General features: G+C 34.6%; 2 protein-coding genes and 3 non-coding genes across 7 annotated transcripts in view; 2 read left to right on the forward strand and 3 right to left on the reverse strand.

The window, feature by feature from the left end:
* Positions 1–1,373, forward strand: part of LOC136208630 (protein EARLY-RESPONSIVE TO DEHYDRATION 7, chloroplastic-like) — a 4,352-nt gene extending 2,979 nt beyond the window's left edge. Inside the window, exon 4 of one of the 2 annotated variants that reach the window (XM_065999705.1) lies at positions 768–874. In XM_065999705.1, the coding sequence (XP_065855777.1) occupies positions 768–837 (70 nt within the window). In that variant the 3' untranslated portion in view covers positions 838–874. The other variant, XM_065999704.1, reaches the window with a different exon arrangement.
* A 14,717-nt stretch (positions 1,374–16,090) lies between these two features.
* LOC136210092 (small nucleolar RNA R71) lies at positions 16,091–16,197 on the reverse strand. Its single transcript, XR_010677800.1, has one exon. It is a non-coding gene; the product is annotated as a small nucleolar RNA R71 (small nucleolar RNA).
* Positions 16,198–30,609: 14,412 nt separating this feature from the next.
* On the forward strand, positions 30,610–37,326 carry LOC136208878 (histidine kinase 1). 2 transcript variants are annotated; one of them, XM_066000161.1, is made up of 14 exons: positions 30,610–30,805; positions 31,291–31,539; positions 31,739–31,981; positions 32,062–32,859; positions 32,946–33,193; positions 33,734–33,893; positions 34,367–34,493; positions 34,585–34,674; positions 34,874–35,068; positions 35,170–35,239; positions 35,346–35,388; positions 35,549–35,689; positions 35,787–36,830; positions 36,919–37,326. In XM_066000161.1, exons 2-14 carry the CDS (start codon positions 31,351–31,353, stop codon positions 37,132–37,134), a joined length of 3,564 nt encoding a protein of 1,187 aa, XP_065856233.1. In that variant the 5' UTR covers positions 30,610–30,805; positions 31,291–31,350; the 3' UTR covers positions 37,135–37,326. The 2 variants fall into 2 exon arrangements, with proteins under 2 accessions (XP_065856233.1, XP_065856232.1); XM_066000160.1 differs by having other exon boundaries at positions 30,610–30,800.
* Positions 37,327–56,357: 19,031 nt separating this feature from the next.
* Positions 56,358–56,431, reverse strand: TRNAI-AAU (transfer RNA isoleucine (anticodon AAU)). Its single transcript has one exon. It is a non-coding gene; the product is annotated as a tRNA-Ile (tRNA).
* A 10,407-nt stretch (positions 56,432–66,838) lies between these two features.
* On the reverse strand, positions 66,839–66,912 carry TRNAI-AAU (transfer RNA isoleucine (anticodon AAU)). The gene has a single exon. It is a non-coding gene; the product is annotated as a tRNA-Ile (tRNA).
* Between the last annotated feature and the right edge of the window lie 5,177 nt (positions 66,913–72,089).

Here is a 72,089-nt window from a genome sequence, read left to right on the forward strand (position 1 = left end):
ACCGATTCTCCATATCTTGACTTGTCAACTGAGTTGGTAGGTTTTCCTAGGTTCCAGATCAGTTTGTCAAATAAGTAGTGAGATTAGAGGCATAATGGTGCATACGCTCATCTTGGATTTGATGCAGGCTAGGCATGAGACGGACTATGTTTTAATTTTCAATGATCAAGTTGTGTTGTGATTCATATCTTCTGCATGTTGTTTCTATGAATCTGTTCACATATTCTGTATTAGCAAATAATTTTCCTGTTCTTTTGAGATCCTATCAACTGTAAGCTGCTTGGTAGGCGACCAATTTGGGAGGTGTGTTCAGACATGAGCCATTTGCAATGCCCTGCTTTTAGCTGTTATGTCGATAGATGGGTTTAACTGACTTTCCTCAAATTTACTTAGGAGGCACATTCTGTTTAAATTTGATTCCGCAGATGTGACCTCTAAAATTTTTCACTTCTAGTTGATGATTGCCAGTGGTAGGCTTGCTTGACACACTTCCCTCTCATCCAGATGATGCCATGGTGTTGTCTTATTCATGACTGGGATTGAATGTCAAACTGATTTATTTGGCCACAGCAAGTATTATTCTTATATGCCTTAGAACATGCTCACAGTTGATTCCTTTGGTCAACACTTTGCTTTATCATCTGCTTATTCTGAAACATCAACATCGCTTCGGTCTTAATGCTCTTTCTTCCCTTTTTGGGAGTGAATGGTTTTGTTTGAATTTTCTTTTTTATTTTTGCTTATGGAATTTGATGTTATTGTCGTAGATATGGTGAACAAGCAGCTGAGGCTACGCATGAGGGTCTTCCCTTTTTGGGAGTGAATGGTTTTGTTTGAATTTTCTTTGTCATTTTTGCTTATGGAATTTGATGTTATTGTCGTAGATATGGTGAACAAGCAGCTGAGGCTACACATGAGGGTCTTGGAGCTGCAGGGCATGCATTTGGAACGGCTTGGGCTGTGTTTAAAATCCGGAAGGCACTGAACCCAAAAAACTCATTAAAACCCACTAGTATTGCCAAGTCTGCTGTTAAAGCAGCCGCTGCAGAGGTGAAGGCTAAGAAGTCCAAATAACCGAGTGTGAAAACGGCATTGAAGAATCTCAGCTGTATGATTTCAATCTGTTTTATCTTGTAAATGTAAGCTATCATATACGTGTATGAGTGATTTTTCTTGTTTGTTTATTGTAATTCTATTGCAATTGCAAAAAGGGAGTTTTGAAAAAGAAAGTTTTTATTTTTTTATTTTTTTTATAGTGAGATGTGTATTAGCAGCATTGTGATTTTGGTGCTCTGTAGTCTAGATTTGTTTGTATCATCTGATTTGAGCATATTGGCATGTTTGAGAAGATATGTATGGCTATTTCTGGGTCTTATCTCTTTAATATTTAGATACCATTTGTGGAATTAATGGTCTATCACATACAAATAACAAAAAAACTGAAGTGGCTTCTTGGACCCTTCAACTACTCTTCAATATTAATAGGGCAAAGTAATAATAATGATAATAAAATTACAGTTTGCCTTGTTATAACCACAAGTCTCTAATTAAAGTTTACAAATAGGCCATGGTATGGTTTTTTTTTTTTTTTTTTTTTTAATATTAACAAAACAAATTATTTTAAATTACATTATTAAATTCTGATTCCGGTATAATTAACAAGTTCATTGGAAACAGCGATCACGGCAATAGTGGCTTACAACAGGTGATACCAACTCTAGGTACTTTCATGCGTCGACTTTTAATCGAAGGAGGAAAAACACTATCCAACGTCTTATGAATGAGTCTGGGGAATGGAGGGAATGGGACTCGGGTCTCGATTCGTTGTTGTTTAATTATTTCATTGGGATTTTTACTGCAGGCACGACTGATTCCAATAGTATTCTTGAATGTGTCTCCCCAAAGGTTACTGCCGATATGAATAGTGAACTCTTAGTCCCCTTTTGCACAGATGAGGTACGTGTGGCGGTTTTCAGTATGCATCCGGACAAAAGCCCCGGGCCAGACGGTTTTAACCCGTGTTTTTATCAGACTTATTGGGATGTGGTTGGGCAGGAAGTAACAACGGCTTGTCTTGATCGGGTGAACTCTGGTATTTTTCCTCCTGAAATTCATGATACGTTTATAGTGCTAATCCCGAAGAAAACCAAGCCGACACGAGTCACAGATCTGCGGCCTATAGCTTTGTGTAACGTTAACTATAAAATTCTGGCAAAAATGATTGCTAACAGAATGAAGAATGTCCTCAATTTGGTTATCTCACCTAATCAAAGCGCTTTTGTACCCGGTCGGCTCATCACTGATAATATTATGTTGGCATTCGAAGTTAATCACTGGCTGCACAGGAAGACTCAAGGAGCGGTGGGTTTTACTTCTCTAAAGCTTGATATGTCCAAGGCTTATGATAGAGTGGAGTGGCCGTTTCTAAGTGGTATGATGAGGAAACTTGGGTTCGCTGAGCAATGGATCAATTTGGTAATGCAGTGTGTCACGCAGGTCCGATATCACATAGTACAAGGGAATCATCAGATTGGACCAATTCAGCCACAGAGGGGTTTGAGGCAGGGGATCCTCTCTCTCCATATCTTTTCCTTCTTTATGCGGAAGGCCTATCTGCATATCTATCATCACTTGAAAGCAGGGGAATTATTCATGGTTGCAAGATTGCTAGACAAGCCCCTCCTGTCTCCCATCTCTTTTTTGTAGATGACAGTCACTTATTTTTCAGGGCCTCTGCATCTGAATGCGAAGTAATCAAGGAAGGCCTATTGAAATACAAAAGGGCATCAGGATAGAAGATAAACTTTGAAAAACCATCCATCTCCTTCAGTAAAAATTGCTCATCAGAAAGGTGCACAACGCTATCTGCTATTCTTGGTATCGATATGATATTCGTTCCTGAAAAATATTTGGGCCTTCCTTCTATCACAGGGCGCAACAAAACCCAAGTCTTCTCATATATGGAAGAAATTTTTTCCAAAAGACTACATGGTTGGAAAACTAGATTTCTTTCTAGAGTTGGGAAAGAGGTTCTGTTGAAATCAGTTTTACAGGCTTTGCCTACCTATGTTAGGGGTATTTTTCTTCTTCCCCAACTCTTATGCTCTGATCTAGAGAGGATGATGAACTCTTTTTGGTGGGGTACTAATGGTCAAAGCCGTCAAGGGGTGCACATGCAGTCGTGGGATAGATTATGTGTACCGAAGAAATATGGTGGAATGGGATTTCGCAAGTTACATCAGTTCAATCTGGCTCTCCTTGCAAAGCAGTGTTGGAGATTTATCCAAAGGCCGGATTCCCTGGTGGCTAGAGTCTATAAAGCTTGGTACTTTCCAAATTCTGATTTTTTCGAAGCAAAGTTGGGAAACAACCCAAGCTGTGTATGGCGAAGCACCCTTGCTGCGCGTCCCCTATTATTGTCTGGTATTTGACGGGCAATCGTTTCTGGTGAGCAGACTCGGATGTGGAATATTCCATGGCTACCCGACGAGAACCCGTATGTCACAAGCGGATATGTGGAGGAATTGCGACACACTACTGTTTCTAGTTTGAAGTAAGGTGATACGGGTCAGTGGGACCCGGGTGTGGTGCGTGACATTTTTGAGGACCGAGATGCTAATCTAATTTTGCAAATACCAATCCCGATATCAATCTACCCTGATTCATGGTATTGGAAGTTTGAAACTTCTGGGCAGTATAGTGTTAAGACTGGTTATTCCCAGCTAATGAGACGACAGCCCCAGAATACTCAGTTACATGGTGATGTGATTTGTAACTAGCTATGGAATTTATATGTTCCACCAAAAGTCAAGAATCTAATGTGGAGGGCATTAGCTGACTGCTTACCAACTATGGCTGCCTTGCGTAACAGGGGTGTTGACATTGATAATGGTTGTCCGCGTTGCTCAAACTTTCTGGAAGATAATTTTCATGCGCTAGTGGGTTGTGTAAAGGCAAAAGAAATATGGCATCACTCGCCGTTGGGAGATCGTAGTGGAGGGGCTACGAGCTTTCGGCTCTTTTGGTCCAATCTTCAAGCTTCGGTTAACCAAAGGGATATTGAGGTGACTGCTATGACGTGCTGGTCCGTCTGGATGAGTAGGAACGACTGGGTCTGGAACAGGGTGGAGATGCCAGCGGTCAACCATCTTCATGAAGCTACAGTACTCTATACGAGTTGGAAGCAAACGCAGGTAATTGTCCGACAATCCCATACCGTGGACATCACTCTGCAGGTTCGATGGATCCCGCCCGAGTCTGGACTACTCAAAATTAATGTTGATGCAGCGACGTCACAACGGATGGGATTCAGAATTGTTGTTCGGGACGATCGGGGAAACTTCATTGCTGGCAGATGCGGGCCTGTGGCTGGTCCAACTGATGGCTTAATGGTGGAAGCGCTTGCTATACGCGAGGCGTTAAGTTGGGTTAAAAGTTAGTTGTGGTCGGATGTAATGGTTGAAACTGATTGCATGCTCCTAGTCCGTGAAATCCAATCGACTTCGTCAAATGCTTCTATGACAGGTCACATTATTTCTGATTGTAAATCTCTTCTACGAGATATAACGCGCAGTAGCGTAGTTTTTGTGAAACGTTCAGCGAATCAATCAACTTATGTATTAGCAAGAGTGACTGTTTCTATGTCTGAACAAGGGGTGTGGTGATCTGTACCTCCTCCTTTTCTTTGTAACACTTTAATTGCTGATCTTCAATGATAATTCTTTCATTCTTTTCAAAAAAAAAAAAAAAACAAGTGCATTTTTATTGTTTTTTAAAAAGGTATATAATATATATATATATATATATATATATATATATATATATATATATATATATATATCAAATCGAAATTATAAATTATGTGGTGGAAATTTCATGTTTTTTTTATTAATTTGACAATTTATGATCTAAATTGATGTATCAATTCGGTTTATACAATTACAATTTGATTTGGGAGGTAGTAACGATTTGGGAGGTAGTATTTTATCGATATATAAATATAATTTAAAAATAAAAATATTCTTAGTTGTCATCAAAATTTTACCGGTATACTTTAAAATGCGGTTGATGTGATTGAATCTTGAGAGTCCATGTGTCAATCTGCAACTGCAAAGTAGCAACATCAAAGGGGGGTCGTTACATTGCGAACTCGCTCTGATGCCTAAGTCAGTTTATGGAAAAGACTGGAGGATGATCACAATCAGTAAACAAAGTTGTAATGAAAGCTTAACGTAAAAATGAATGAATCTGTTTACTTCGAGCTGAGCTTACTCTATTTGTACCGATATTAAGCTATAAAAGACGGTTACAGATTATGGAGCGGGGCAGGCCACATGTCTCCTATTGATAGGAGGGACTGTGCCCAGATATCATCGTCTGATATCCCTCAAGGCCACTTGGCCCGTGATTTCCGGGATTGGATGTGATTACAACAACGACTGGATCCTTGATTGTGTCTAGTGAGACTTTCCGAGTCAAGCTTCTTATGCATAATCGTTTTGCTTTATTTGATTGAGGAGACGTTACATCTTCTATCTTTTGAGAGTAGGTTCAGACTTCTACGACGCTAGAGTTATATTTACTATATTGGATAACAAAACATATCACTTATTTCTATTTATAAACTTCCAAACCACAACAAATCACATACAATTTTTTTTTTTTAAATTTTTTATTTTGATTTTTAATATGTGAAATACGTCTCAACCTTAATATGTTATGGTTGTATGTGGAGCAGCAACTATGAATTATGTGGGTATAGATATACTATAGTTTTATTTCTTAAATTCTTTCTTTGCTCTCTCCATTTGCACCACTAGACTTGTCAATGGACACGTATTCATTCCGCAACTGTTTAATAACAACCAATCACATGCTCCCCTTCTTCTTCTATACTAGTATTACTTTTTATTTTATTATAATTTTCCATAAATTCTTTTATACTAGTAGTTTGGAATTTATTTAAATATATATGACTAGTTTGATAAGATTTTATAATGCCTTCAAATAAAGATATTATAAGTTTAGTAATAAGCACTGCCACTCCTTATAGATCATACCTAAGATTTCTTACCTAGAAACTCCCTTTTCGTTTAAACAATTGTTCTTTCTTTTTTCTATATATTCCTATTTGACATATTATATTATATGCTCTGAAATTGACTAATTTAAATTCCCTTTTTGACAATATATAAAAAGTTGCAATGGAGAATATTAATTAAAAAAAGGGGTATTGAACCCCAACTCAGCATCTACTCTTCCAATTTCATAAAAAAAAACATACTTAATTATTTTTATTTATTTACTATTTGTCACCATTTATTAGTATTAATTTACAAACAATGAATAGTAAGTATAATAAAAATAATAATTATTACTATTCATAATAATAAATTATTATATGTGATGCGACTGAATTTTATAATATTTTATAAGCCTATAATAAAACAAAAATAGGGTGAGGGGTTGAATTCCGATTAACCCGTGTTGATGTCTACTTCGGCTTTGTGGAACGATTTAAAAATGAACACAACAGTAAATCAGATTTATAATATAAACTTAGTGAATGAATGAAATAGTGTACCTTGTGGAGTGTTTTACTTTATATTGTGATCGAGCTATGAGAGGTGGTCTGATAGTGCTACGTGTCACCTACTGATATGTGAACGTGTGCCCGTAGAACGATTTTAGTATCCCTCAAGCCTACTTGGTACATGATTCACGGGATTGAACGTGGTTGCTGTAAGATGTTGATCTTTAATGAGGTCGATGAAGATTTCTTGAGCCAATACTGTAAGACTGGGTCGTACTAAGAGTATATTCTCGGAGATGATTCCACATGTTCTCTTTCTCGGACAATGGTTCAAACTTCATAAGTGCCACATGTATGTGTTTATATTCGTCTGATATCAATATGATTAACCGTAAAGTGAAATCCTAGCCACTAAAAAACTCTCAACTATTTCATTCAATTTTTTGGAGTTTTTTTCCAACTTTTATCCGAAAGATAAGTCCATTCTTTACTTTGTTTTTTCTTTATTGAATAATTTTTTTTATTAATATACTGTTATAGTAGGTTTACTACTTTCTCTTTTTTTTTGTTTTTTTTATATTTCTCTCTATATGGGCACTCGTGATCTGTCTCCATATAGATCTGACCATAAAGTCATTCCTAGATAAAAAAAAAACTATAAAGTCAATTCTAGCCATTGTGCCAAAAACAGTTTCAATCACTATCTACTACTGCTCTATCACATTCTATAATATTAAAGATGTAGATTAAACTTCTCTGATATAGTTCTGGATTAACATTTTTTAATTATTTACCATCAAAATGTATAATTCTTCTAGAAAATAGTAATAGTAATAACAATAATAATTATTTATTATCATTAAATTGGAAAGAAAAGTGTATTAAATATAAATATAGAGATAATAAAAGATGGGGATGGCACTATATATATAGTAGTCTGTTTTAAATGGTGCACTAAAAGCTCTAAGACAAGAAAAAGGAAGGTGATAGGATAGAGTGGAGAATTTTGGGCATTAAGTTATGTTTGATTAGTGGTAAATAAACTAGTATGACATATCTAATGTTGAAATTAACACAATAAATATATCATATTCATACATGGATTATGAAGTGGAATCACATTTGATATGAGGATTCATCCAACTATATATTTTAATCTTCCATAGCTATCCTTTTTTCTTTTATCATCACACTTCACACTTGTCTTAATCAATTAGATTATTATCATCTACTCCCAACTTTCTTTCTTTCTTTTTCACTTGTTATTCTTTTCAACCCATAGTCAATGTATTATAGTAGTGTTCGTATGGACCCTGATTGACTAAATAAATTTAATTAGATATATGGTTTATTAGAATCTTAGATGGAGATTAAAATCATCATTAAGCTTAGATCTAATAAGTCTTGATAATTGATTATATTAATTTAAGAGCATCTCCAAGAGATCCTTAGAGCATCTCTAACAAAGGGTGCTCAAAAGAGTGTCAGCTGATATGGCATTGAGTTTGACAACTCTTCAAAGGGTGCATACTATTGGAGTGATGGTAAGTGCCAAGAAGATTGCCAAAAGGTTGCAATTTTTTGCAACCTTGCTTCAAGGGTGGTCTACTTGAATACTATTGGTGTACATTTTTTATGACTTTCTCTCTCATTTCATTATTGGTTGACAATATTTATAATTAAAATAAATTATATATTAAGTAATGATTTGTGGGGTCATTGTAGCAACTTTTAAAGTTGCTTGGAGCATTTTTAAACAAAAGTTGCCAATAGTGAGGTGGATTATTAAATCAATAAAATATTATATTTTAGTATGATTTGTTAAGTTTTGGCACTCTTTAAGCAACCTCTATTGGAGAACCGGGTGCTTCTAATAATTTGTCCTATTGGAGATGCTCTTAGTGCACTCTTTAAAAAAATATAAATAATTGACTCTTAATGATTTAAGAGTGACTAAGACATATAATTTCAAATAACACTCTTCATATTCACTCTTTATTTATTATTTTAATGTGAAAATTATTAATTATTGTTATATTTACCAATAGTGAGAGGAGAGAGACTCATCAATAATAAATAACTAATAAAAAATAAAATAAGGAAGCACTAAGAGGTGGAAAGAGACTCTCTATTAATAAAGAGGGTGAGGATGTTCTTGGTGATTTGAGAGGCTACAAAAAGATTGTTAGAGCTGAGTTTTAACTATCCCTCTTTAAATTTTAACTTAAGAAATCAAACTAAGAGCCTGTTGGAGACCAGACAGAAAACATAATCCATATATTATCAACACTACTATGTTTTATATATGCTTTTTTTTCCTTTTTTTGGTTGGATTTACATTGTTATCTTTCTTTCTTTTAAAGAAATCTTTCTACTTGCATGCCTCACATTACTTTTCTATGATTTTTTCCTACGCCTCTTGGATGCAATATAAATAATAATCAACTTTATGAAAATATTATTATATTTTATGTATATATAAAAGGTAAAGTAAAAACTAGAAAAACCTTTGGAGGTTGATTTAAATTTTGATAAAGTAAATAACATTCAACATGCTATGTGACTTTAATTTTACTGATCATATAACACGTTAATTTGTTGAATTTTGCTGATGTGGTATATGTTGTAGTATAGTATCATGTGTCGTCGAGTATCAAACTGAAGAATGGATGTAGTTTTATAAGAAAGAAGAAAGTAGAAAATTAGTGTTGTAAATTGATATTAATTTCATTTACTCTGTTGTGAATTTATATAAATACAACAAAATTAATCTTTGCCAACAAAATCTGAATTAACAAATTAACCGATTCTCATGTAATTTGGATTAAAAAATAAAACATACTATTTTAAAAACCTAAATACAGAATAAAAGATGTGCAGATTCTGAATTCCAAAATATCAGCAATAAAAGATTGCACAAATCAACACTCACCCTTGCAATTTTTGCTGAAAACTCCAATCTTTGCTCTTAAATATTCAAATCTGTCTTTTGGCAAAACCTTAGTCATAATGTTTGCAAGTTGTTTCTCTGATTTACAATAAACCAGAAGAATTTCATTGTCCATCTAAACTTCTCTGAGGAAATAATACTTAATCTTGAAATGCTTAGTCTAGCCATGGATCGAGGGGTTGTTAGAAATGGAAATAGCTGCTTCGTTGTCAACGAACAATTGTATTGCCTCACTTTGAACATGCTTCAGATCTGCCAAAATTTTCCTCAGCCATAAGGCTTGATTGCCAGCTTTTGTTGCAGCAACATATTCTGCCTCCGCTGTGGATTGGGCCACCACATCTTGCTTCTTCGAACACTAAGAAACAAAGCTTGATCCAAGACTAAACAAATATTTATAAGTACTCTTTATATCATCACTTGATCCAACCCAGTCACTATCTGCAAAGCCATATAAAATTGATTTATCTACAAAACCATGTAAATTTGATTTATTTGCTGATGTAAACCAAATTCCACGATCAGTAGTTTTGTTGACATATCTTAACACCCTTTTTGTTGTTTTAAAATGCAACTCGCTTGCACAAAGAATAAATCTTTAAATCAAGCTTACAACAAACATGATATCAGGTCTTGTTGATGTGAGATACATTAAACAACCTACGAGGCTCCTATATAGCCCCTTATCAACTTTCTCTCCAACTTCATTTTTGCTTAACTTGATATTCTGCATTAAAAGGGTTGATTGGCTTGCAATTTCGCCATGTTGAATTTCTTCAACACCTCATTTGCATACTTTTGTTCCCCAATAAAAATTCCATGTTGAGGTTGCAGAAGCTCCATGCCAATAAAGTAGGACATTTCTCCCAAATCTGTCATTTCAAAAACCTTCATCATTTAGGCTTTGAACTGCTGCAACTTGGTTGAATTGCTTCATGTCACAAACATCAACATATAAAGAAATAACTAAAATATCAGCTTCAGAAATCTTTACGTATAGAGTTGTCTCACTCAAACTTCTTTCAAACACGATCTTCAATAAATGGTCATCAATCTTGTTGTACCAAGCTCTTGGGGCTTATTTCAAACCGTATAAGGCTTTCTTGAGTAAGTAGACCTTATTTTCTGTACCCTTTACCACAAAACTTTAGGCTGCTCAATAAAGACATTCTCCTTTAAATACACATTAAAAAGGTTGACTTTACATTAATTTGATGAACTTTCCATTTTTGTTGAGCTGATATTGCTAAACAATATCTAATCTAGCAATGGGTGCAAATGTTTCAGTGAAATCTACACCAAATTGTTGAACATAGCCCTTGACAACTAACCTAGCTTTTATGTTTATTGATGGAACAGTCAGCATTGAGCTTGGTTTTGAACACGCACTTCACACTGATAGGCTTCTTATGAGTTGGTCTATATGCACAAGTGTCCAAGTCTTATTCTTCTCTATCATTCTCAATTCTTCTTTCATCACTACAACCCACTTCACGTCTTTTGCAGCTTCACCATAACTTGTAGGTTCCATCAAAGTAACATTACATTTTTGATAAATTTCGGTTAATGAGTTTGTACCTCTAATTGGAGTATCATCAACTGATTCATCTGCAAATTCATCTTGGGTTGCTTCAAGAACGCCTTCTTTATTTTCTCCAGTCTCCACCTTTGACTTGTCCCAATTTCCTGATGCATACTCATCAAACTTGATGTCTCTACTGACAATCACTATGTTAGTTAAAGGTTAATAGACTTTGTAACATTTGCTGATGTTTTTATAACCTATCAAGATCCCAACTCCAGGTTTCTGCTCTAACTTGTCCATTTTCACATCAGGAAGATGTGTGTAGTAAATGCACATAAACACCTTCAGATTCTGAATAGAAGGTTTGTATCCATACCACACTTCAAATGCTGTTTTTCTCAACAAGTTCTTTGTTGGTAACCTATTTAGCAAATAAACAGCTGTGTTCGCAGCCTCTGCCCATAGCTTCGTAGGAAGTTTCTTCTCCAATACCAAACACCTAGCCATCTCCATTATTGTCCGATTTTTCCTCTCACTTACCCCATTTTACTGTGGGGGTGTATGGCACTGTTAGCTAATGTTCAATACCTGCATCTTCATAAAACTTATTGAACATATTAGATGTATACTCAATTCCATTATCAGACCTGAGTATCTTTATTTTGCAACCACCTTGATTTTCAATCCAATGTTTAAACTTCCAAAACATCATAGGAAATTCTGATTTCTGTTTTAAGAAATAAACCCCTCACATCTGACTATAATCATCAACAAAGTCAAGATAATACTTGCTGACGTTTAGGGATTGAGTTCTTATTGGGCCACAAACATCGGTATGAACAAGCTGAAGTTTTTCCGTTGCTCTCCAAACTTTGGTACGTGGAAACAACAATCTTGGTTGCTTCCCTAACTTACAAACTTCACAAATTCCACCTCATTCTTCAATTTTTGTAAAATATTCCACCAACTTCATTTTATCCATGTATGAAAGGTCAGAGTAGTGAAAATGCACTAACCTTTTGTGCCAAAGTTGAGATTTTTCAGCAAGACAAGGATATGCACTAGAATGAGGTTACTGCATATCTAATGAGAATTGTTTTCCTTCATCTTGACTGAAAATAGTTTAGCCCAAGTAGAATCAAATATTATGCAAGATTTATCTTTGAAAACTAGAGAGTAATTCTTCTCTAGGAGCTATCCAACACACAACAAATTTTGATTAATTTCAGGTACAAACAGAACATCATCAATGAGTTTTATACCTCAACTACAGTTAGTGGAAACATTCCCTTTTTCCTTTCATTTCAATACAGTATCCATTTCCAGTTTTAATTTTGGAAATATAAGTCTGATCAAGCTCCTTAAATAATGACTTATCATGTGTCATATGATTCGTGCAACCGTTACCTGTTAGCCAAGCTTCATGTTAAGCCCAAAATATACCTAAAATATCATCAATAATTACATCAATATTGCTACGAATTTATGCTATTTATAACTGTTTAGAAAGCTTTTACTCTCGAATATGTTTCTTTCTTGTAAGGTACATAAATATTTGGTAAAATCCAAATAGGAACGAAAAGAGCTAAAAAACAGAAGAAAAACCATACAAAAAGAGTCGAAGACGACAGAAATTAATAACGCCAAATCGAGGACGCGAACGAAAGCAGAAGAACAAAAAAACGTTCCGTGCCGCGACCGCGGCCCCCAAATTCACGGTCGCGACACGCGTTCCTCAACTTCTTCTTCCTTTCGTTTGAAGACCAATTGATGCTCCTCCATTCTCGGTACGAGCAGGAGTTTTTAGGGGCATAGTTGCACACTTTCGTTTTCGACGAAACGTGATCGTTCGGGTGGATAAAGACGTCCTTTCGCAACGGACACGATCCTTCACAACGGACACGACACTTCAATCAAGACTCTTCAACATCTATAAATAAAGAGTTGATGGAGAGTTGAAGATATATAGAAAAAGAGATTAGTATAGAATTTATGCAGAAATTCTGAATCAAGTGATTCAGAAGTTAGACTTCGATTCTGTTCAAAAGCAATATGCTTTACACACATTGTTTATTCAATAATAACAAGTTTAGTAGCGTTTAGACATTGTTCCAGTTTAGTTTTCATTTTGGTAGTAGACCGACCCAGTCTCTATTACGAAGATTCAACGAGAAGATTGAGTAGAGGATCCGCCCCTGAGCCTGACAAACTCTAACGTAACCCAAGGAAAGGATTGACAACCCGTTCACTTGCAAGTCGTCGAATGTTTCTATGCTCCATGTTCTCTGTAAACTTGTATCAATTTATATTTCATCTAATAAAGTCTGTTCTATTCGATAGATTTTTATGCAGCACTTATGGTAACCAATCCACTAAAGTGACTGCTGGTGTTTTCATTAAAACGTATTTAATTCAAAATCTTTACAAGGAAACTTTGTTGAACACTTAGGCAAATTATTGTCTCGAAAGAGTTTTAATTTGATTAAGGGCAACTATCCCGAAAGGGTTTTGTTATGTTCAAAGCCAATTAATTAGAGGTTCCGTCATTTATTTCATCTTTATAATTCGTACAAAGTTTAAAGTTGTTTTCTTTGCTTAATGCAAACCAATACATCTGTTTACTTTTCTAAAAAGTACTAAACGTTCCTATCTTGCAAATTCATTCTTAAATCAGAATATTTTCTAACGTTTTCATAATCTAATCTAATTCTCATTCTAGCAATTTCAAAACCAAAACCGATTAAACGATTTTCCATATTATAAACCTTAAAGTAAATTTAACCGATTGTACATAAGTTTTGTTTAAAAAACGTTCCCTGTGGGATCGATATCTTTTATTACTACAAGCGTATACCGTGCACTTGCGGAAATTGCTCAACACTTCACTCGAAGTACTTCCTACAAAACAAGTTATTGCAAATAAGTGATCCTCCTATTGTTGATAAGCTACTTGAGCTTGTTGCCCAACTTCTTATCCAGATCATGTTTAGAAAGCTTTTACTCTCGAATATGTTTCTTTCTTGTAAGGTACATAAATATTTGGTAAAATCCAAATAGGAACGAAAAGAGCTCAAAAACAGAAGAAAAACCCTACAAAAGGAGTCGAAGACGACAGAAATTAATAACGCCAAATCGAGGACGCGAACGAAAGCAGAAGAACCAAAAAACGTTTCGTGCCGCGACCGCGGCCCCCAAATTCACGGTCGCGACACGCGTTCCTCAGCTTCTTCTTCCTTCCGTTTGAAGACCAATTGATGCTCCCCCATTCTCGGTAGAGAATTTAATATTCTCGGTAAGAGCAGGAGTTTTTAGGGGCATAGTTGCACACTTTCGTTTTCGACGAAACGCGATCGTTCGAGTGGATAAAGACGTCCTTTAGCAACGGACACGATCCTTCACAACGGACACGACACTTCAATCAAGACTCTTCAACATATATCAATAAAGAGTTGATGGAGAGTTGAAGATATATAGAAAAAGAGATTAGTATAGAATTTATGCAGAAATTCCGAATCAAGTGATTCAGAAGTTAGACTTCGATTCTGTTCAAAAGCAATATGTTGTACACACATTGTTTATTCAATAATAACAAGTTTAGTAGCGTTTAGACATTGTTCCAGTTTAGTTTTCATTTTGGTAGTAGACCGACCCAGTCTCTATTACGAAGATTCAACGAGAAGATTGAGTAGAGGATCCGCCCCTGAGCCTGACAAACTCTAACGAAACCCAAGGAAAGGATTGACAACCCGTTCACTTGCAAGTCGTCGAATGTTTCCATGCTCCATGTTCTCTGTAAACTTGTATCAATTTATATTTCATCTAATAAAGTATGTTCTATTCGATAGATTTTTATGCAGCACTTATGGTAACCAATCCACTAAAGTGACTGCTGGTGTTTTCGTTAAAACGTATTTAATTCAAAATCTTTACAAGGAAACTTTGTTGAACACTTAGGCAAATTATTATCTCGAAAGATTTTTAATTTGATTAAGGGCAACTATCCCGAAAGGGTTTTGTCATGTTCAAAGCCAATTAATTAGAGGTTCCGTCATTTATTTCATCTTTATAATTCGTACAAAGTTTAAAATTGTTTTCTTTGCTTAATGCAAACAAATACATCTGTTTACTTTTCTAAAAAGTACTAAACGTTCCTATCTTGCAAATTCATTCTTAAATCAGAATATTTTCTAACGTTTTCATAATCTAATCTAATTCTCATTCTAGCAATTTCAAAACCAAAACCGATTAAACGATTTTCCAAATTATAAACCTTAAAGTAAATTTAACCGATTGTACATAAGTTTTGTTTAAAAAACGTTCCCTGTGGGATCGATATCTTTTATTACTACAAGCGTATACCGTGCACTTGCGGAAATCGCTCAACAAGTTTTTGGCACCGTTGCCGGGGAACGCCAAAATTTTTGACAAAATTTTAAATTTTTCGTGTTTTATTACGAATCTAGGTTTATTCATACTTATTCAAACTTTTATATTTTATTTATTTTCAATTACTAACATATTTATTTTTCAAATTCTGTTTTGTAGGTAGTTTCGGTTCGTGCGAAATTTCAAGTTCATGCGCAGTTCTCGAAGTTCAGGCACGTCACCAGATCCTATTGACCCAGAAATTGAAAGAACTCTTAAAAAGAACAAGAAAGAAAAGAAAAAGAAAAACAAAACCCCAATAAAAACTAGAATTACCGAGCCAGAAGTTATGGCCACACTTATGGATTACGCTAGGCCAGGAGTGGCCGGTGTAACAAACAGTATAGTTAGACCCCAAATTAATGCAAACCAATTTGAAATTAAGCCTGCGTTGCTTAATATGTTGCAAAATAACGTAACATTTTACGGGTTACCTAACGAAAATCCTAATACCCATTTGACAAATTTCTTAGAAATTTGTGACACTTTTAAAATTACTGATGTAACTGCAGAAGCAATCAAACTTCACCTTTTTCCTTTTACTTTGAAGGATCGAGCCAAAGAATGGTTAACTTCTATGCCAGCCGCAACATTTGAGACTTGGGAGCAATTAGCCCAAGCATTTTTATCAAAATTTTTTCCTTTAGCAAAAACCGCAAGAGTCATTAAAGAGTTAACATCTTTTTCTCAAAATGAAAATGAAACTCTTTATGAGGCTTGGGAACGTTTTAAAGAACTTTAATGTTTATGCCCACACCACCAATTGCCCGCTGAACTTTTAATGCAAACATTTTATAATGGATTAAATCCTACGACTAGAGGTTCATTGGATGCTATGTCTGGAGGGTTATTCATAAAGAAAACATCTGCCCAAGCAAGAGAACTTTTGGAGGAAATGGAAATCAACAACAGTATGTGGCTCGCGGAACGTGGACACGTACCATTAGCGAAACCATCATCCTCAACTACTTCATCAGTTAAAGGTATAGTGAATCTTGATCCAGTAGCGATGTTGCAAGCCCAATTTTCTGCCTTATCGCACAAAATTGATAAGTTTATGGCACCGTGTAATCCTAATGGTAACTCAATCCATACGGATGTGGATTACGAAGGTATGAGTGAAATTGAACAGGTAAATTTTGTCCAAGGGCAAAATCAAAATAATAACCCTTACTCTAATACATATAATCCTGGGTGGAGAAATCATCCTAACTTTAACTGGAGAGATAATAATAATGCTAATGCTAATCAAAATCATACTACCAATTATCAAAATCAATCAAGAGATACGATTAGCACTTTATCTTCTAAAATCGATAAATTTATTGATGCTATGAGCGGAAAAATAAGTAATCACGATGATGGTTTTAAACGGATCGAGAATAAATTCGATCAGCTTATTAAAAACCAATCATCTAGCATCCATAATTTGGAAATTCAAATTGGACAACTCGCTAAATTAATTCCATCCCGCAAAGAGGGAAGTCTTCCAAGCCATATGGAAGAAAATCCGAAAGAGCATGTTAAGGCTATCACTCTTCGTTCAGGGAAAAATTACTTAGGCCCGGAAATGCCCGGAAATTCGACCTTACCTGGAACTGATTTATCGAAGCCCAAAGAAGATACATTGAAACAAAAAGATGCACCAATTGACTCTAGTACAAAAACTTTTGTACCCAAACCACCTTTTCCACACAAAGTCCGCAATAAGGACTATGATAAACAACTTTTAATATTTTTAGACAAACTTAAGAATTTGCATATTAATTTAACGTTTATGGATGCGATTACACATATTCCCAATTATGGTAAATTCCTCAAAGATTTAATTTCAAAGAAAATCAGTTGGGAAGGAATTTCATCCATTTCGCTAACTGAAGATTGCAGTTCGATTGTGTCAAGTAATTTACCCACAAAACTCAAGGATCCCGGATGTTTTACCATTCCGTGTTAATTGGGAGATATTGAATTTCCCAGTTGTCTCTGTGATTTAGGAGCAAGCATTAACTTGATGCCACTATCTATTTTTAATAAGTTAGGCTTAGAAGAAGACATCAAACGTACCAATATGGTTTTGCAATTAGCGGATCAAACCACTAAAAGGTCATACGGTATAATTGAGGATGTTTTAGTTAAAGTTGACAAATTTATTTTTCCTACCGATTTCGTTATTTTAGATTTTGCTTATGACGTAAATTGTCCGTTAATCTTTGGTAGACCGTTCATGAACACGGGACGTGCTCTAGTTGATGTGTCGGAAGGGAAAGTAGTTTTAAGGATAGGTGATGATAAGATTGAGTTTGATATGAATCAAGCGATGAAATATCCTATAGAGGATTTCGCTTGTATGAAACTGGATTTAATTAAAGAATGTGTAAATGACATTGTTCTAAAAGAAGAAATAATAGAACCTATAATGAGTGAGGAACTAGAAGATAAGGACCCAGAACCTTTGTTTCGAGAAGATGGACCAGTTCCGCCTTCAATTATAGTTCCACCTAAATTAGAACTTAAAGAATTACCAAGTCATTTGAGGTACGCTTTTTTAGGCGAAGGCGATTCTCTACCTATAATTATCTCTAACAAATTAACACAAGTCCAAGAAGAGAAATTGAAAGAAGTTGTTAGAAATAGGATAGGAAGTATGGGTTGGCAAATTTCAGACTTAAAAGGTATTAATCCGAGCATTGTAATGCACAGAATTCACTTAGAAGAAGATAAGCCACCTAAAGCGGATAGGCAAAGACGCCTAAATCCGAATATGAAGGAAGTAGTAAAAAATGAGATTACTAAACTTCTGGACAATAGAATCATCTACCCTATCTCGGATAGTGAATGGGTTAGTCCCATCCATTGTGTACCTAAAAAGGGAGGCATAACAGTTGTAAGGAATGAAGAAGGTGAATTAATACCTACGCGAACCACCACTGGTTGGAGGGTTTGTATAGATTATAGAAATTTAAATAAAGCAACTAGGAAAGATCATTTTCCTCTTCCTTTCATTGATCAAATGATCGAAAGGATAGCTGGTCACGCATTCTACTGTTTTCTAGATGGTTACTCCGGATTCTTTCAAATATACATTTACCCGGATGACCAAGATAAAACAACCTTCACATGTCCTTACGGAACATTCGCATATAGAAGAATGCCCTTTGGTCTATGTAACGCACCTGCAACATTTCAACGTTGTATGACTGCAATTTTTAATGATTTCATTGAAGATATCATGGAAGTTTTTATGGACGATTTTTCAGTTTATGGAGATTCTTTTGATTCGTGCCTAGAAAACTTGGATAAAGTTTTGTCTATGTGTGAAGAAACAAATTTGGTATTAAACTGGGAAAAATGTCATTTCATGGTTGACGAAGGAATTGTTTTAGGTTACAAAATATCTGAAAAAAGATTAGAAGTGGACAGAGCAAAAACCTCAGTAATAGAGAAATTACCCCCTCCAACTACTGTTAAGGGAGTAAGATCATTTTTAGGATATGCCGGTTTTTACAGAAGATTTATTAAGAATTTTTTTGTAATTTCCAAACCACTCACTAATCTACTCATGAAAGATTCCACCTCTGATTTTAATGAAGATTGCGTTAAAGCTTTCGAAACATTAAAAACAGCTTTAGTCAGTGCACCTGTTATTGCTAAACCCGATTGGGATTTACCATTTGAAATTATGTGTGATGCAAGTGATTTAGCTGTCGGATGTGTTTTAGGACAAAGGAAGGATAAGAAACTTCATGTCATTTATTATGCAAGTCACACACTTTCCGGTGCACAATTAAACTACACCACAACTGAGAAAGAAATGTTAGCTGTAGTTTTTGCATGTGATAAGTTTAGGTCATACTTGTTAGGTTCGAAAGTTATTATTTACACTGATCATGCAGCATTAAGATATCTATTTGCTAAAAAGGATGCAAAACCACGTCTAATTAGATGGGTTTTATTGTTACAAGAATTTGATATAGAAATAAAAGACAAAAAGGGAGTAGAAAACCTTGTTGCCGATCATCTATCGAGACTTGAAGATGAGAACGGTCCTATAGGTGAAACTAACGGTATACGAGATGATTTCCCTGATGAACATCTCTATCAAGTGAAAAGCGTCATGTCACCATGGTATGCAGATATTGCTAATTATCTTGCAGCCAATATTGTTCCAGAAGGATTAAATTTCCAACAAAAGAAGAAATTTTTCTTCGACATTAAACAGTATTTTTGGGAAGATCCTTTCTTGTTCAAAACTTGTGGTGACGGGATAATTAGGAGATGCGTTGGTGAAAATGAATATGAATCTATAATGTTGGAATGCCATTCTAGCTCTTATGGAGGACATAATTGAGCTACCAAAACAGCAGCTAGAATATTTGAATGTGGTTTCTTTTGGCCTACGATGTTTAAAGACGTCCGTTCATTTATTACTCGTTGTGATAAGTGCCAAAGAACAGGAAATCTAGGAAGGAAAGATGAGATGCCCCTCACAACCATATTAGAAGTTTAAGTCTTCGATATGTGGGGAATAGATTTCATGGGACCTTTTCCCCCTTCTTTTGGTAAAACTTACATATTAGTTGCCGTTGATTATGTTTCAAAGTGGGTTGAAGCAATTGCAACCCCGACGAGCGAATCTAAAGTTGTCGTTAATTTTCTTGACGATATATTTTGTAGATTTGGTTGTCCAAGAGTCATCGTTAGTGATGGTGGTGCTCATTTTATAAACCGAAGTTTTGAAACGCTTATGAAAAAATATGGAGTACGCCATCGCGTATTAACGCCATACCATCCTCAGTCAAATGGTCAGGCGGAGATATCAAATAGAGAACTCAAATGGATTCTAGAGAAAACAGTTTCATCCTCAAGAAAAGATTGGTCTTGTAAACTAAATAATGCGTTATGGGCATACCGTACTGCATTTAAAACACCAATAGGAATGACTCCATACCGCTTAGTGTATGGAAAGGCATGTCATTTGCCAGTCGAATTAGAACATAAAGCCTATTGGGCTATTAGGGAACTTAACTTTGATTTACGACAAGCAGGTAAGAAACGTTTGCTAGATTTAAATGAGTTAGATGAGTTACGCCATCTATCTTACGAAAATGCAAAGATTTATAAAGAAAAAGTGAAAAAATGACACGATGCCAAAATTAAAGTCAAACACTTTAATGTTGGGGATAAAGTGCTGTTATTTAATTCGCGACTTCGTTTATTTCCAAGAAAACTTAAGTCCAGATGGATATGACCATATTTAGTCGTCAAAACATTCGATTATGGTTCTCTAGAACTGGAAGGTCCTAACGGAATTCGTTTCAAAGTTAGTGGTAATCGATGTAAAATCTATTACGAAAATATTTCACAAATAGAAATTCCGTTCGTAACAAGATTTTCTGACGTATAAATCACTCAGTTTTTCGATCACAGTTTATTTTGTTTTCTTTTTATATTTTTGTTCATTTTATTTTTTTTTTATTTTTATTTTATTTTATTTTATTTTATTTCCACATGTCATTTTTCTGATTAGATGACTTTATGTTATGATTTATATGCATAAAATATGTTTATTTCATGATTTTAGAATTAATTTTAGGAAATTAGAGTGAAATTGAAGTTTCAGGCAATTCTCTGCCGAGAATTCTATTTTTCAGATTTGTCCAAATATGTTAGATTTTCTCTGAACTTACCGAGAATAATAAATTCTCTACCGTGAATCAGGACATGGCTTACGACGCCTGATTTCCGCAAGGAAATCAGCGTGTCGCGATCGCGAATTCGGAATTCTCGGTCGCGACACGCGAAATTCCTGCACACTCAGGTCTGAAACATCCTAACCCTTTTGACGAACCTCTTGACAAACGGAACCTTAAGTTTCTTCTTTCCCGAGAGGTGTAATTTTATACATTTTCATGATTAAAACATCACCTCTTTTCATCTAAAACTCTTATAAATTAGTCCTAGAGGATGCAAGTTCTGTTACAATTCTTTTCATCTTTATCAGACCTCTGATTTCTTCAAAACACCATTTTTCATTTAGTAACAGAAACTTTGTTTCCTTCAAACCAACACCATGCCTACCAAATACAAACCTTCAAGACACAATGCTGCCTCAAGCAACAAACGCCCAGACTTATCCAAGCGATATGGGGTGCCCTTTCCTATCTTCAATCACGATGAAGGTAGGCGTTATTGGAATCACCGTTACAAATTCTTCACCGGAATGTTGTATATGGATGAATTTCTTAACAGCCAACTAGGCATTACAGATGACATGAGCCGCTATATGGAACGCCTAGGGTGGACAAAATTCGCCCAAATGCGATTTCCAATAATAGGCGACTGGATACTCGAATTCTTCTGTACCGTGCGTTTCACTAACAAACGCCGAGTACGTCTCAGTTTTCGTCGGGAAGGAGAAATCTTTACTTTCGGTTATCCCGAGTTGCATGCTTGGTTTGGTTTTCCCCCGAGTGATACAATCAAACGTCATCCTAGACGAGACATGATATCCTCGGACATTTGGAGAATGCTCACTGGATTCTGGCGATTCAATTCAAAACTCGCCTATAATCACTCTTTTCGCTCCAACTCCATGCTGTATCTGCACAAATTCCTATGTCACAGTTTATTCGGTCGCACATTTAGTAGTGTGGTCCGTGACACAGATCTTTATGTCCTTGGAGATATATTCCAGGGAAATGCAGTAGGTTCTTCAAAGATTCTGATGGAGGGTCTTGTCGCCGCTTCTCGATCCAAGGATAAGAAGATTGGGTTCGGCAATATAATCTGTGGAATAATTCTTGGTACAAAGGGTACCATTGATGTTCCCTGGAGTGATGATGAATTCTTCCCGACAATTGACTATGAATTTCTCGAGCACGAAGGACTTGTGAAACGTGTCTTTCGAGCAGGGCCTCACTTTCTGTCTGCACCGGAACGTGAAACTTTCATACAGTTTCAAATTGATCGTATTAAGGCCAGAAATATCCCGCTTGATAGGGATGAGTATATAGAATAGTTTAGATTTATAGTTTTTCTTTTTGTGCATATTTTGTGTGTTTTTGTATTATTTGGTTTCATTCTTTGTTTTTATAATTTTTGTTTTATTCAATAAAGTTCTATTTCATTTTAGTTCATTTATTAATTTTACAAATGTTAGATATATGTTTGATTCCATTTCTTATATAATCATGGTTAAATCTATATAAAATCTATAATATTGAACAATCATGGTTTTCTTAATTAACACATATATTCACACTTAATCCAATTTTCACAAACTTCATTCATTGAGTTTAAAACATTAATTCATTCAATTGACTAAATTCCTATAATTAATATATATTTATATGCACTTATTATGCACTTAATATGATTCTTTTAACTTACATGAATAAATGAACATTTAAGTTTCATTAATTATTCATAAACCAATTTATTACACTTTAATTCAATTTATTAAGGTTAAACCTTTGGTTTTCCTTGCAATTAATGTCATTTATTTTAGTTTTTAAGTGCAGGGACACTTTATATTAAGTCCAGGAACCAAATCATCAACAAAATTGCACAAACCATGTCAATAGGCATCCAAATAGGCCATTTTGACCAATTCTCTATCGAGAATTAATAATTCTCGGTATGAGCAGCAAACATGGACGAATTTCAGGAGAAAAATTCCCTGAAAATCGCGTGCCGCGGCTTTGCTATTCGCGGTCGCGACACGCGTGATTTATGCCCTTTTGATTCCGATTTTGCCACTATTTTTGCCTATTCCTATTCCTATTCTACCTATACAATCACCTAATCACCCTATATAACCCTACCTCTTACACAAATCTCACATCACCTCTATTTTTACCCAATCCCTTACTCCAAACTCTTCGCCAAAAACCTACTTTTACTCTTCCCAATCTATTCACTCCAATTTCTATCCCCTTTTCTATTTTCAATCACTTCCAATTCAATCCCCCAAACTCATCTTTTTCTCTCAATTCCTTTTTTTTTTCTTCTTCTTCTTCTCAAACCCTAAACACACTAATTACCATCACCATGGTTAGGACTAAGCGTGTTGGTAACAAGCCCGTTGTTACGGAAGCTAATCGCCTTCGAGTTCAATGTGGAGCTTATTTCGACATCGCTTCGGAGGAGGAAGCCGTTCGTTTCAAACATTTTTCACAAGCCGATCGCCAATTTGTGGATATGCACTTCTTAGACTTCCATTCGGTAAGAACATTGAATTTCTCTACTCGAATTGATGCTTTTATTGAGGCATTGGGTTGGCAAGAATTCGTTAATATGCGTTTTTCGCGTATTAATGAATATGTGGTGGAATTTTTGGTCACTTTGACCATGAACAAGAAGAAAACCTCAATCTCTTTTAGGAATAATGGTATCACATACACCATTGATTATGATGATATGGGAAATATGTTTGGTTTCCCTACCTCTAATTTTTATGATAAGCCTAAAGATTTTGATAATGATGTTGTTTGGCAAACTCTTTCGGACCAAGACTATTTTAATTCCAAAAACACTTCAAGCAAGTTGATTAAGGACAATTGTGTGTTCTTCTTTCACAAATTTTTGAGTTTCTCCTTGTTTGGTCGTGTGGAGAGTTCCAAGGTTCAGGTTCGGGATTTATATGTTTTGGATAGCTTGTTTAAAGGTTTGAGGATTGATAGCATTGGCATGATGTTCGATAATTTGTTCCGTGCTTCGAGGGCTACTACCATTCAGATCCCTCTTTGTAATTTTATCACCGCTATTGTGTTGGGAGCTCGGGGTGAATTGGCTGATTTTGACATGTCCACCTACCGTGGGTATGTTCCACTTTTGGACATCTCGGCTCTTGAGCGGGCTCATTTATTGCTACCATAAGGTCCCCCCGTCTTTATTTCGTATGCCTCCCGTATTGCCCACCTTCGTGGCACTATGGGTGCTGGCGCTTCAAGTTCTCAATTTGCAGGTACCGACGGCGGCGGAGAGGCAGTAGGAGAGGAAGATGAACCCCAAGCTCAACCACAACCCCAAGCACCTCAAGCGGATGATCCGGTGGATTTGCGGAGAATTTTGAACCAAATCAATTCCAACAATCGTCAAATGAACTTAAGAATTGATGATTTGGTAGAAAATAATATGGTGATGAATGACAAACCTCAACCTTTTGAGGCGTGAGCATAGATCGACTCGGCATCAGATGCTTTCCTTTTTCCGACGCCGCAATGTGGAGAATTCACCTACACCTCCGGATTCCCCGCCTCGAGCATAGGTTGTTTCATTTCATTTTATTTTTATCTTGTTATATTTGGTACAATTTTAATTTTCATATGTTTGGTACAATTTCCCGTTTTTAATTTTATGTTGAATATTTCATTTGCTACAATTTCAATCTTTGTTTCGTATGCCTTATTTCGTATTTACATTTTTATGTTTTCTCACGTTTTGCACCAATGAGGACATGGTCCAATTTAAGTGTGGGAGGAGATATACATATATCATTTCCATATATACGAATAAATGCTACAAAAATATCATTTTGCAAAACAAATAAATGCAACGAATAATTTTTATACAAATGCAACACATTTTTCATATATTCATAAATTAACCATAAGTTAATATGATTATTTGTTTAGGTTATCATTATCGTTAGAAAGAATATTTCTATACGTATACGGGTAATATTTTTTAAAAATTTTCACAAATCTCCGATACGATTTTAAGTAAAACTGTCTCGAGTGAATGTATTTTAGTTTCAAAAATTCTTTATTTTCAATCTCTATTTTATATCATGAAATTCATGATTCAATAAATCTTATTTTAAATTTTCAATTAGGTTTATAGGCATTAAATTGAACTAACAATTTTAGCTCGGTTTGATTTCGTTTTACATTAACACCAATTGAAGTTTTTAAGGAAACTTTAGCCATAATACATGTTGAATTTTAAGTCAATAAAGGATGAATGTGCTATCTTTCTTTTTCCCAATTTCAATTTTGTAAATTCATATTAATTAATCAATTAGTTGAATTCTTAACTTTTGGCCACGATTGAGACCAACCTTATCACAATCGAGGTATGAAAGGGAAGGATAATTAAGTATCGTTTACTTTTGGCCACGGTTGCGACCACCCTTATCACAATCGAGATATGGAAGGAACGATAAAAAAATAATAATAAGCGTGTATAAGTTTAAAGTAACGATTGCGTCCACCCATGGCATGGTCGGTACCTCTTAAGCAAACACAAAGCAATAAAATAAAAATACGTATAAAGTTACGATCAAGACCACCCTTATCTCGGGCGTAACTAAGCAATTAATTAACCCAAATACTTATTTAAATTTAATATATCTCATATATTAGTTTAGGTTTGGGAAAAGAAATTTTGTGCTTTGAAATGCCTTGAGACGAAAGACTCAATAACATGCGTGCTTATATCGTCCTGAATGCTTCAATTCAAAATTGGAAATACAAGACGAATGATATATCGTATATTATACTAAGTTAGTTTGATGTTTTGCGTATAAATTTGCCATGCGAAGTTAGTTTTTTCGGCTTAACTAATTTAAAAGGTAATGCCAAGATATATGTTTTATTTTCATAAAGAGATTAGTTAAAGAATAAATTCAGTGAAATTTTTCTCGGGACTAGCAAAAGATTAAGTGTGGAGATTTGTTAAGCCCAAAATATACCTAAAATATCATCAATAATTACATCAATATTGCTACGAATTTATGCTATTTATAACTGTTTAGAAAGCTTTTACTCTCGAATATGTTTCTTTCTTGTAAGGTACATAAATATTTGGTAAAATCCAAATAGGAACGAAAAGAGCTCAAAAACAGAAGAAAAACCCTACAAAAGGAGTCGAAGACGACAGAAATTAATAACTCCAAATCGAGGACGCGAACGAAAGCAGAAGAACTAAAAAACGTTTCGTGCCGCGACCGCGGCCCCCAAATTCACGGTCGCGACACGCGTTCCTCAGCTTCTTCTTCCTTCCGTTTGAAGACCAATTGATGCTCCCCCATTCTCGGTAGAGAATTTAATATTCTCGGTACGAGCAGGAGTTTTTAGGGGCATAGTTGCACACTTTCGTTTTCGACGAAACGCGATCGTTCGAGTGGATAAAGACGTCCTTTAGCAACGGACACGATCCTTCACAACGGACACGACACTTCAATCAAGACTCTTCAACATCTATCAATAAAGAGTTGATGGAGAGTTGAAGATATATAGAAAAAGAGATTAGTATAGAATTTATGCAGAAATTCCGAATCAAGTGATTCAGAAGTTAGACTTCGATTCTGTTCAAAAGCAATATGTTGTACACACATTGTTTATTCAATAATAACAAGTTTAGTAGCGTTTAGACATTGTTCCAGTTTAGTTTTCATTTTGATAGTAGACCGACCCAGTCTCTATTACGAAGATTCAACGAGAAGATTGAGTAGAGGATCCGCCCCTGAGCCTGATAAACTCTAACGAAACCCAAGGAAAGGATTGACAACTCGTTCACTTGCAAGTCGTCGAATGTTTCCATGCTCCATGTTCTCTGAAACTTGTATCAATTTATATTTCATCTAATAAAGTATGTTCTATTCGATAGATTTTTATGCAGCACTTATGGTAACCAATCCACTAAAGTGACTGCTGGTGTTTTTATTAAAACGTATTTAATTCAAAATCTTTACAAAGAAACTTTGTTGAACACTTAGGCAAATTATTATCTCGAAAGATTTTTAATTTGATTAAGGGCAACTATCCCGAAAGGGTTTTGTCATGTTCAAAGCCAATTAATTAGAGGTTCCGTCATTTATTTCATCTTTATAATTCGTACAAAGTTTAAAGTTGTTTTCTTTGCTTAATGCAAACAAATACATATGTTTACTTTTCTAAAAAGTACTAAACGTTCCTATCTTGCAAATTCATTCTTAAATCAGAATATTTTCTAACGTTTTCATAATCTAATCTAATTCTCATTCTAGCAATTTCAAAACCAAAACCGATTAAAAGATTTTCCATATTATAAACCTTAAAGTAAATTTAACCGATTGTACATAAGTTTTGTTTAAAAAACGTTCCCTGTGGGATCGATATCTTTTATTACTACAAGCGTATACCGTGCACTTGCGGAAATCGCTCAACACTTCACTCGAAGTACTTCCTACAAAACAAGTTATTGCAAATAAGTGATCCTCCTATTGTTGATAAGCTACTTGAGCTTGTTGCCCAACTTCTTATCCAGATCATTGCATGTTCTTGCAAACCTTTTCAACATGACCCATCTAGTTACAAGCATTGCACTTTTACACCAGGTCTGAACCAGCAATGCCAATGTTGATGTGAAGTCTTCTTGCAATGTTGACAAGGTTGAAAATTACACTATGTCCATCTCTATTATTGTCACCATCTTTCTTCTATTTATTCCAAGGCATCTTCTTATTTCTAGCTTGAAAAGCTCATTCAATCACTGTTGCTGGCTCTATTTCTTTTCTCATGAGTCTTATATGATCTTGTGCTTGTAGAGCACTTGCCAATTTTATCGAAGTCATTTGACTAATGTCCCTTGAATCTTCAAGAGATGATATTTTCGCTTTGAACCTTTCTGGCAAGCTCACAAGTACTTTCTCAATGATTCTACTATCTGGTAGCGCTTCTCCCACTAGGCACGTGCATATATTAAGAGACCTTAATTTACTACAAAAGAAATGTCAGGACGGGTGAAGGTGAGATATTAAAGATTACCCATTATAACCATGTACATGTCAGGATTAGTTAACAATATATTTTAGTGAGATATTGTTTTTATGGTATCAGAGCATATAAACAAAAACAAAATCATTTTTTGGAAGGAACAAATAACACATCTTTGAACTTAAGATTTTTACCGTTCATTTGGAAATTAAAGGCACCAATAGTATGAATATGGAATTTAAAACCATTATTAGCTATAATGACTTCTTCAGGACTGTGATATTCAGAATGAAGTGCAAGATTTTCCAAATCAGATGTGAGATGATGAGTAACACCAAGGCTGATTGTTTTGTCGCTAACCTTGATTAAAATTTAGTGAAGAGCAAGTATGAGAATAATGTCCTTTCCTGTTACAATTATAACATGTTATTGCAGAATAATCGGTGTTAGACACCATTGAATTTGAATTTCCACGTTGGGGCTAAAATTGTGATATATATCAGTGTGATGCGCATTGGCCGTTGGACCGTCTACCAAGAGACTGCCGTCCATGACTGTGCCCTTATCCATGATTATTAAATCCCCCACAAGAAACATATTGAGCAAACAGAGAGATATTTAAATCCATTGGCGTATCTCAAGCAAGCTAGATTTCTTCACTGATTAATAAGCCAGGCAAGTTATTATAAGTAATAGGCTCGAGTCGACCTTCCAGCGAGCGATAAAATGCTCTATAAGTATATATGAGTCCTGCCATGATACAATCAACAAAATCATCCATACTCATAGGATTTTGTGAGGCTGCCAGCTGATCAAACAACATTTTAGCCTTTTCTATATAAATAATATCTCACTGAAATAATTCTTGCTTACATTTTGATTAACAGAACACAAAATATATACACAGATAGAGTTGGACAAACCTAAACTAACTCTAACGGCCAATACATGACCTATACCAATGCCAACTTAGGAATACCAAATGCGATTAGGATAGTATATGTGATTCCTAATCGTATTCTAATACGACATCCTTATCAGACTCGTCCCTTTGTTTGGCTTGTTGCGCATGATAGTTTACTTGGTAACTTAAATCGAAAGAAACATCATTTAATTGAAGATGTGAGTTGCTCGACCTGTGGTATAGAGGAGTATACCTTACATGTGCTTCGATACTACCACTTGGCTAAAGCTGTTTGGGATCGTTGTATTCATATCGACTATCATCCAGTTTTCTTTTCTGCTTCACTCTAAGGCTGGTTGATGGATAATTTGGTGGAGTCGAGCTCTTTACGTGATATTGTCTACCCTCGTTTCTTTGATTTCGCTATCTGATGGATATGGAAGTGGCATTGTATGAGAGTTTTTCAGGGCCGTGATGAGATTCTGTATAGATTGGAGTTTATTGTTTTGAAGGATCAAGAATTTTGTAGTGCTTTAGAGCTTAATAGTTTGGGATTACCTTCTTTTTTCACTATGCAATGAGTCAAGTGGATTATGTTGGATGATAGTTGGGTTAAAGTTAATACAAATGGTGCTTCTAAGGGAATTTGGGGTTTGCCTCTATGAGATGATTACTTAGAGCATCTCCAAGAGACTCTTAGTGTACTCTATAAAAATAATATAAATAATTGACTCTTAGTGATTTAAGAGTGATTAAGACATATCATCTTCAACAATACTTCTTATATTCACTCTTTATTTATTATTTTATATTAAAATTATTAATTGTTGTTATATTTACCTATAGTGAGAGGAGAGAGACTCCTCAATAATAAATTATTAATAAAAAATGAACTAAGAGGCATTAAGATGTGGAGAGATGCTCTCTATTAATAGAGATGATGAAAAGACTCTTAGTAATTTGAGGAGCCACTAAGAGGCTGTTGGAGCTGATTTTTTATTCCCCTTCCTCAAATTTTAACTTAAGAGTCAACTTAAGAAACTGTTGGAGATGCTCTTAGGGATGCATCTGGTTCTTAGCTTGGAGGTTTCTATCTGAATGTTGGAATCTGCACTACTTTTCTTGCAGAGCTCTAGGGTCTTTATTTTGGTCTAAAGTTGGTTTGAGATAAAACCTATAAGATGATTGTGGCAGAGCTTGACTCTATAGTTGTGTTATGGTTCATGAAAGGACGAGCTGACATTAATTATTATTTTACTTGGCTTATCAAATAGTGCGTTTCGTTAAGAGATTAGAGTTGGGAGATTGTTTTCGGCATTCTTACAGAGGGTAACCGAACGGATTGGATGACGAACTTTAAAGTGACTCTCATTGGATCATCACAAGTATGATGTGCCTCTAGTAGGTCTATTTTCTTATAAAAAATTCTATTTTTTTTTAATATATAGCTATTGCAATAAAAGAAGAAAACAAATGAAGAGCATGATGGAATTGACTTGATAGAGTGAAAAGCCACTTGATAGAACAAATCTTATAAATAAAATCTAAAATCAAAATCCCAACAAAATTTTGTGATTTTACTTTACATAGTCGCTTGCAGAAGCAGCAATTAATTACTCTACTAGCACCACCACCACCACCACCACCACTACCAACCAAGTGATTCCATTTCTTATATAGTTGCCATTTTCTTGTTTCCATTTCCAAATTTACCTTCTTTTCTCCTCTTTCAATCTCATACGGAGCAGGCACCATCAAAAGCACACGTACGGTACAGCTTCATTTGGATTTTTCCTTCATTTCAAAGCTACCATCTTTTCCCCAATCTTCTCCTTCTCCACTGATATATATCTGAATTCAAAGTTTCAAACTTTTCTTAGTAAAAGATCACTATTCCTTTCCCCAAACTCAAATTAGTATAAACAAACTCACGTTGAGTGGGTCCATAAAAGAGTGGACATCACAGACACAGTAGAAAGAAACTTGTTCCATATATATCTCTATGATTATACATATTTTCCAATTCAATGAATAAAAGGGTAAGAGGAGAGGTGGCAACATTGTTGTGGATGAGGAATCAAAACCCCCAATTAGTATTTTTCTTTTTTTTCCCCACTTTAGTAATGGGAAGAACTTGTGCTTTGTCAACTCAAATTGGGGAATTGGGGAATCTCTCTCTATCTGATTGAGTTTTATAATCAAGTAAAAGTTGTTGCTAAATGATATACTTTGTTGTCTTGTATTGTATGGTTTCAGAAATGGCAGAGAAAGTAGGCAAGTTTTGAAGATTCCCCAAGTTTAAACAAGCTAAATTCAATGGGTGGTCTTATTGTCAGAAAGGTGTTTGATAAAATTCAGGGTCTTTTCCCTTCTTGGAAACACAGTACAACTCCTCGTGGTAGAAGGATTTTCCGTAGAGATGTTGAAGAAGATGAGTTTCAGTATGCTAATACTCACTGTCTCTCCTCCTACTACAGTGTTTTTGTAGTTCGTCTAGCTATCATGGTTAGTGAGTACAGAATCTATTGCTTTAGTTTGATTGATTGATTTCTGTTCCACAATTTCAATCAAATTTCAATCAATTTCAATCAATTTTGTAATCAATTTTGAGTTATTTGAGAGGAACTGCAGTTCAGCAAAGCATGAAACTATGATTTATAGCTAAGAGTTACCAATTTTTGTTGATGAAATCATATATATGCAGGTGATGCTAGCAATTTTGATTGGGCTGCTAACGATTCTAACATGGCATTTCACAAGGAAGTATACAAAAAAGTCATTGGACACCTTAGCTTCAGGCCTTAGATATGAACTTCTACAGCGTCCTATATTAAGAATGTGGAACATTTTGAATTCTACTTCTGAAATAACAGCAGCACAGGTTAAGTTGTCTGAGTATGTAATTAGACGGTACGAGAAGCCAGCGAATCAAGCCGAGCAAGTAGAGGTTTGTTTTCATGTTAGTTCAAGAAATTAATGAAGAAATTGTTTTGGTTATTATCTTATAATTTCAATTCTTTTTTGCAGTTGTATCAAGTGATGAAGGATATTACTTGGGCAATGTTTGCTAGTCGAAAAGCTCTAGGTGCTATAACTATAACTTACCGAAATGGATTCGTTCAGGCTTTCCATAGAGATCATAGGAGTAGCAATACATCGTATATCTACTCGAATCTTGTAAACTATTCGATCAGTGCTAACGAACCTTATGATGCCAATATGTTGTCAACGCGTCAAGGATGGAATGATCAATCCATTCATGGGAATCTTTCAGCAATTTGGTACCGGGAACCACTTGATCCCACATCAGGTGAAAAGATAGGAAAAGCAAGCGAAATCCCACCGGATGATCTTATAAATATCGCAGGATTTTCGCAAGTTCCGGATGGTGTGGCATCTTGGCATGTTGCAGTAAGCAAGTATACGGATTCACCATTTCTTTCAGCAGCATTGCCTGTATGGGATGCGTCAAATGAGAGTATTGTAGCTGTTGTAGGTGTTACTACTGCTCTATTCAGTGTAGGCCAACTAATGCGAGAGCTCGTGGAAGTCCATGGCGGACATATATATTTGACCTCTCAAGAGGGTTATTTGCTTGCTACTTCCACAAATGCTCCTCTATTGAGAAATTCGTCAACCGGCCCCAAGCTTATGATGGCTGTTGATTCTCAGGATAACATAATAAGAAAGGGAGCTCAGTGGCTAGACAGAGCCTACGGAAACAAGTTCCCTCCGAATCATATTGTTCACGCAGAGAATGTAATGATTGGAAACCAGCAATATTACATTGACTCGTTTTTCCTAAATCTAAAGAGACTGCCTATTGTAAGCATTACCCTTTCAAACCCTTTTCCGTTGGCTATTCTGTTTTCAGCGAGATAAAGTTGTAATGTTTTTTATTAATTTCGCAGGTAGGAGTGATTATAATTCCGAGAAGGTATATAATGGGGAAGGTAGATATAAGAGCCTTCAAAACATTGGTAATACTGATTTCTGCGTCGGTATGCATACTCGTCATTGGATGTGTCTGCATATTAATACTCACAAATGGAGTATCTAAGGAAATGAAACTGAGAGCAGAGCTGATAAGCCATCTTGATGCAAGAAGACGGGCGGAGGCGTCCAATAATTACAAAAGCCAGTTTCTAGCAAACATGAGGTAAGTCGCTTCAAATTTAATTACTCTTAGATTTCGATTTGTCTGTCATTTTCATTGATATTTGCTTGAAAAAAGCTAGAATTACGAGAGTAACATTGCACACTCAGAAACGTTGAGTTTTAATTGTGCGTGTCCAAATACGTTAGGGGTATTTTTGACTTTCCACCTTAACAATGATTGAATGAAGTAGTTGAAACATAAGAGTGAAAAATGTAATGCTTATCAACAAAAAAAATTTCACTCAGCTGTTCCATACTAGTTTCGTGACGGATGAGGCATGAGGTGCTGATATATCATAATAAAACGACAATTCAACTATAACAAATTGATTTTCGCTTTAAATAACATCTCTGCATCAAGAAATTAGCACTAATCTCCGCGATTCGTTGACAGACCCGTCTTTTTTGTTTGATACTTTTTGGATCACTAAAATGAAGTTATGGCTGTTCTTATGCATGATGAATACTGATTATGCTAAGTAATATTGTTATATCTTATGCTATAGCCGATTTTGATATTCGTTCGTGTTGTATATTACAGTCATGAACTGAGGACTCCTATGGCTGCAGTGATTGGATTGCTGGATATTCTTATCTCGGATGATTGTCTCACAAATGAACAATATGCAACAGTTACTCAAATTCGAAAATGCTCCACTGCTCTACTCCGGCTTCTTAATAATATATTAGATCTTAGCAAGGTAAGGCATTTCCAAATGCAAATAGTCTTACAAATTAATCAAACATGTTGCTTTTATGAACATTTAATTCTGCACAATTTACTCGACGTTGCTCTCACTTCCATTTTAACACAGCATAAGAAAAATAAAAATACTAACAACCAATTCTAGTTGCATCAGAATCTTGAAACTAAACCCAAAAGCTGTTGATCGGAGTATTTAGGAGCTCCTTCTTCTTATAAGCAAAGTCTAAGGTTCGAGTATTGTACAAAAATAGTTGCTGGCTCATCAAACCAACAAGGATTTCGAAAACTAAAAGTTCATCTCTCGCTTTTTCTGGTCTAACACTTAAGGAAGTTTAAATCCATCTTTACCAGTTCTATCATCACTTGTCAATTACGAGCAACCAGTTTCGAAACATTTATCTTTACTTAAGATATTCTTCACCAAAAAAAAAAAAATTTCTATAATTTTCTTTTATTTAAATGTTCTAGGTTGAATCTGGTAAGCTAGTATTGGAAGATGCAGAGTTTGATCTGGGAAGAGAACTCGAAGGTCTCATCGACATGTTCTCCGTGCAATGCATTAACCACAATGTGGAGGCTGTTTTAGATCTTTCTGGTATAGCTTGTTAAAGTATCAATTGGGAACAAGAATTTAATTTTTGGTTTCTGTTTCTGTATTCATTTCTAATAATATTTTGATTGTGTAGATGAAATGCCAAAATTAGTCCGGGGAGACTCTGCCAGAGTTGTGCAAATATTTGCCAATCTCATAAGCAATTCTATCAAGTTTACAACATGTAAGTAACAGCCAAGTTTGGAAGATTTTAATTGATAAATCAGTATAAAAGACTATGATTAACAAAATTTGTTGTTGACGGATAAATCTAGTCAAAGCCAAAACAATTCGGAGATTCATGAAGAAAATTAGTACCAGATTTTGTATAATTAAGATTTTATTTTTGCTTTCCTTGCATAATTGTTCCAAATGGATTGCAGCGGGTCATATTATTCTGCGTGGTTGGTGTGAGGACTTAAATACTTTCAATGACACCACAAAGTTTCCTCTTGACCAGAAGAAAGTCCGGTGTGCTATTAAGGCGAAACTGAGGCAGCAGGGGAGCCACATGAGGAAGGCCTCTAAGAAAGAAAACAAAGTGGTTCTTTGGTTTGAAATTGATGACACGGGCTGCGGTATGAACATCAAAATAGCCAAGCAATCTCTATATAAGACATGAAAGTCAACAATTCTAATCTTGAGCAAGTTTTACCGGAATGCTTTCAATATTTTGCAGGGATTGATTCAAGCAAATGGGAATCAGTATTTGAAAGCTTTGAGCAAGCTGATCCTTCCACAACTAGATTGTAAGTATAAAAAAGATGCGCAACCATCAAAAGTGAGACGAAGTGAAATCTTAATACGAAGAACTGATATTCCTAGAATCTAATTTTACATTTCTAATTATCGCAGGCATGGTGGCACGGGTCTAGGACTTTGCATTGTTCGAACCTTGGTGAGTGAACTCTACAACTTTGCAACATTCTATAAAGCAAATTGCGAGATTTTTTACACTCGTGTACCTGAAAATGCATGATCTTTAAACTATCTGGTGCATTTGGAATCAAGTTCTTGATGATTTTCTTTTTCAACTTACAATGGTCCTATGGTGGCAGGTTAATAAGATGGGCGGGGAAATAAAAGTCGTCAAGAAGAATGGGCCAGGAACGCTAATGCGGCTTTACTTGCTTCTTAATATAGCTGTAGATGGTGCAGAACAGCATTGCCAAATAGACTTTGCAAGGCATAATGTCGTTGTGAGTAAAATTAGGAATTTCTGAATCGAATATAGACCTTCTTTGTGATGCTTTAATATCGAATCAACGAATTGACACTTTGCAATTGTTAATGCAGGTGATGCTAGCGCTATATGCCTCGGTGGGTAGAGTGATTATGTCGCAGTGGTTGCGTAAAAATGGACTGTCTACTTTAGGAGTTTCCGAGTGGAATGAGCTGACGCAAGTTCTTCGAGAACTCTTTTATGCGAGAAGACACAGTAAAGGGTATGAGGTTCATTCTTCTCTAAATGAACCCATAAAATCAGAAGTTGTAAAAATACTAGACGTTACGGACCCCATATTTGTCATAGTTGTAGATATAGGGTTGCTTGACTTGAGCACAGATATATGGAAGGAACAACTTAAATTCCTCGACAAATTCTCCGGGAAGGCAACATTTGCGTGGATGTTAAATCACGATACTTCAAATCCAATAAAGATGGAGCTTCGTCGAATGGGGCATATACTGATGGTTAATAAACCTCTTTACAAGGCTAAAATGATTCAGATTTTGGAGACTGTCATTAAGGAACATCAAAAGACATGTTCGAGAGATGCCACGAAAGATGATGATGATATGCATGAATATCTTGAGATTGATTCAGCTCAGTTTGACAATGCTAGTTCCGAGGATTCTGATGTGGCGGAAAGGGGTAACTCAAATGCTATGAAATCATTTCATGTCATAGAAAGGTTCACACCGCAAAGCGAGACATTTAAGACGAGCTTAGTAGAAATGGCAGAGGTACATTCAGAAGATAACAATCCCAGAAGCGAAGATGAAAAAGGTACATCGACGTACAAGGCAGCTCCTGAAGGTGAAAATTCCAAACAGATGGAACGAAACTCAGAAAACTGTCTCCGGAAAGGGCAAGTTAATTCGTTGTCAAGCAAAGCTGCGAAAGAAGCGAAAGCTCTTGAAGGCCTACGAATCCTTCTAGCAGAAGATACTCCAATTCTCCAAAGAGTTGCGAGCATCATGCTCGAAAAAATGGGGGCTACAGTTATTGCTGTTGGAGATGGCTTGCAAGCAGTGGAAGCTCTAAACTGTTTTCGTAAAGGTTCACAAACCGAAACTCGGTCTTCCTTGCCGTATGATCTTGTCCTAATGGATTGTCAGGTGAGAAATGCACATACATAAACTCGATAATTTTGATCGTCTTATGGGATTGAAGGTTATAATTTATTGTCTGAATGTAAATTAACAGATGCCAAAGATGGATGGATACGAAGCAACGAAAGAGATCCGAAAATCAGAAGCGGGAACCGGATTGCACATTCCGATTGTAGCATTAACAGCACATGCAATGTCATCTGATGAAGCCAAGTGCTTGGAAGTCGGAATGGATGCTTATCTGACAAAGCCAATTGACTACAAGCTTATGGTATCCACGATTCTATCCTTTACTAAATCAACAACCTAACTCACTCGTTCCTCCCATTTGTTAGGTAAAGCTAACCACAAATTTTACCGAGCAATTTTTCGACAGAAAGTTCGATTATTTTCTACCGAAATATATAAAATATCAAATGTAAATATATTAAAGTACTATCCAAATTTCCATGTGATTTCGCAAACAGTCTCTTGCTTTGAAGTATATTGTGTATTGCTTGTATATACTCTGCAACATAATGAACTCAATTAAAGTGAACCAAGAATAAAGTGAACAAGTTGCCTACTCTTGACGATTAAAGTGAACCTTTTCATAAGCATGAATCAAATCTTCCCAAGTAGGATTAGAACCTATGATCATCCGGTTAATAGCTGATAACTATATTATTGAGCTATCTAAGAACAACGAGAAATCATAAAGTTCAATTCCTATTCTCAACTCAAGATTAATGTGAGCTCGAAGTTTCGTTCCTAACTGTCGAAACTTCTTTATAGTGTCTTCGTTCCATGCCTCATTTCATAGAGAACCTCAAAGTGATTTTATTTCGTTATATTTTGTTGAGATCCTAATTCCATTTATTTAATATCCCCTTTGGTATCATTTACATAAGATAAGAAATATTGTTATCCAAAAAGTGCAATAGAACATGCTACCTTCGGGTTATTAGCATAATGCTCTAACCATGATGAGCTAATAGGCCATGTAGCAAAAAAAATCAGTTCATGTTATTTAAACATTTTATTAATAATGATGTTTGACCCAATTGATCATTTACTATTTATAATGTTACGAGGTACTCTTAATTAACAATTTTAGTAATACTTTTTAACTTTATTTCAATTATTATTTTTTTAATAAATTAGTGTGGATAATGATACTTAAAGTTAAATTAGTATGAATCAATTATTATTTTTTTAATAAATTAGTATGGATAATGATATTTTTTTTTGACAACCAAAGAAGCATATATTAAGAATAAGAAAAAGCATATTACAAATAAAATCAGGAGTACAGAAAAGCACTCACCCCGATGTAAAGGTAAAATACTACTTCTAGCTAACAAATGAGCAACAGAGTTTGCAGAACGACAGACAAAACGAATAGAGCAATTAAAAGACTCGTTCAATGAAAAATGACAATCATTGGCTAAGGCGTTAAAAGGAGATGAAACCTCTAACGGGCGGGCCATAGACTGTACCACGATCAAAGAATCTGATTCAATGATTACATCCTTCCATCCGCGGTCTTTGATCCAACTAAGAGCTTCACGGACCGATAGCGCTTCAATGAACGATGCATCTTGATAATTCTGCAAGGTTCCATTTTTAGCCGCAACAAAACGGCCCAACTCATCCCGTTCAATACACCCAAACCCAGCCACATTCTCATCTGCGAATGACGCACCATCCACATTCAATTTTAGGAAGCCTGTTGGAGGACGCTGCCACACCGTCAGGCTTGGCACAGCCGAACTGTCTGAAGGAGAAACAGACGCCTGCGCTTTCTTCCAGGCCTGTAAAAAGGAATCGGCCGAATGGTATAGGATCGAGGCTTGTGAATCCTTCTGATTCCACACAATGTCATTTCTATAGCACCAAATAATCCACCATAAAACCGCTACAAGCTCAACAAGCTCCACCGGTTTAGAGAAGATCCAGCCCCAATTATAAAAAATGTTATGAAATTGGGTTCCCACATCCCCATATAGGCGAAATAGTCCAAACAGCTCGAGCCATAGTACATTTGAGAAAAATATGATACGAATCTTCCACCGCCCCATAACAGAGCTCGCATAAATCTGAGATAGGAACCCTTCGGGCTTTCAGCGCGACTTTAGAAGGAAAACAGTTAGCAAGAACCCGCCAAAGAAGGTTCTTAACTTTAGGGGGCACTTTAAGATTCCAAACTTTATTCCATAGTGGAGAATCAATGAACCAATTTGTTCCAAATCCAGACATAAGCTTTCGATACCCACTTTTAACTGTATAGTTGCCCCGACGGTCATCCTTCCAATACCACACATCATGATCAACCCGATTAGATAAGGGGATACGGAGAATAAGATCTGCATCCCGAGGAGCAAAAATACCCGAAACTAACCCAGCATCCCAAGACCGCCGACCCTCCTCCATAAGATCAGCCGCCACTTCCACCCCTAAACCATCCAATTTTTCACTTTCTATATGGAAAATGATCGTTAGGGAGCCACGGGTCATCCCAAATTTGGACCTCACCACCCGCCCCTACAAATCTACGAATACCTGACTTTAACAATTCTTGAGCACCCATAATACTACGCCAGATGAAGCTAGGCCCATCAGATAAAGATGCATCAAGAAAAGAGCAATTCGGATAATAAAGAGCCTTAAAAACAGGAGCCACAAGAGACGCAGGTTTTGAGTTGAGACGCCAACCTTGTTTAGCCAATAAAGCTAAGTTGAAATTATGCAATTTTCTGAACCCCATTCCACCAGCTTTTTTCGGGCAACACAGCTTATCCCACGATTTCCAATGTAAACTACCTTTACCTGAACCATCTGATCCCCACCAAAAAGAATTCATCAACTTCTCAAGGTCATCACAGATATTCATAGGAAAAAGGAAGAGACTCATAGCATAAGTAGGAAGCGCCTGCACTACTGATTTGATCATAACCTCTTTTCCTGCTCTTGATAGAAATCTGGCTTTCCAACTCTTCAATCTAGCCCGCACCATGTCCTCAGCAAAGCCAAAAACCTGTGACCTATTCCTTCCCACCACCGAAGGTAGACCCAGATACTTATCCGGGAGGGCTATAGTGGACACTCCCAAGATATTACTAATTTCAGCACACCCACCATCTGGGCAGTTTCGACTGAAAGATATAGAGGATTTTGATAAATTTATTTTCTGTCCAGAAGCACACTCATAGTCATTTAGAGCTTGTTTAATTGCTGAATCTTCTGATAGATTGGCTCCGGAAAAGAAGTAACTATCATCAGCGAAGAACAGATGAGAGATTGCTGGCGCTTGGTCCGCAACAACACAACCACGGATCCGACCCTCTGACTCCAGCCTAGATAAGTAGAGAGAAAGACCCTCCGCACAGATAATAAAAAGATATGGTGACAGCGGATCCCTTTGACGGAGCCCCCTTTGTGGTACAATAGGGCCCACAACATGCTTCCCATGGACAACCTTATATTTAACCTTTGTAACGCACTGCATTAATAGGTTAACAAATCTTGATGGGAAACCAAGTTTCACTAACATCTCTTGAAGAAATCTCCATTCCATCCTGTCATATGCTTTAGACATATCAAGCTTAAGAGCAGCTATACCACTTGAAACCCTTCTAGTCCTCTGATGGAGATAGTGATTCACCTCAAAAGCCATCATAACATTATCAGTGATTAGTCTGCCAGGGATAAAGACACTCTGGAACGGAGATATAAGAACATGAAGGACTTTCTTTAACCGATTAGCTAAGACTTTAGACACAATTTTGTAGATCACATTACAAAGAGCTATCGGTCTCAAGTTAGAAACCATCTCAGGCTTCGATTTCTTAGGGATTAATACAATCTTAGTTTCATGAATCTCATTAGGCAACATACCAGAATTTAACCATAACAAACAAGCTTCAGTAACATGACCTCCTACTACATCCCAAAACTTCTGATAAAAACCGGGGTTAAAACCATCAGGTCCAGGGCTTTTGTCATGGTGCATTGAAAACAAGGCTTCTTTAATTTCCACAACATTAAACTCACCACAGAGCATATCACAATTTTCCACAGACAACTTCGACACCACATTTTCAATAATAGGCTCCAAAACACAACCATTCGAGGTAAAAAGCTGAGTAAAGTAAGAGAGAATAACAGAATCCAAACCTGCACCCCAGCTGCGCCATTCGCCATCTACATCACGAAGCCTCACAAAGCTATTCTTTTTCCTTCTATTATTAGCAGCTGCATGAAAAAAATTTGAATTCATATCACCGTCAGCCAGCCACAATTTTTTTGCTCTTTGCTTCCAATACAATTCCTGTTGGTACAGAATATTTTCCAGCTTTTCCCGAGCTTCTAAAAGTAACGCCTGACCAGCCCCGTCGACGCGATTCTACAACCTTTTAATCTCAGCTCGACAATCCACAAGTTTGGAAGAAAACCAGCAACGTAACTCAGCTCCCCACTGATACAGCGCCTGGTCGCACTGCTCCTGCCGAACCAAAATGCCAGCCGAGGCATTTACATTCCAGGAGCTTACAATCCGATCACGACAATCAGGCTCTTGAGTCCAGGCAGCTTCGAATCGGAACCAGCGAACAAACCCCCCTTCACTAGGGGTCGGACACAGTACAAGAGCTGAATGATCAGAGGCTGAAGCTTCCTCATTAATAACATTGGCCGAAGGAAACAATTGAAACCAGCTGGATGACGCTAATCCCCGATCTAACTTCTCTTCAACAAAATTATGATTGCCTGCTCTTTTTCCAAGTAAATGCATATCCAATCATAGGGACCTCGAACAGATTACATTGCTCAATCACATCAGAAAAACCATTAATTAAATAAGGTGGATGTCTGCTACCACCACTCTTCTCACTCTGTAAAGCCATGTCATTAAAGTCTCTAATAATAACCCAAGGCAAAGAATGATTACTACACAGATCCCAGATCATCTCCCAAGAAGCTGACCTTCTAGAACACTCAGGAAAACCATAAAAATCGGTTAATCGATACTCCGGCAAACCCAGTAAAGAGACTTTGACATCAATAAAATTTCTAGAAGCCCGTAATAAACTGACTGAACCATTAATTTTCCAAAGTAAAGCCAAACCTCCACCCTGGTTAATAGGATCAATGAAAAAGAGACCAAAATAAGAAAGACTACGCTTTATTGCCTCAACTTTCTCGCGGTTACATTTCACCTCCATCAGAAAAATAAAGTCGGGCTTGAACCTAGCAACTAAGTTCTTTAACATACTAACTGTTCGAGGGTTGCCCATACCTCGACAGTTCCAGCTTAACGTACTCATTCTCCTCGGCGGGTCTGGTCTCCAGAGCCCGCCTGCTGTAAGTTTTTTGAACCAGTCACTAATGGCGTTGTATCCACCACCATATCAGAGGTTTTATTCTCAACCCCGTCCTCCTTTCTTCTCCTCTTTGACTCCATTACAACAAGGCTATCCTTCTTGTCTCCTTGCTTTGAGGCCATCCCCTTATTATTTTCAAACAAGGAAACAGTATTCATCACTGTGTTTGTTCCAACTCCTTGTTTCATAATACCTCCAATAGAACTTTCCGGGGCCGCAATATTTTCCAATGGACGAGCCGTTTCAGGTGGTTTTGACAAGAGCCACTTCGACTGAGGTGGGGGCTGCAACCTACGGGGCATAGCACGTAACTCCACCGAGAATGGCTGTATGACAGTAGCCGGATCAGGCACATTAAGCAATTTCAGACAAAATCTCTCAGCATGCCCTAAACAACCACAGAAGAAACAGAATATAGACAGACGTTCATATTTGAACGTAATGGTTTGCGGAGTCTCACCCGCTTTGCTGATAGGCATAGAAGCACACAAGATTTTCCGAACATCAAAAGAAACCCTAATCCTCATATACGTTCTGCCGACGCCATTGAAGTTGTTCGGATCCGATTCAACAAAAATCCCTAAAGTATTGCCAATCAAAACAGCCACCCTCTCTGACATAAAACCACTTGGCAAATTATGAACTTGAACCCACATCTCCGTATACATTAGTTCTTCATCACCACGAACCACATCCCCTTCAAGTTTCTGCATGATTAAAAGATGTTGGTCATAAGTCCAAGGGCCTCCTTTTAAGATCCGTTCACACTCCCATGGATGATATAGATCAAACCGAAACAGATTAGGACCCAATGGTTCCACCGTCAAACCTTTTGCCGGCTGCCAGATATCAGCCAAAACGCTCGGCATTTTTTGGGTTCTTATAATCCTCTCCGTCAAAAAACGCCCAAGAAAGCTCCAACGTTGAATCGGCGCCGTTTGTACCACATCATCTGCTTCAAGCACAAGCCCCAACTGCAGACTTCTCTCCACCCCATCAATCATATTATGATTATTCGAAATTATAATTTTTTTAAGGTAAGAAATTATGAATTTAAGGTAAAAAATCATTTAAGTATTTATAATTTTTTTAAGATAAGAAAAGCATTTAAGGTAAGAAAATCAATTATTCCATTAGTGATGTTTGACGCAATTCACTATTACTTTATAAATACAATTTATAATGTTAGGAGTTACTTTTTAACTACAAATGGAATAATACCAATTATCATTTTTAAATAAATTAGTATGGATGTTCATACCTTGGTGCCTTCTATGCTTACTTTGTTTTTGACAAAGTAAGCTTTAATTTATTTTTTTACCATTGAATGAGCTTACCTTGTCAAAATTCATCATCATCCAATGGTAGAAAACAAAGTAAGACTTACTCTATAATTATAATACTTTTGAATAATTTGGTAAACGGATGATAATTATAATGATTTATTTTTTTTAATAAAGAAATTGACTAATTTATTGTTTATTTGATAATTATATATATATATATATATATATATATATATAATTATGTTGGTCAATGGAAAAGGAAATAAATGATTTTATATTAGCTTTTTTTATGTTAGTTAAAGGAACATTTAGGATTTTTATTTTCATACTTCAAAAATCGATTTTTGTCTTTTTTATTTTATTTTTAAGATAAGAAATAAGTTTAAGGTAAGAAAATCATTTAAGCATTTATAATTATTTTAAGGTAAGAAAATATGAGTTTAAAATAAGAAAATGATTTAAGCATTTATATTTTTTTTAAAGTAAGAGATTATATTTGTGGTGAAGCTCTTAGCCTAGTGGTTGAGAGCTTACCTATGCCTTGGGAGGTCATAGGTTCGAATCACATCCGGATCTGGTGGAGATTTTTCTTTCTTCTTTAATGTAAGCGCATTGCGCAAATTTAAAAAAAAAAAAAGTAAGAGATTATAAGTTTAAGAAAATCATTTAAGCATTTAAAAAAAAAATTAAGGTAAGAAAATGAAATATTCCTTTAATGATGTTTTTTTTTACCATAAAATCAAATTTTTTTTTTACCATATTTGCTTTTCTTACCATAAATTCAAATATTCTTACCATATTTACTTTTCTTACCATAAAATCGATTTTTCTTATCTATTCATTACCTATAAATAGATGTACATTTTCATAAGCTAACACACCTCTTTTTCTTTCTATTCTATTCTATTCTATTCTGTTTTCAATATAATCTTTGAGACAATTCTCAAGCATTCATCTTCATTTTGTTATATTCTGTGAGATAAAGATCTTATTATTAAATCTATTCTGTTTTGTGAGACAAAAGTCATAGTAATATGGAGCGTGTTAGGAATTCTACACATGATTTTTTGGCTGTCATTTTCTTATCCTTTGTTTCAGACTTCTCACTTCTTGGCTTTATGATCTGGTATAGACAATAATAACTTATTTCTGTGCGTTTTTTTATTATTTTTTTCTACTTATTTTGTATAGTATAGATTTCTTTAGCAAAAAAAATAAACATCATAATTTTTTTGGCATGATTCAGATTTGTGTTACCTGTCATGTTTTTCAAGTAACAACATTATATTAATTCATGTACAATAATATGCTTTCCTACCTCCGAGACAGAGAAATCAACATCACAATATTTTAGATTTTCTTTTTCTATAAATATATATTTGAGTTCTTTTGTTAGGATAATCAAATTGAGCAACGTTTTAGAGTAGTTATATATGCCAAGGATTATTTGAAAAAACGTAAAAGATACGAGTACAATATTATGAGTTATGACTACAATACTAAAATTAATACTCGTTGCTTTTTAATATAATTTGGGAACATTTAAGTATTTATCATAATTTTCTAACTTAAAACTAGATTTTTATTAATAATAATAAAAAAATTATTAATAAAAATTATATTTTATTCTTTATTATTAAAGATTGGTTAGCGAGGAATATTAAAATGAATATTCATTGTTTTGGAATATATTTTGCAAATTTTAGGTATTTATCATAATATTTTAGCTTAAAATAACATTTATTGTTAAAAATAATTTTTTTATTGATAAAAATCATTTTTTTTTCTCAACGATTTTAGGAATATTAAAATGAATGTTCATTACTTTGGAATATTATGTGAACTTTTAGATATTTATCATAATTTTCTAACTTTTTATTATCAAAAATATAATTTTTATTGATAAAAATACTATTTTATTCTCAAGATTCGAGAAATATTAAAATGGACATTCATTATGTTGAAATATATTTTTGAAATATTTAGGTATTTATCATAATTTTCTAGCTTTTCATTACTTTTTTATTATTATAAATACATTTTTAATGATAAAAATCCTATTTTATCCTCAATGATTTCAGAAAAAACTAAAATTAATACTCATTGCTTTTTAATATATTTTGGAAACATTTAGATATTTATCATAATTTTTTAACTTTTCATTACTTTTTTATTATTATAAATAGAATTTTTATTGATAAAAATCCTATTTTATCCTGAGAAAAACTAAAATTAATACTCATTGCCTTTTAATATATTTTGGGAACATTTAAGTATTTATCATAATTTTCTAACTTAAAACTAGCTTTTTATTCTTCAAAATAATTTTTTTTATTAATAAAAATAATGCTTTTTCTCAAGGAATCCAAGAATATTAAAACAAATATTCATTATTTTTTAATATATTTGGAAAGTTTTAGATATATTTATCATAATTTTTCGGCTTAAAAATAACATTTTATTCATAATTCCTATTATTTTCGTCAGATTATTCATAACTGTATATTTACAATATAGACGTATTGTACCTCCAATGATCATAGTACCGAGCAATTCTTGGCAAGCTCTAATATGATCAGATCTATAAGTAAGCATTTCTTGTAAAATGTGAAACACCAAATCCCTCTGGAATCCAAACCTCCATTTCTCTGACCCGTTGTCCATATAATTATAATGGAAGTAGGATTCTTATTTTTATTTGATCTTTCTTTTTATTTTATTTAATATAATAGACTATTTCATTAGTAATGAAATGCATAGAATATATTAAATTGAAATTCTATTATATTTCTAGTAAATTCTATTAATTCATATTGCCATTCCTCATGGCCTATATTTATATAAAGGAATGTTAATGTAAAATTTATAATCATTATTGCAACTAATTATTGAGTTTTACCACTTTGTTTTATTTTTATAAAAATGAATAACTGAGTTGAGCATATTGTCCTTTTACTAGACCTCTAATTTTGATTAGGATTCATTAAGTTTCCTAACTTTACCAATATATCACACTAATACGTATATATACATAAATCCTGGTGGGAGAAGCTTTCACATATATATTAGTGGGAGAATTATATATTAAATTCTCTTTTGATTTAAACAGCTAGTGTAGTATGACTGAAAAACAAACTTGTTTTGTTAGAGAGACATATACCACATTAACGTAAAGTGTGTCTCATGCCTTCCCATTGCAATTGGGTAGAACTAGAAGTTCATGAATATAAAAGAATTTTGTTGGATATTCATTCATACTTGTTCTTTGAAATTTTGTGATCCTGAAATCTATTATATTAAATACTGTTAATTGTTTTCTTATGCAGGTCATGCAAGTGGTTGCCAAACTTAGTATTTCTATCACCATTAGTCAAATAGGAAATCCAACTTATTGGAAGCCATGACACCAGACTTGTATGCTCGAGCAATTACGTGATACACTTTTGTAGGCTCTTGATTCTTCCATGAGTGAATTGCTCCATTATAACCTTTTCCCTTGTTATGGATAGATTTACCATTATTTTTTAGGTTTAATGCGGTTTTAACCTTATTGCTTCTAGTTAAGTTTCTTGCTGCCAATTTCCATCAAACCTCCCAGCAAAATCCTATGATTCATAAATGCCTTCATGCCATCACTAAGAACGAAAGGCTTCACACATTGATGAAAGGAGAATCGGTCAAAGGATTGCTATCACATAGCAACATTCTAGACAGTTATATGGTGTAGAAGATTTGGGGTACTCTAGAGTTTTAAACTTCCTTTGATTGCTTATTATATATCTTTCAGGCCATTGTTATCTTTTAAAACATATTGTTATTTATACTTGGGTTACCTTCTTTTATAGAGCTTGCTGAAGGAACTTGTTTGAAGAAATACGAGTACATGAGAAGTTGGGATGTCAGATGCCACCTTCCTATCGATTCTCGTTTGCTCTTGCATCTATTTTGAGCTTTCCTTGCAAACCTAGAGTGGCGGATTCAGGTGGATACATTGGCTTATGCTCGTGGACTATGAAGCGAGAATCCCTTGTTCATGGGTGTTTTGCCTTCAAAAGATAGGCTTCCTGAGATGTATATATTTGTCCTATATGGTGTTCCTTCCATTCTTCACCTAAGAGCATGTGTACTGGCGGTTGGAAATCAATATCTTCCAATCTTTACCTTATACTGGGATATGAAATTGCAGTTTTCAATTCAGGTATGTAATTTGGTATGCTAACTGGTAATTTGGTATCACTAGTATACCAAATTAATTACCAGTTAGCATACCAAATTAGACACCTGAACTGAAAACTATAGTTTCATATCCAAGTATAAGGTAAAGATTGGAAGAGTTTGATTTCCAACAGCCAGTACACATTCTCCTGAGTGAAGAATGGAAGGAACACTAGATAGGACATATATACATTTCTGAGGAAGCTTATCTTTTGAAGGAAAAACACTTACGAACAAGGGATTCTCGCTCCATAGTCCATGAGCATAAGTGTATCCACCTAAAGCCTCCAATGTGGGTTTGCAAGGAAAACACAAAATAGATACAAGAGCAAGCGAGAATCAGTAGGAAGGTGGCATCTGACATCCCCACTTCTCATGTACTCGTATTCTTCAAGCAAGTCCCTTTAACAAGCTCAATAAGAGAAGGTAACCCAAGTATAATTAAATAACAATATGTTTCAGAAGATAAAAATGGCCTTAAAGATATATAATAAGCAATCAAAGGCAGTTTCAAACTCTAGAGTACCCTGAATTCTTTGCACCATATAACTGTCTGAAATGTTGCTATGTGATAGCAATCCTTTGACCCATTCTCCTTTCAACAATGTTTGAAGCCTTTCGTTCTCAGTTATGGCATGAAGACATTCATGAATCATAGGGATCATAGGATTTTGTTAGGAGGTTTGATGCAAATTGGCAGCAGGAAACTTAGCTAGAAGCAATAAGGTTAAAACCACATTAAACCTAAAAAATAATGGTAAATCAATCCAGAACAATGAAAAAGTTATAGTGGAGCAACTTACTTATGGAAGAATCAATAGCCTGTAAAAGTGTATCACGTAATTTCTCGGGCATACAGATCCAGTATCATGGCTTCCAATCAATTGGATTTCTTATTTGACTAATAGTGATAGAAATACCAAGTTTGGCAGCCGCTTGTAATTAAGCAAAATAAAATATAATAGATTTCAAGATCACAGTATTTCAAAGAACAAGTATGATTGAATATTCAACAAATTTCTCTTACATTCATGAACTTCTAGTTCTATCCGGTCGCAATGGGAAGGCACCACACTTTACCTTAATGCGGATACTTGTATCTCTAACAAAATAAGTTTGTTTTTTTTTTGTCGTACTACACTAGCTGTTTAAATCAAAGGAGAATTTTACTAGCTGTTTAAATCAAAGGAGAATTTGAGTATAAAAATAAAAAAAAAACAGAATGCTGCTGGTGGGGTTTGAACCCTAGCCACTTCAATTACACTACATACTACATACCACTAAGACAATTGCTTTCCTTGTTCATTATGGAGCGCGCTGCTTAATATACCATTGTGCTAGTAGCTTCTATTGTTTTTTTTTTTTTTGGTAAGAAAGGAAAGGAAAAAAACAAAACCAACAAAAAACCTACACCGGGATCAGTCTAGGAAGGCCGACTCCAATCCTATCCTCTAGGAGAGAAGGCAAAAGAAAAGAAGGAGGAACAGATAGGGTAGAAACACCTAACATTCTCCCATGCCCAGCAGCTGCTAAGCGATCCGCCACGCGGTTTTGCTCCCTAAAAATATGGGAGAAATTAAGATACTCAAAGGCAGGACGAAGCCTCAAAATAGCTTTGATGAGATTCTGGCTCTTCAGACAAACAGCCTGGCTATCTGAAATCCTGTTAATAGCCTCCAGATTATCAGATTCCACCGAGAGCTTTTTAACACCCATGCGAATGGCGAGTTTAATATTTCACAAATGCACTTATTAATATCGATTAAATATGCATAATAATAAATTATTGATAGAAAAAAAAATATACATAATAATAAATTATTAATAGAATAGAAAATCCACCAATTTTTTATTTATTTAATTCCTCTATATTTTTTGTAATTTATGTTTTAAAATGTTAAGAATGATGTTCTAAATAATGTTGCATATGTTCTAAACTTTATAATTTGTGTTCTAAAAATTAAGTATAATGTTTAAAAAAATCAGTAAATTTCTCGATCATTTTTGCATTAGTTCTATAATATAATTTATAACTCATGTTAGAAAAAAACGTAACGCATGTTCTAAAAAACATAACATATATTCTAAAGTTTATAGTTTTTGTTCCAAAAATTAAGTATAATGTTCTAAAAAAATCAGTAGATATCTGGATCGTTTTTTCATTTGTTCTATAATATAATTTATAACTCATGTTCGAAAAAACATAACACATGTTCTAAAAAAACATAACGTATATTTTCTTATATAACATAATAAGAAATCGGAGCATGTTCTTGTATTTTTTCTATTAATAATTCATTATTATGCATATTTAATCGATATTAATAAGTGCATGTGGCAAATATTAAACAATAGAAGCTACTAGCAGAATGATATATTAAGCAGCGCGCGTGATATAATATTTTTATAGAAGCAATTGTCTTAGTGGTAAGTAACATGAAGTGTAAGTGAAGTAGCTAGGGTTCAAATCTCACTAGTGTAGCATTTAGTATTTTTTTTTTTTTTTTGGAGGGGATATGCGAATCCTATTAATCAGTTTGAGGTTGTTTGTGACTTTGAAATTTAACTTGAAGAAGGATTAGGATTAGTATCTTTTTGTTCCGTGCTAAATGTGAATTGAGAGCGTGTTTTTAGGATCCAGAGTGGCCAGAGGCAGCTCCACCATTTTGGAGGCCATAGGTTGCAAATTTTTTTACAAATTTAAATTTAATATTGTTTTGTAAAAATAAATGTTAAATAGTTAAATAAGTGTATTATTAATTAAAATTTATAATTATATATTAGTCTTATACAACAAACAAAAATAAATAATAATAACCTAAAACTAAAAAGTTATTATTCTTCTTATTTTTTATACAAAATCTCTAATTAGACCATTGTAATCCTTCTCGATTAAAATTTTCTAATGCGAAGGGCTTAACTATTTAATCTATTTTATGAAATAGTTTATCCAACATAATTTTTTACTAACTTTAGCTCAGAGATAGTAGGATAAATAATTTGATTTAGTTAAAGTTAATTATTATATGATCTATTTTAATATGTATTCAATGAATAAGTAGGCCTAGATACTTTGATTGGGATAAGGTATTAATCTTGAAGAAGAAGAGTTAATTTAACACATTCTTATTAAATAATACAATTTCAATCTCAACATTTATCGAATTGTATAATGTCAATCCCAACATTCATCAAATGACGCAATTAAAAGTACCACTAACAAAATTTGACATATCAAATGTTTATATTGTTGTTCCCTTCACATCTAGGCATGAAGTCATGATTCTACCCTAATTTCTAATTTCATTGGAGTTAATGGTACAATAATTTGATGTGTCAATTTTTGCTAGAAATGTCTTTAATTGCAACATTTGATAAATGTTATGATACTTTTTAATACGTGGATGCTAAATTAGCTCTTCCCCCAAAAAATTGAGTTTGTTTTAGTATTTTATCCCTAAATAATTTATATACAACTGTTGCATAAAAAAAAACGTGTATTATATAGGGAAAAAAAGCATATTTAAGCCCCTAAACTTTACCTATTTTAAGAATCAAGCTTCTGATCAATTATTTTTCCATATTGAGCTCTTAATCATTGATACAATTATGAATTCAGCCCTTATTTAACTTTTCCATCGACTTTGGGCAACACACATCGTTAGGGCAATTCAGCTTATTGACATGGACAAATAAAAATAAGAGTTTATTAATTAGGATAGATAGAGAATAAAAAGTAACAAGAAATTACAGAAATTAATTTCTAGTAGGTTCTTCCAAATTCGACATTCTCCTCTCTCATTTTGTTTCAGCATTAGAATCGCCAAATCGATCTCCATCCCTCCCAAACTCGGCGGAAAATTTAAATAAGTGCAAAATCCATAACAAATCAATGATCAAGAGCTCAATATGGAAAAATAATTGATCAAGAGTTTAATCCTTAAAACAGGTAAAGTTTAGAGACTTAATTATATATATATATATATTTTTTTTTTTTTTTGCCTATTATATACAACAGTTATCCCGCTTCATTATTCTATTACCTTAAACTTTTTTTTTTTTTTTTTTGATAAAAAGAAAAAAAGACAGGAGGTAAGAGGAGGCCTATGAAATGTGTTATTAAATTATATACCTCTTGTTTTCTCCTCTATTCATATAAGTATCAAAAATCTTTTTTTCTTTAATTAATAATATTAAAAGTTTATAATTGAGGCCTCCAAATTTTGGAGGCCCTAGGCACAAGCCTAGACCAAATGCCCCTGAAGCCGGCTATGAGAGTGGCCATTGGTCCACGTGTCCCCTTAGGAAGCACCCAAAGAAGTTTTATTTACTATCAAATATCCCGATGAGTATGTATTCATGAGCTTTGAAGGGTTTGGACTCAAATGTTAGATTCAGACCTAAATCGAAGTCCGAGCATTTAGGGTCCATTCAATTACAACTGTATCAGTTTGCATAGGGCAATGTCCACCAATACATTAGCATAGTTCCCTAATTCACCTTCTATTGTATTCCGATCGAACCGCATAGGAATTCCAATAGCTCTCGCGAAATCGGCTATGATACGCTTATCGCACAGCTCTTACGGAAGGTTATAAATACGAAAACAAACTTGTGTCGTGGTTAGTTTGTGTACAACAGGGTCGAAGCCTATAGACCAAGCCATAAACCTCATAATTCATGGTTTCAGATTAACTGCACATGTTCCTCAAACCTGTTTCATAGCTTACTCTATTTGATAATTAATCTGATTGATAAATTCTATATCATGTTTCAATAAATTCCATAAATAATTAAAGATCGAAAATTGATTTGATGATCATAAAGATAATTGACTTACTTATCATTATGATAATTAATCTGATTGATACAAATATAATTGAGGAATTCATCTTAAATAATGATTTAATTATCGTATAACCATTTATCCATTTAACAAATAGTGGGTGAAAGTAGCAAAATTCTATCATGTTAGAAATTGAATATGGGATATGTATGAGGATAAAGAATTGGTCACAACAGATTTTTTTCTTTAAATGTATCATTTATAACATTAAAATTACTTTTTAGCCAATAATGATGAGAGTATATTTGTGGCTTATCACTAAAAAAAAATATTTTAAAAAAATAATTTTTAAGCACGGGATAAGGGTCAGATTTGACCTTAACATTTTTGAAAAGTACAAATTTGATTTTAGGTAGAGGCTATGGTTACTTTGATTTTAATGTACAAAATGATATAAACTTACCACTAACATTTCTAAGCAAGAGTAATTTTAACCATATCTAATATTTTTTTTTGAAAGAACTAGTTTAACAGTTATTTGACTGTCATATCGGTTCTTCAAACAAGTTTATCGAGAAACTGTAGTAGTTTCGTATATTTTTTTTTGTTGGTTATTTATAAATATATTATTAAACACAATAAACATTTTCCTATTTTCCATATTTTGACAAAATATTTATAAATAAGTTTTATTTGACCGACTTAGTTAGCATCTTAACATGTTTTTTCTAATTGTGTTAGTAACATATTAAACACCTTGACATAACTGATGTTTGGAATGTCCGATGTGACAATTAAATAACAGTCAAACTAACATTTTCAAATTTCGGTAACATAAGAGATAATTGATCTTGTTTGGAACTTTATGAATAAATTATACTAATTTATATGTTAGGTTCAAATTTATAAGGCCTAAACCATACGTAGCTCCTTGAACTTGTCACTTTTAGTTATTTTGCCCCTTCAACTATTTAAAAGTGGTATTAGCAACCCCCTATTTTTATTATAACGGAAACAAAATGAAGTTCCAACATTAGTACAAGTGTTCAGGAAAGTATTGGAACCAGTCTGCATATATATAACCTCATTTGCAGCTTGTTTTAGTAATGTACAACCCTATATGCAATTTTTACAAGAGAACTTGTGTATTGTCTATATGAACCTCATTTGCAGCTTGTTTTAGTAGTGCACAACCCTTTTTATTATGTCATTGGTGCTTGCAATGAGAACAAGCCATAATTGTTTCCGTTATAATGAAAACATGGGGTTGCTAATACCTTATTTAAATAGTTGAAGGGGTAAATAGATCGTCCCGTAAGTTCAGGGGACAAAATGACTAAAAGTGACAAGTTCAGGGGGTTGCGTATGGTTTAGGCCAATTTATAATTTCTCGAAAATATAAAGGTTAAATTTGACTTTTATCCTTCTAATAGTTGATTATAGATTTTTATTTAAAAAGAAAAAAAAAGGTTTGAGTTTAAAAGCTGAATAATTCCAACGGGTAAATTACACCCATGGCCACTGAATTTTATCTACTTTCACATTATGGCCACTGAACTTCATTTCTTCCCGGTATGGCCACTGAACTTTACACTTTTAAACACCGATGACCACTCAACGTCTCAAAACGATCGTTGACGGCTAAAAATAAAAAATCCAAAGCGTTAATAATATTCTAAGGAACTTTAATTTTTGAAATTTTTTGTTTTGAGGTATTTAGGTGTTGTTTGATTAGGGGAGAGAAAGTAAATTTTTAGAGAGAGAAAGCTTCAAAAAATGTCATTTTCGAAAATAAAAAATGTGGGTTCATGGTAAATGTTGTTCTGAACAACTTTAATTCTTGAATATTTTCATTTTGAGGTCGTTAACGATCGTTAACGGTCATTTTGAGAAGTTAGTTAAAATTGAGTGGCCATTGGTGTTAATAAGTGTAAAGTTCAGTGGCCATACTGGGAAGGAATGAAGTTCAGTGACCATAATGTGAAAATGGGTAAATTTCAGTAGCCATGGGTGTAATTTACCCTAATTCCAACAAGCATAAATCATTATCGTTGGCACTAATTAAAAGAATAATAATATAGCTTATGAACAAAATAAACAACACTTTTAAAGTATTTTATAACTACATTTAAAAATACATATTATAAAAAGGCAATTTTTTCACTCAAAACACTTGTTGATGTTGTTGTTTTTAGGTTCATATATATGATCTTTCGGTATGGACTATGTTTGAAGTTATTGGTAAACAAATTGGTGATTTCCTTGGCCAATTCATAGAGTATGATCCTAATAATAATATGAGCATTGTATATGCGTCTCCGAGTGTTGATTGATGCGAAAGCCTCTGAATAGGTTTAAGAAGATTAAAAAGTCACAAACATAATGTAGATTACCAACTTCAAATTTGAACGATTGTGTAACTTCTATTACATTTGTGGTCATCTAGGGCACACAGAAAGATTTCGTAAATAATTGTTCATTGTTCCATCATAAAGTTTGAAGAAAAAATGGGCAGAATGTCTGAAAGCTCCGACTATAAGGGGTTGTGATCAGGCCACATCGTGGTGGTTGTGTGAACTAAGCGACAGCTCAAGGGAGAAAAATATGTTTGGAGGGAATTTGAATTTTGAAAACCTAAAAAATCAGCATGTGATAGTGGGAAGTCAACCAACGAATGCTCTGTTCTTTTTGACTGAAATTAACTGAACCGAATGCTACTGAACTAAACTGAACTAAGTTGAATTCTACTGAAATTGAAATAATAATATAATCCTTTGAAAATAGCAATAATTAAATAAAAGACTTATAAAAATAATAATGGTTCTAATAAGAATTATTATTATGATAAGTAATGATAAATTACTGAACTGAATGCTGCTGAACTGAAATTAATATGAAGACTACAAGTGTAATTAACCCAATTGCGAGAAAAATATCAAAAATTAATTTTATTGGCTTAATGCATATCTCGAACCTATGAACTTCACATTATTAGCACGACGCTCTAACCAAATGAGCTAATAGACAAGATGACATAATTTTTCAATTAAATAGCGGGACCATTATCAATTGAGATGACATGTAAGCCAAATTTTTATGTATGGATTGGAAAATAAAAAAATACATGTAATCAAACCCAATCCACTCAATTTTATTCATCCATTCCTTTTCGTTTTCTCATATCAATACAACCTAGCAAGGTCTAATTGGGAGTTGTTTTATTATTTTAATCAACATGCAAATAAAAGTCTAGATTATGTGTCGTCTACTTATCCAATTGGAGGATTTTGATGTTAAAAAATTAAGCTTTATGGTATTAGTGTTCCATTCTTGTAAATATCAAAAATTAATTTCATTGACCCAAAAAAAAATCTAGTTTATATTATTTAAACTTTGCACATAGTAGGACCATTACTGATTGAGACAACATGTAAGTCAGATTTTTAAACACGGATTAAAATATAATAATAAAAAATACATGTAACTCAACTCAATCCAGTCAATTTCATTCATCCATTCACTTTCGATTTCTCACATCAACAAGACCTAACAAAACTTGGATTATGTGTCTCCTACATATATTCAGTTGGATGATTTTGTTAAAATATTTAAGTTTTATAGCATTAGCGTTTCATTTCTGTACTCAGATGACCATAAGGGTAACTAACCCAAGTGCCTTATGAATATAAAAATAATAATTTCATTGGCGCATGCACATCTCGGCATTAATAAAACCTAACAAAATTTAGATTATGTGTTGTCTATGTATCCAGTTGGATGATTTTAATGTTAAAAATTAAGTTGTATGGTATTAATGTTTCATTCTTATACTCAAAGGACCACAAGTATAATTAACCCAAATGTGTTTGAATATCAAAAATTAAAATGGCCCATGCAGGTCTCGAACCTACGACTTTCGCGTTATTAGCACGACGCTTTAACCAACTGAGCTAATAGGCCACATGACTAAAACAAAGTAGGAAAAAGTACAAAAATAAACATTGTGGTTACACCTGTTTTCGATCGGCACCCTTGTGGTTTAAAATTTTAAAAAATGGTACCATGTACTTCAATCCATGAGCAAATATAGGCATTTCTGTCTAACGGTGTTAAAAATGATGAGGTGGCAGTCAAAGTCAAAAAAGTAAGAGAGGCATTTTTGTTATTTCATTTATTTTCTATTTTATTATATTTTTAAAATTTTAAAGTTTACCCAATACCCAATCCACACCTTATCTCTCTTCTTTCTCTCAGCTCTGTCCTATACTCTGTTGAAAAGCATATACAACTACTTTCTCTTTTTTTCTTCTCTTCTCTTCTCTTTTCTATTTTCATGGAAAAGCAAACTAGGGAATTGGCGTTCTTGCAATCCGATGACCGTCTCCGCCACAATCCAGCTGATCATTTTTCTCAAAACTCCATAGATCCAACCAAGTTAATGATTAAAGAAGCCGATTTCTTCTCAACTGATCATAAATTGTCGACTCCTCCATCTACATCAAATACTCTTCTTGATTCCGGCGGGGTAAACGTAAGATTTCAATTTAAAATACACTTATTGCTTAATGTTTTAAAGTTTTTTCATGGTTTAATACTATTCATTTGCTATATACTGGAATGAATCTGCTCAGGACTCCCAGCAGAGAACCGGGAATTAAATTGCCCAATAATGAAGTGAGTTTTAGTCGTGATCACTTGTAATTTTTAATTGATTTCAGCCGGTGTTTTTCTTTAGATTTAAATGAATATATATGGTTTTGCAGGCAAGGAAAATGGAGGTTGAGTTAGAGAGATTGCATGATGAGAATAAGAAGAAGACGATGGATACGAGAGAGAGCTGCGAGAAAGAGGGGAGATGAGGTGTGGGTTGCGGATTGGGTAAACTTTAAAATTTTAAAAACATAATAAATTGGAAATAAATGAAATGACAAAAATGTCCCTCTTACTTTTTGATTTTGACTGCCACCTCATCATTTTTAACACTTTTAGCCAGAAATGTCTATGTTTGCTAACAGATTGAAATACATGGTACCATTTTATAAATTTTTAAACCACAAGGGTACCGATCGAAAACAGGTGTAACCACAAGGTTTATTTTTATACTTTTCCCAAAAATTATTTTATATGATTTAAAATTTACACATGGAGGGACATTAGTAAGTGGATACGATAAGTAAGCCAAATTTTTATACATAGATTAAAAAATAAAAAATAATGTATATGTCACCAAATCCAAAATTCAATTCAGTTAATTTCATTCATCAACTTATCTAACAAAGCCAATTCACCACAAGCTTTAATCCACCATTCTATCCTTTAGGAAATCAACAAGCTAACTTTTTCTTCCCATTTGTTAGGCAAATAAAGCTAACCACATGTTTTACCGAGTAATTTTTCGAAAGGAAGTTCGATTATTTTCTACTAAAATATATGTAGTATCAACAGGAACGGATCCAGAATTTATAGGTAGTGGGGCAATATGAAATAAAAATATAAAAAAGAAATAGGATAAAGTGCAAATGTAGTCGCAACGTTGATAGTCATGAGCAATTTTACCTCTAATGTCTAAATTAGTGCAATTTTACTTATAACGTTGGCAACAAAGAGCAAATTTAACCCTAACGTTAACAAATTGAGTTAATTTAAAAAATAATTCATCAAATTGTCTTCTCAATATTGAACGTGTGATTTACATTTCACATGTGTATCATTTTATCACCCACTAATAACAGATTACAACCATAATAGACATGAATTTTTTTAGAAAAGAAATAAAAGATGATATTGTATTTTGTACAAGTTTGACAAAAAAAAATCAAATGTTTTATAAAATTTAAAAATATTAATATCTAATTCTATTATTAAATTACAAAAAATATAAGTAATTAGTAAAGAATAAGAAAAAAATATTTGTGTTTTATAATGACGTTTGAAATTGATCCAAATTGTTAATATTATGAATAAAATTGCAAATATTAAATATATTTTTGAATCATATCGTAACAAAAAAATCAATAACAACCTAAATATGATTTTACAAGACATTTGGGAAAATAGTGATACACAGAGATACTGAGTACATCATTGAAATTTGACCAAATTAAAAAAAAATTCAATTTAATCGAAAAATAACCAGTATCCAACTTTAGAGACAAAATTATCATATATACTATCTTTATGTCTACGTTCGATTTGTGTAAAAATTTGTACATCCATTATTTCTTTCTTTTATGGGATAAGATACCAAAATAGATCTATTGTTTTTAGAAAAACATTAATTTAGATTTTACGTACAAAATAGCACTAGTATAAGCTTAATATTTTAAAAAAATACCAATTTAGGTTTCGATAGCGGAACAAGACACTTAGAGATTTGAATGTTTGGAATTATTCTGCAATTGGGAAGCTCATTTGGGAGTTGTTGTCTCAAAAAAGTTCTCTTTGGGCAGTGTGGATTCATGCTAATAAATTGAAGAAACTTAGTTTTTGGGGAATTGTTAGGCCATTTGATGCAAGTTGGAGTTGGACAGGTATGCACAAAATAAAGCATATGTTTAAGCCTTTCTTTTCTTATAAATTGGGGGATGGGAAGAGTTTTAATTTTTGGGATGATCCTTGGATTAATGATAAGAGCTTAAGGGAGCTTTTTCCTACATTGGATATTTCTGATACTGATGTTGCTAGAGATATGAAGGTTGTTGATCTTGTTGGGAGGCAAGGGTGGCGTCTACCAGATCCAAGTGATGAACTCACTGAGCAAGCTTGGCATGTGGTGAAATAGATACAAATTTATCCTAACGAGAGGGATAGGATTGTCTGGAAGGGGAATGATAAGGGAAAGTTTATTGTGGCTACTGCGTATAAGGCTTTAATGCCTACTCAAGTTATTGTGGGTTGGTGGAAGGTTGTTTGGGGACATCAATTTATCCCAAGACACAGTTTCATCTTATGGATTGCGTTAAAAAATCGGTTGAATGTTAAAACTCGGATTGCTGTCTGGGCAAACTTGACAAATCAATTGTGTTGTTTATGCGGTCAGGAGGAGGAGACAGTGCCCCATCTATTTTTTGATTGTTCCGTTAGTGGGAGTGTCTGGATGGAGATTAGTGGTAAGTGTGATGTACCAAATAATCTACCATGGAGAAGGCTTATAAGTTGGTTGTCAAGGAATGCTGCAGGAAAATCTCTTAAATCTTCTATTAGAAGAGTTGATTTTGCAGCAACTGTGTATTGGGTGTGGTTGACTAGGAATAAAATTGCTTTTGATAATGGTCTTTTTTGTAAGGATCAAATTGTTAGGCAAGTGTCTTTAAATGTAAAAATGAGATTATGTAAATCTCAATCTTCCAGCTTGTTGTGGAACAAGTGGACCTAGATGTATGAGTTGTCCTTTGTTCATTGTAAAAGTTTTTTGGCGCTTAATAAGATTTTTTGATATTTCCATAAAAAAAAGACACGACATTGATATTATTTCGTTAAGTTCTGTCTATTGTACGTGGAGTGAGAAATCAAAACTTAACGGAATAATAGGAATGACGTGTCCAATCCGTTCTCGAAGCCTAAATTGATACTATTTTTTAAACATTAAACTTATATTTAGGGATGTAAACGGGGCGGGGCGGGGCGGGGATTGGAGTTCCCATCCCCGTTCCCCGACTAAACAGGAATCCATATACCCATCCCGCGAAACAAACAGGGACAAAATTCATCCCCGACCCCGCGGGTATCCCCGTTTACCCATTTAAAGTTTAAAAGAATATATGAAAAAAGAAATAAATGAAAAGAATAGAGAAAGAAAATAAGAGAATATGATGAACAAATAGATATAGAGTGAAATAGAGATAAAACATTTGGATCGGATTAATCATAGGTTCAAGTTTTTCTATGCGTATTTTTTATTTTCTATGATTAATAATATGTTATCGGGGATTAAACGGGTAATCCGTCGGGAACCCCCATGGGGTACAATATGGGGCGGGTTAGGGGATCCCCACGGGGCGGGGATACCCTTTCCCATCCCCGCCCCCTTTTACATGCCTACCTATATTGGTGCTATTTTATATGCGGAGCCTAAATTGATACTTTCCCAAAAACCATAAATCTATTTTGATGCTTTTTATTATTATTAAAATGTATTAATTATAACTTTTATTTTTAAATGTATTAATTATAATGTTTGCAAAAGAAACAGATAAGTCATTAGCTGTCACTATCTCATAGGCTGGTGAGATAACAAAATTGAAACGTTTAATTTGGTTCCACCCATTGTACTCCTGGAACTTTGATTTTGATTCCTGCTACACAAAAACAAGGTCATTCCATTTAAGTGGAACGTGAAACGGCGTCGTTCTTTTTATCAGAAATCAAAAAACTATTCCCTAATCTTTCTTCAACCTTGTAACAGAGCTGCAGAAAAGTTCAAACTTCTTTTTACAGACAACAATGGAGTTTGGGGGCAAAGTCCAAAACTGAGAAATTATATATATATGGTTTTATAAATTTCTAGATCTCAGTGGGGGTAAGTGCCCCCATCCACTGTCGATCCGTTCCTGAGTATCAAATGTAAATATATTTAAGTATTATCGAAATTTCCATGTGATTTTTCAAACAGTTTCTTGGTTTGAAGTAAATTGTGTATTGCTTGTATATATTGTACAAAGGAAGTTCTTTTCAACACCCTAATATCTCATATTTCATATTGTCAAGTTCATTCAGGCGTATACAACATAATATTTGCTCTGGAAAATCCTCTACCTTGTTTCCTTGTTCAAATAATTACAACACAATGTCATGCATAAATCATTATTACTGAATTTTGATAATTAAGGATGTTTACCTGAATTGTCAGGACAAAACCTAAGGTACATAGCTTCAACCTGTTTTAAAATGCTTCAAATCCTATTATAGATATGTAGCTAAATCCATGCATATCATTGTCTATCTCCAAGTAGTTCTTTCCCTGTAGGATGGTAAAAAGATATATTAATGACTACTACCTCCATCAAATATTCAGTTGCATTGGAGTTCAATCCCATAAAAACAATATATATATATATATATATATATATATATATATATATATATATATATATATATATATATATATATATATATATATAACTAGAACCAACCAATTTATCATTCTGATTACAGGAGATAAAATAATAATAATAAAAAGATTAGAGAAAACTAATATCCTTTCATCTTAATTCCTAATTAGAAGAAGAAGGAAGTGAATATCTTAAGAAGAGAAAATCATGATTCTCTTCCTGAAATGGTGAAACGATTGCATGCCAGAGATCTCTTTATGACAGATCGAGCAATAGTCAAAACTCTTGCATGCAGAAGATCTGGATGATAGATCTAGTGCTGGAGATTCAATTTCTGTGAGGGAGATCGAGTGCTGGAGATTCATTTTCTAAGATGGAGGGAGTTCGAAGGAGTTGAGGATGTGGGTAGTGAAAAAAAAGTGGTGGAGATTCAATTTGTGAGAGGGAGTTGAAAGCATTTGAGAATGTGACTAGTGTTAGAAACAGTTAACACCATGGGTAGTGAAACAACAACAAACAGTAGTGGGAAAGAGTAAATGAACCATAAGAAACAAGAGGAATACTCAGATAATAACGTAAAGATCCATCAACAATAGATAGTCTAAGAAAGTGACACATCAATATTTTGTTTATTGATTCATATTATAGTAATAGATTATTATTATTATTATTTAATCAACGTGAGAAAAAATAGCTTACGTGTCGTCCACGTATCCTTTTTGGTGACTGTTATTGTCACAATTTGGACAAAAGAACTATAAAAGATGTCACAATTTGGAGAAAATGACTATAAAAGAAATCAAATGCAAAGTTGGACGATTTTGATGTCAAAATATTAAGTTTTATCACATTATTATTTCATTCCTAATACTTAGAGGACTACGAGTGTAATTAATCCAAGTGCGTGAAGAATATAAAAAAATTAATCTCATTGGCCTAATGCATGTCTCGTATCTGTGAACTTCACATTATGAGCACGACACTCTAACCAACTGAGCTAATAGACAAGATGGCAGAATATTTCAATTAAATAGCAGGATCATTATTGATTGAGATGACATGTAAGCCAAATTTTTATGTATGGATTAACAAATAAAAAAAATACATGTAATCAAACCCAATCCACTCAATTTCATTCATTCATATCAATACCACCTAGCAAGTTCCAATTGGATATCGTTATTATTATTTTAATGAATGAGCAAAAGTCTAGATTATGTGTCGTCTACTTATCCAATTGGAGGATTTTGATATTAAAAAATTAAGTTTTATAGTATTAGTGTTTCATTCTGTACTCGGAGGTCCACAAGTCTAATTAACCCAAGTGCTCGATGAATATCAAAATTAATTTCATTGACCCAAAAAAAAATCTAGTTTATATTATTTAGACTTTGCACATAGCAGGACCATTACCGATCGAGATTACACGTATGTCATATTTTTAAAGAAAAATTAAAATATAATAATAAAAAATACGTGTAGCCAAACCCAATCCAATCAATTTCATTCATCAATTCCCTTTTGATTTCTCATATCAATAGAACCTAGCAAAACTTGGATTATGTGTTGCCTACGTATCTGGTTGGATGATTTTGATATTAAACAATTTATGTTTTATACTATTAGTGTTTCATTCTTATACTCAAAGGACCACAAGTATAATTAACTCAAGTGTGTGCGAATGTGAAAAATTAAAATGGCTCATGCAGGTATTAGCACAACGCTCTAACCAGCTGAGCTAATAGACCAGATAGTAAAAATAACAATTTTATATTATTTAAAATTTACACATGGCGGAACCATAGTCAATGAAGACCACAAGTAAGCCAAATTGTTATACATATATTAAAAAAAATAAAAAAATACATGTCACCAAATCAAAATTAAGTCAACTTTGGTCAAATTCAGTCAATTGTATTCATCCCCTTTTCTAACAAATCCAATTAACCACAAGCTTATCGTATCGACCATTTTATGCTTTACGAAATCAACAACATAACTATTTCTTCTCATTTGTTAGCTAAATTAAGCTAACCACATATTTTACCGAGTAGTTTTTTGAAAAGAAGTTCGATTATTTTCTACTGAAATATATGTAGTATCAAATGTAAATATATTCAAGTATTATCAAAATTTCCATGTGGTTCTGCAAAAAAAAAAAAAAAAAAAAAAAAAACTGGTTTGAAGTATATAATGTACTGCTTGTATATATTGTACAAAGGAAGTTCTTTTAAACACCCTAATATCTCATATTTCATATTGTCGAGTTCATTCAGGCATATACAGCATAACATATGCTCTGGAAAATCCTATGTACTTGTTTCTCTATTTAAATGATTACAACACAATGTTACACATAAATCATTATTACTGAATTTTGATAATTAAGGATGTTTACCTGAATTTGTTAGGCCAAAATCCAATGTACGTAGCTTCAACCTATTTTGAAATGCTTCAAATCCTTTTTCTAGATATATATAGCTAAATCTATGCATATCAATGTCTATCTCCAAGTAGTTCTCTCTCTGTAATTAGATAAAAAGATATACTAATCACTGCTACCTCCATCAGTTATTCGGTTGCATTGGACTTCAATCCCGCAAAACCAAAATAAAAAATTATAACTATAACCAACCAATTTGTCATTCTTATTACAGCAGATAAAAATTAGAAAAAAGATTAGAGAAACCTAATATCCTTTTATCTTAATTCCTAATTAGAAGAAGAAGTAAGCGAATATATTAAGAAGGGCAAGTCGTGATTCTCATCCTGAAATGATGAAACGATTGCATGCAGGAGATCTATGGATGACAGATCGAGCAAGAATCAAAATTCTTGCATGGAGGAGATCTCTGGATGATATATCGAGTGCTGGAGATTCAATTTCTGAGAGGGATAGCGAGTGTTGGAGATTCATTTTCTACGATGGAGGGAGTTGGAAGGAGTTGAGGATGTGGGCAGTGAAAGAAAAATAGTGGAGATTCAATTTGTGAGAGGGAGTTGGAAGCATTTGAGAATGTGGCTAGTGTTAGAAACATTTAACACCATGGGTAGTGAAACAACAACAAACAGTAATATGAAAGATGAGTAAACAAACCGTAAAAAAGAAGAGGAGTAATCAGATAATAATACATATAAAGACACATCAGCAATAGATAGTCTAAGAAAGTGACACATCTTTATTTTGTCTACTGATTTATATTATAGTAATATATTATTATTATTATTTAATCAACATGCAAAAATCTAGCTTATGCGTTTTCCACGTATCCTTTTCGGTGATTGTTATTGTCACAATTTGGACAAAATGAGTATAAAAGAAATCAAATGCAAAGTTGGATGATTTTGATGTTAAAAAACTAAGTTTTATGTCATTAGTTTTTCATTCCTAATACTTAGAGGACTACGAGTGTAATTAACCCAAGTGCGACAAGAATATCAAAAATTAATTTCATTAGTCTAATGCATCTCTTGAACCTGTGAACTTCGCATTATTAGCACGACGCTCTAACCAACAAAGCTAATAAATAAGATGCCATAATTTTTCAGTTACATAGCGAGACCATTATCGATTGAGATGACATGTAAGCTAAATTTTTATGTATGGATTAAAAAAAAATACATGTAATCAAACCCAATCTACGCAATCTCATTCATTCATTCCCTTTTGATTTCTCACATCAATACAACCAAGCAATGTCAAATTAGGTATTGTTATTATTATTTTAATCAATGAGCAAAAGTTTAGATTATGTGTTGCCTACGTATCAAATTAGAGGATTTTGATGTTAAAAATTAAGTTTTGTGGTGTTAATGTTCCCTTCTTGTACTCGGAGGTCCACAAGTCTAATTAACTCAAGTTCTTGAAGAATATCAAAAATTAATTCATTGCCCTAAAAAATTTCCAGTCACCTCCACTGCAACAAAATTACATGTTATCTATTCTTGATAAATAGGGAGAGGAAAAAAGCATGTCATGCCCGAAAGACCCACCGCGCATTAGGGAGATACATGCAAAATGGGCTTGGCTTACCAAGACCATCGACATCGACCTAGTCCAAAAAACGAAAGACTTCGCTTAGACCGGTAAGGGCTAGGTGATATGCTGAAGACATTGGGGCATGCGAGGAAGATACTCATAACCATAACATAGTTGGATGCTTTCCAGAGAAGTTGTCGGATTTCACTTTTCATTCATTAAAAGAGCTTATCTCAAATTGGAGGAACTCCTCAATTCACAAGATATAACATTACCACCGAAAATATCCATATATGATGGGGAATGGAAGATCTTACTCTTCTATAGAAATTATCTAATATATATAACTCACCCGCGGAACAAGGACATAATCGGGAATGTAATGAAATTCTCTCGGTCGGCTCTTAGACTTAAGGAAGAAGCAATGAACCTAAACTGGCATGGCAGAAGGATTTCAAATTCTTTATGCCTTATTATTTAAACTTTGCACATAGCATGACCATTACCGATCAAGACGACATGTAAGTCAAATTTTTAAACACGGATTAAAATATAATAATAAAAAATACATGTAACCAAACTCAATCCAATCAATTTCATTCATCCATTCTCATTCGATTTTTCACATCAACAGATCCTAAAAAAACATGGATTATGTGTCGCCTACATATTCAGTTTGATGATTCACAAGGTATAATATTATCACCGAAAATATCCATATATGATGGGGAATGGAAGATCTTACTCTTCTATAGAAATTATCTAATATATATAACTCGCCCGCGGAACAAGGACACAATCGAGAATGTAATGAAATTCTCTCGATCGGCTCTTAGACTTAAGGAAGAAGCAATGGACCTAAACTGGCATGTCAGAAGGATTTCAAATTCTTTATACCTTATTATTTGAATTTTGCACATAGCATGACCATTATTACCGATCAAGATGACACGTAAGTCAGATTTTTAAACACGGATTAAAATATAATAATAAAAAATACATGTAACCAAACTTAATCCAATCAATTTCATTCATCCATTCTCATTCGATTTTTCACATCAATAGATCCTAAAAAACATGGATTATGTGTCGCTTACATATTCAGTTCGATGATTTTGATGTTAAAAAATTTAAGTTTTATAGTATTAGTGTTTCATTTATGTACTTAGAGGAGCACAAGTGTAACTAACCCAAGTGACTCGCGAATATAAAAAAACAATTTCAATTGCCCATAACTATCCGGTTGGATTATTTTAATGTTAAAAAAATTAAGTTGCATGGTATTAATGTTCCATAAGTATAATTAAGCAAAATGTATGCGAATATCAAAAATTAAAATGGCCCATGCAGGTCTCGAACCTGTGACCTTCGCGTTATTAGCACGACGCTCTAACCAACTAAGCTAATAGGCCACATGACGAGATCTTAGTCAATAGAGATGAAACTAAGCCAAATTGTATACATAGATTAAAAAAATAAAAAAAATACATGTCACCAAATCCAAATGGGTATTGCTAAATACCGCCCTTAATTTCCTTTTCACCGCACTGTTTTGACCATTTTACCCTTGCCACTTTTTCCCCCTAAAACCTTAAAAACTCTCTCTAGTTTTCTCTCCCGAGCACAAATCCCGGATTTGAAAAAAATGGATCAAAACATTCCCGAAGACAATGAGTTCGAACACGAGGTAATATTACGAGAATTAAAAACGTTATTAATCATTTTTTTATTTTTTTTTATTCGAATTTTGCCTGGGCGGGTGGCGATTACCACCCGTTCCTTAGGCCGATCGGATGAACTACCCGATCGGCCTAAGGAACGGGTGGTAATCGCCACCCGCTCCACCCATGGAACGGGTGGTAATCGCCACCCGCTCCACCCATGGAACGGGTGGTACGCGCCACCCGTTCCACCTTTGGAACGGGCAGTACGCGCTGTCCGTTTCCACCTATGGTGGAACGGGTAGCATGCCCGTTCAGGCAAAAGTGGACAGAAATTGCCCCGAACTAATTTCGAACGGGAGAAATAGGCCCGAAGTATTTTTTTTTGTAATTTTAATGTAAATTTTTCGTATATTCAGGTACCGATAGAAGATTGGAACCCCGATAACATTGATTATAGTTCGCGTTTTATAGCGGATACCGTTTTCCCCTCCAGTCAGGATGCTATTGATTGGGCAAAAAAGATAGCTATTCAGAATGGGTTTGAGCTTGTAATATCTTCGCACAAAAATGGGGGTAAACAGAAGTTGTTGCGCTGTTCACGGGGGTGAACGATATAGAGGTGTTGTGAAAAATGATGAAGTTCCTGCAATTAGGAAAAGTAAAACTAAAGCGTGCCGATGTAAATTTCAGATTAAAGCCTATCAACATGCAGACCTTTCGGGATGGGGGATAAAGGCTAAGGCTGGGTTAACTGGAATGCATAACCATACAATGCGTATGTATCCAGAGGGAAGTCGGCAAATGAGCGGACTCAGTATCGCATCTAAACAAATTGTGCGTGATATGTCTTCAGCTCAAGCAAAGCCTTGTGCTATTTTAGCAGCAGTTAAAGAAAAACACCCAGAGGACAACTCAGTAATTAAACACATATATAATTACAGGGACAAAATAAGGAGGGACGCGTTTGAAGGTAGAGACCTGGCTAGTCAATTCTACCATATTGCTGTGGAGAACAAATATGTCAATTACACACAGGCTGATTCAGGTGTGATAACGCATGTGTTCATGGCACATCCAGAGTCAGTTGATATGTTCAGGACTTACCACTGGTACATCGGCATTGATTCAATGTACAAAACAAACAAGTACAAAATGCCGTTTGTTGAGATTGTTGGGATGACGCCATGCAATAATAACTTCAAGATAGCGTATGCTATTGTTAAAGACGAGACCGAAGGGAGCTATCGTTGGATTTTGCAAAGGCTGAAGATTTTGCTTGGGGATGATCTTAACCCGACCGTTGTTGTTAGTGACAGGGAGCTTGGGTTATTAAAGCCGATACAAGAAGTTTTTCCACAAGCAGCGCACTTGCTATGCACTTGGCATATTAATAAGGATGTGGAAGATCGTGTGTATAGAATCATTGGAGATAAAGGCCTTGCCTCTAAATTCAAGAATGGCAAATGGAGAACAATATTAGAATCATTAACCATTGAGGAGTACGAGACCAATCTTATGATGATGAAGGAAAAGATGAGCAGGTTCAAAGGAGTTATCTCGTATGTTGAGGAGACGTGGTTGGTGCATAAGGAGAAGTTTGTTGTTGCTTGGACAAAGGAGTTCCTACATTTTGGTAACACAACTACTTGTCGAGTGGAGAGCGAACATGCTAGTCTAAAGCAATGGCTCAATACGGCAACTGGGTCCCTTGACACGGTATGGCAGAAGGTTCACAAGCAGATTGAATCACAAGCAACCAATATAAGGTATTTGCAATTTCTTCTACTGCGATTTTGGAATTTGCATTTAGGGTTGTATCATTTCACTAACTAATAATAATTTTGTCTTCGTATCAGGTACATGCTTGAACAGTAGCGGCTTCGTCAATCAGTCACTTTCACCGGACGCCCATTAAGCCAACTTGTATTCAAAGTCTCTCATTATTGTCTGCAGTTGTTGAATCAAGAGTTAGAGCGTATGAGAGGGTTGAGCCATGAAGTGTACGTGCGTTGCGGTTGTGTATTGAGAACATCGCATAAGATACCATGTGCATGTGAACTGAAACGAGCTTGTGATCTGGAACAAATGATCAGTTCTGAGAGTGTTCACGTGTTTTGGAGAACACTTTTAATCAATCATGGTCACACTGATGAAAATGACGGGTGTAATGATCTGAACGAGGAGCAGCGATATTTTAAGTCCTTAGTGGACCAAGTCTCTAAAGCCGACCCATCCGTAATGCGTAATATTTCAATGTTTATCCATGATCAACTACACCCTGATCAAGCTCAGTACACCGAACCCGATGTCAAAATTAACGTGCGGGGGCGACCTAAGGTGAGCAAATCCACAAAACGTATGCCGAGTTCTTGGGAATATAATGAAACTCGTCGTGGACGGGCTCGTTCTACTAGTTCATCTAGGAGTCGTGGTAGAAGTGGCAGAATTAGCTCGTCATCCTCGGTACATAATGCTGCCTCATCAGGTAAATTATATCTGATAAACCTAACTTTTTTTATAACTGTTTTGCAATATAGAGTTGTTTTACACTAATATACATGAATGCAGATGGAAAAACGTATCATGGTTCTGAATTCGTACATTCCGATAAAATAGTTGGCATAATTAAACCATACGTCGAATCATACTACGACGTTGTAGGTGATGGAAATTGTGGTTTCCGTACGGTAGCAACTTACATTTTTGGTGACGAAGAAGCGTGGCAGACAGTTAGGCATCACATTCGAAATGAAGTAATTGCTAACCGTTGTTTGTATCAAAGAGTGTTTGTTGATACTGTTGATGCAGCTCTTCGTAGAGTAAGTTGGGACGGTGCAGGTTGTACGCCGGATTATTGGATGATCGTTTGGGATGACTTGTGGCCGGTTGCTACCATGTACAATTCTGCTATCATGTTATTTGGCTTCTCAGGTGGGGACACATTAGCGTTGTGTGGTACTATCTTACCATTGTATGCCGCATCGACTGCTACAAGACCATCACGTGAGATTTTTATAGCTCATTTAGGGAATCACTGCCAGCACTACATACGTTTAAATTTATCGCCTAACTTTCCGGTGCCCCCTATAGTACACTGGTGGTTTGTGCACCGAGGCCAAAGCGTTGTAGGATGGGAGCGCTTCTATCAGGATAGGGTGGCGAGGCAAATGTTTATGCACCGAGGCAAATGTTTGGCCCTTAGGCCAAACGGGTGGCGCATGCGCCCCACCATAAGGTGGAGCGCATGCGTTGTACGCATTCCACCTTAAGTGGAACGCGTACGTCGAGCGATCCACCCTAAGGTGGATCGCATGCGCCGTGCGCTCCGCCTTACGGTGGAGCGCGTGCGCCGTGCGATCCACCCTAAGGTGGATCGCTCGACACTATGCATCTCCACCTACGGTGGAACGCATAGTTCATGCGTTCCACCGTAGGCGGAGATGGATTCCGGCGCCCGCCTAGGCGAAATTCTGGGATTTTAATCCCGAATTTCAGCCCGATTACTCACGATTTTGATAATTTTTTTTATGGAAATACTTACCGTAATACCCATGTATCCTTTGCCGATGCCTCCTCTTCGTGCCATCTCGTTTTTGGTCGGTTTTTTTTAGAATGGAAAAGATGTTGAGAGGATTTGGAATTTCAAAACTTATGTTTGAAATAATGAGAAGGGCAAAAATGTCAATATAGGGCGGTGAACCGAAATTTTAGTGCGGTATATAGTCGCCCACAATCCAAATTCAATCAATTTCGGTCAAATTCATTCAATTTCATTTATCCACTTATCTAACAAAGCCAATTAACCACATGCTTATGTTATCCACCATTCTATCCGATACGAAAGCAACAGTCTAACTATTTCTTCCCATTTGTTAGGTAAATCAAGCTAACCATATATTTTACTGAGTAGTTTTTCTAAAGAAAGTTCAATTATTTTCTACGTATCAAATATAAATATATTCAAGTATTATCAAAATTTCCATGTGATTTTGCAAACAGTTTTTTGGTTTGAAGTACATTGTGTATTGCTTGTATATACTGTACAAAGGCAACCCTTTTCAACACCCTAATATCTCATATTTCATATTGTCAAGTCCAATCAAACATATACAACACAACGTATGCTCTAGCAAATCTTCAGCCTTGTTTCCTTGTTCAAATAATTACAACAGAATGTCACACATAAATCATTATTACTGAATTTTGATAATTAAGGATGTTTACCTTAATTGTCAGGCCAAAATCCAAGGTATATAGCTTCAACCTCTTTTAAAATGCTTCAAATCATGTTCTAGATATTTAGCTAAATCTATGCATATGAATGTCTATCTCCCAATAGTTCTTTTCATGTAGGAAGGTAAAAAAATATACTAATCACTACTACCTCTATCAAATATTCAGTTGCATTGGAGTTCAATCTCGTAAAAATAATATAACTACAACCAACTAATTTGTCATTCTGATTACATGAGATAAAAAAAATTAGAAGAAAGATTAAAGAAAACTAATATCCTTTCATCTTAATTCCCTAATTAGAAGAAAATGGAAACGAATATAACTTAGGAAGAGCAAATCGTGATTCTCTTCCTAAAATGATCAAACGATTGCATACAGGAGATATCTGGATGATTGATCGAGTAAGAATCAAAACTCTTGCATGCATGAGATCTCTAGATGATAGATAGAGTGCTGGAGATTCAATTTCTGAGAGGGAAATTGAATGTTTGAGATTCAATTTCTAAGAGGGGGAGTTGGAAGCAGTTCAAGATGTGGGCAGTGAAAGAAAATGTTGGAGATTAAATTTATGAGAGAGACTTAAAAATAGTTAATACCATGGGTAGTGAAACAAAAACAAACAGTAATATGGAAGATGAATAAACAAATCGTAAGAAAGAAGAGGACTAATCATATAATAACATAAAGAC

Source organism: Euphorbia lathyris, chromosome 10 (assembly GCF_963576675.1).
Source record: "Euphorbia lathyris chromosome 10, ddEupLath1.1, whole genome shotgun sequence".
Lineage (NCBI taxonomy): Eukaryota > Viridiplantae > Streptophyta > Magnoliopsida > Malpighiales > Euphorbiaceae > Euphorbia > Euphorbia lathyris.

What these genes read in the sequence shown, in the direction of transcription:
- LOC136208878 (XM_066000161.1), top strand. Translation starts at nt 31,351, where the DNA reads ATGGGTGGTCTTATTGTCAGAAAGGTGTTTGATAAAATTCAGGGTCTT. An exon ending in CAGTTTCTAGCAAACATGAG is followed by an intron (nt 33,194 to 33,733) that starts GTAAGTCGCTTC and finishes TGTATATTACAG; the next exon opens with TCATGAACTGAGGACTCCTA. An exon ending in TTCTATCAAGTTTACAACAT is followed by an intron (nt 34,675 to 34,873) that starts GTAAGTAACAGC and finishes AATGGATTGCAG; the next exon opens with CGGGTCATATTATTCTGCGT.